Source organism: Metopolophium dirhodum, chromosome 6, assembly GCF_019925205.1.
Source record: "Metopolophium dirhodum isolate CAU chromosome 6, ASM1992520v1, whole genome shotgun sequence".
NCBI classification, from domain to species: Eukaryota; Metazoa; Arthropoda; class Insecta; order Hemiptera; family Aphididae; genus Metopolophium; species Metopolophium dirhodum.
The window spans coordinates 36638516-36710604 of record NC_083565.1 but is presented as its reverse complement, the minus strand read 5'-3'; the positions used below and the strand labels follow the sequence as shown (position 1 = coordinate 36710604).

The 72089-nt window shown below is 38.8% G+C and overlaps 1 protein-coding gene and 1 pseudogene across 1 annotated transcript; one reads left to right on the top strand and one right to left on the bottom strand.

Annotated features, from left to right (window-relative positions):
• The first annotated feature begins 10011 nt into the window (after positions 1–10011).
• Positions 10012–11179, top strand: LOC132947815 (uncharacterized). The gene is made up of 3 exons (XM_061018044.1): positions 10012–10244; positions 10312–10500; positions 10594–11179. Exons 1-3 carry the CDS (start codon positions 10196–10198, stop codon positions 10902–10904), a joined length of 549 nt encoding a protein of 182 aa, XP_060874027.1. The 5' UTR covers positions 10012–10195; the 3' UTR covers positions 10905–11179.
• A 39579-nt stretch (positions 11180–50758) lies between these two features.
• Positions 50759–52015, bottom strand: LOC132947775 (craniofacial development protein 2-like; annotated as a pseudogene).
• Positions 52016–72089: the final 20074 nt, after the last annotated feature.

The window sequence follows — 72089 nt, the reverse complement described above, 5'->3', positions numbered from 1 at the left end:
TCCCACCGGACAACGGGATAGCGCGTCGTCTGCTTCATTTTCTACTCCGGGCACGTATAGGATTTTAAAATCGAAAGCCCTGAGTTGTAGCGCCTATCGCGTTAGTTTGCTGTTGGTACAGCGAGCTTGCTGTAACCATCGGAGTGCCGCGTTATCTGTAAATAACATAAACTTACCAGACTCAAGATACGGCCTGAATCTGTCAACCGCCCAAACTATGGCTAGACATTCACGTTCAACTGCCAAGTATCTTTCCTGTGCTGGATTGAGTTTTTTGCTGGCGTAGGAAATGATTTTCCTTTCACCACTCTCCCCCTGCTGGAAGAGCACGGAACCAACTCCGACTTCGCTTGCGTCGGTCTGTAGATTGAATGGCTTACCCGGAAGAGGAGGGCAGAGCCGTGGTCTGGACACCAAAGACTCCTTTAACTTCCGGAACGCCTCTTGCTCAATTTCTGACCAACGCCATTTGGTCCCTTTGGCCAACAGACTCGTGAGTGGTGCTGTGATCTCGGCGTAGTGTGGCACGAACTGACTGTACCAACCACAAACGCCTAACGCCCGTAACACGTCTTTAGTCTTCTTTGGAACCGGTAATTCTTGAATCGCCGTCAGTTTTTCCGGCTCCCAGTCTATTTCTTCACCGTCCACGACATTTGATCTGTGTCACCCCGAATGTACATTTTTTTGACTGACACGTCAGACTGTAAGACTGGAGTCGCTCCAAAACTCTCTGCAAGTGGTTTAGATGTTGATCGGGACTCTCAGAGTATACCACAATATCATCCAAATAAACCAACACAAATTTACCAACTAATCCACGGAAGACTTCGCTTACCAAGCGACAGAATGTGGCGGGGGCGTTTTAAGTCCAAAAGGCATTACTCTGAACTGGAATAATCCTCTTTGGGTCCTAAACGCCGTGAGTGGATGTGTCTCTGGTGAGAGACCCACCTGCCAGTATCCTGATTTCAAATCCATGGTGCTGTAAATCTTCGCTTCACCCATTCCTCGGACAATGACATGGAGATCCGGCATAGGGTTGGCGTCCGACTCCGTCTGCATGTTCAGACGGCCATAGTCAACGCAAAATCTACGTGAACCATCCTTTTTCTTCTTGAGTACCACCGGTGCAGCCCATGGAGATACGTTAGGTTCAACAAAACCCTGTTCCTCCATATCTCGCACCATTTTGGCAATCACCACGTTTTTCTCTCAGGAGTACCCGTAAGCGTTTAGAGCCACCGGATTTGGATCCTTGAGAAGGATCTAGTGCTCTATCACCCGAGTTCGGCCTACTCTCAGGAGAAAACCTCCGGATATTGGCATAGGACTTTTTTGACCCGCATACCGTACTCTCCTTCGGGTAAACCTGCGGTTGTTAAGTCCTACGGTGACCGAAGTTACTGGATTTCTCCAACTCACAGAAACACGTCTTTCTTTCCCCAGGTGGATTATGCAACCACTGTAGTCCCAAGCTACTTGTTGCTCCACGAGGAAATCATGGCCCAGAAAGACATCTCCAATGAGATCGTCTAACACTGCCGCCATGAAGCTTACCTCCAGATCCACTATTCGGGCCAGAAATTCGGAAAACTCCGTAATTTCTCGTGTCCGACCTTCCGCCATCCGGACAATCTCCGGTTCTTCGGTAAAACTTCGGCCAAACTTCTTTGCCACCCAAGGATTAATGTATGTCCTCGCCACTTGCGAGTCCAGTAGCGCTACTACTGCCCCGAGTGCAAACTCTAGTTCTATGGCCGGTAACGGAACATCCGTTACTTTAAATTTCCCCGTTGACGCCGTTGCAATGGCTGGAGCCTTGAACACTCCGGTCCGCAGATCCGAAAAGCGTTGTCTCAACTCAAACTTTGAGTCCGTATCTGAGTCTCTCCTCTTGCACTTTTCCCGTGGATAAGGAATAAACTCCTCGGAAAAATCTTCGGATGTGACCGGACAAATTAACAACTCCTGTGTTAACTCATCTTGTTCCGCATCACCTGAAATGCTGTTCGCGACATCGTTATTGGAAAGATAACTCACCTCCGTGAGATTTTCACATTAGTCCGGAACATTTTCGACCCTTATAGATTTTCCCGATCTGTTGTCCAGCTGGCCGGAATTCGTTTCCATCATCGAACCATTTTCCAGGTCCATTGTCACGAACTGTGGTTCCTCCACCGGACCGTCGTTTTCAATGGATTTTCTCGGGTGATTTCGGCGATTTCTCCGGCGTTTTTCCGGAGGCTCGACGGTTTTTACCGAAAAACTCCTCACTCCGGAGGTTATCTTCGGATGACCAAATTTTTTCTCCGGAGGAATTCCGTTCTTAAAGGATTTCACAGGTTCAGAACTCTTTTGGCCCGATTTCTTTGAGCCCATTCCCGAGTCTCCGGTCCGTAACGCTCAGAAGTTCCGTTTCTACGGGTCTGTTCTTGGGGGGATTATCAACTAGCTCTAAGTGAAACTCTGGGAGGGTTGGACTCGCTGAGAGTGGGTACCAATTTGGAGACAATGTCGTTGGAATTATAAAAGTCGCAAAGGCTGTAAGACGAAAGTTTAGGATTTGTGATTAGGATTGGTGATATGGATTGGAGATAAGGCTTGGCGCTTTGGCGGGAATGTTTAAAAGTTTGAGCTTCTAGCAATCCGTCACGAACGTTGTAAATGGATAGGCTGGATACGATCTCCAGGATCATCTCCCGTTTCTCCGCTGCTTTTAGTTGTTAAAATTGTTAAAAAGTGTAGAGTCGATAGGTTTATTTGATTATCTAGCTATCAGTCATAAAATCACATAGGTAGGCGATCCAACTACGTCGGATCACCGACTATATGCAAAGCGTATATCACCAGGTATGCAATCCACCTGCGGTGGATCGAAATAATCGAAATAATCGAAAAAATAGTTGGACCCCTTGACAGTGTTAGTTGTAAGAGAGTACCGATTTTGGAGACACATTTGAATTATAAATGTCGCACTTATACATATAGAAGGTGATAAGAATTTCTGATAGGGCCTGGCTCTTTGACGGTCTCGTTTCGAAGATGGGAACGTTTGAAAGTTGAGATTCAGTGTCTAGAAATCTCTCATGACGCATGAAAACCGGCAATTCAATGATGATACTATCGCCCAGCGTATGTCCGGTGCTTTTTTTGTACGTGTAAGAAAATGTTAATTTAAAAATCTGCATGTTGAGTGTCCAGCAAATCAGTCATTACCCATCTAAGACAAAACAAAAATAAGCAATCCACCTGCGGCGGATAGAGTGGTATGTGCTGTCGCATGTCTGTTGCTCTTTCTTATGTAAAAAGTGTAAAGTCAAAACCCGAGTTGGATTGTCTAGTGAGTCAGTGATCTCAAGTCAAAATCGACTAACATCCAATTAGCCACCTAGGTAGTCAATCCAAATTCGTCGGATCGCGGACAATGTGTTACAGCATATCAGTATCCTGCGGTGGATTGCAGACCCGACGTTGAGCAGCTATAAGTGAAAACCCTTGAAGTTGAAGTTGCCATTGCTAAACTGTCTCCTAAATTTTGAATATCTGGCTTGGTTGGTAAACGCAGAATAAAGTAACCATCTTCACTTTGCCTAACTGATTTCTGGAAATGTCGGAGAGTTTCTTCTTCTTCTTCACATATTTGATTAGCCTTTGATCCTTTTCCATATTGTTCCTCCTCTGCAAGTAGTGTCATCCAATCATTTTCCATAGTTTCTCCGAGGGAATTAATACCTAGAAGACAAGTAACTTCAAGCCCGTCTGTGACAATCCAACCAAGTTTCGAGTTTTGTAAACTGAGGTTTCAGATTCCCAAAGACACGCGCTCTGTCTCCAGTAACTCTTAAAATATTCCAGCTCCAATTAATAGATCGACTTACCCAGCTTTGTTAAACTTGGGATCTGCCAGTTTACATTTTAGCTCAAAAGGAATGTTCCAATTCTTTGCTGATGCATTACATGCAGGGAGTTCACTCACCACAGTTGCTAACACGAAGCATGGCAGAATTATTTTATAGTTTGTGATCTTGGAATTCATGTTTATTTCTACCTTGGCTACTGACTGAACTTAACTAGCTCCTACTCCCTGAATTGGTAGCCTTGTTTTTTGAGTATTGAGTTGCAGGGAATTTAACAAACTTCTCGAAATAAAATTCACCATATACCCACTATCTAATACCGCTCTAGTATCACGCTTGAAGCCACGACTATCAATCACTTGTACTATGGCAGTTGACAGAAAAACATGCGTGTCTGTTGGGTTTGCTGCAAGACACGAATTCACTGATGACTGTTGCTTCTCTGACGGAGTAAAAGAAAATCGTGGATCTTCATCTTCATTAGTATACTGCTTTGATGCGTCACCTTTATTGAATCTTTCATAATGCAACAATGTATTATGCTTGTTTTTGCAGCGCTGACAAATGGACTTCGATTGACAAGCTGGAACCATATAGTAAGAGCTCAGACAATTAAAACATATACGAGCATTACCACAATTGGTAACACAAAGCATGGCAGAATTATTTTATAGTTTGTGATCTTGGAATTCACGTGTATTTCTACCGTGGCTACTGACTGAACTTGACTAGCTCCTACTCCCTGAATTGGTAGTCTTGTTTTTTGAGTGTTGAGGTGCAGGGTTATCATACAATTAGCCACCTAGGTAGGCAATCCGAATTCGTCGGATCGCGGACAATGTGCTACAGCATATCAAGTAGGCAATGCACCTGCGGTGGATTGTAGACCCGACGTTGGGCGGCTATAAGTGAAAATCCTATCACACAACTCAGGAAATAATTTACGAAAAATACAAACTATAACTATACAATATAAATACAAACAAATATAATATAGTGTACCTATTTTTTAATAATTCATAAAAAAATAACATATAGATATATAACATTATATTGACCAATACAATACATTTAAACATGTACCTGTAATATATATATAATTATATCAAAAAAAAAAAATGCAAAAACCTGCATGTTTAAGTGTTAAGGAAGTCATTACTAACCACTGTGTGACGGGGAGTTATAAGGCCGACACCTCGGGGGTTTTTACACCATTAGCCATATGTCTCGAGGGCGACTCCTTCACGCCTTTTTACGACGCGGTCACGTCCTTCCGACGGGTTACGTCAGGGCGCCCAGGCACCATACTGACGGTCCCCCGCCGGCTACCCTCGTTCAAGATAGATCGGTGGGTTTCGTATAACCGCGTCGGCGAGCGCTGGATTCGACCCAGTCAAATAGCTCCCCTTCTACTAAGGCGCTACTACCACAGTCTCCGCGAGGCCATCCACATAAGTCGCGGGCGAGCGGCTGGCGAGCGCGAGCACGCGAGGAACCCGCGTGCGTCGGCCGGACGCACGCCACAAAGCTCGATGGGAACTGATACCGTTCGGGCGTTAGCTTAAGTCGGGTTCTCAGTAGGGCTCTCCCAGTGACCCGCGAAATGAGATTTGAGGATCCGTTATCCAGAGTACTCACAACGACTCTTTTCCCACTAGCATCGGCGTCGAGACAGTTGTTTACGCTGCCGCGGCGCGACCTTTTTTGAGTGGTACGGTTTTCTTTTGCCGGGTTCCGTGTCCGTACCGAATGCTCGGGTTTGGTGCTTGTCGGTGGGTGAGTGTCCCCCAGCCGGTCTTCCATTTTGCACGTGTTCGTTCACGAGTTGGCCGGGCCCGTGAACTCTCAGACGGAGTTGGGCGGGGAATGTACCGGCATGTAACTGGAGGTCCGCGGGCAGGTAAAATTCTAGGTGCCTGCCCGCGGTTGCTTTGGTCCAGCCCTTCCGTTATATCCCCCACTTAATAACATCCACCGGTGTGTCGCAACATTTTTCCACGTTGCTTTCCGCGGCGCTAATATGTCACTCGGACGGGTGTCCCTCTTCCTTCTGGCCTCTGGCTACTGTAATGCCAGAAGCCCCGCGTCAGAATCTTACTTTAACGCCGAGTCGCGTTTAACGGGCTCATCCTTCCTCAGAGCGGCTCAGTGTTGCGTGTGCAAACTGTTTCACCGCCTGAAACAAGACCTGGGATCTGGTCATGAACTCGGGTTCACACGGCCAGTCCACACCGGCCGCTCGCACCGTGAGCTCGAGTATGCTTCTTTCCTGGTCAGCAAGTGGGCATTCAAACAGCAGATGCTCGGTGGTCTGGTTTGGAGACCCGCAACCGCAAGCTGCGTTGCCTATCAGGTTGAACATGTAGAGTTTTCCATTAAAGTCCCCGTGACCCGTCATCAGTTGCGACGTGTAATAATTCATGACGCACCATGTGCGTTCCAACCGATGACGGACGTTAGGGAACCAGGCATAAGTCCACCTTCCCTTGTCCACGGCGACCCATCGTTGCTGCCAGAGGTCAATGGTTTCACTCGTATAATTTAACAGGTTGTGGCCAGCCTCTACAGCCGTCATAGCGCCGTTTCTTACCAGGATCCTGTCCTTCTCAGTTTTGGCCATTTCCTTTAGTTTCAGGTCCAGGGGGGAACCCCCCCTAGTACCTGCAGCACCACCGTCAACGTTGTATTATAAGCCCCTGTTATCGCCTGCATTGGTAGTCTCTGGGTGGAGTTCGCTAAGCCCCGATGGTGCGCCAGAGACATGCAGTCCATGGCCCACACCGAGGCCGCGTAGCTCATTTTCGGTATGAAAACTGTTTTGTAAATCAGAAGCAGTGCTCCAGATTTCATTCCCCAGGTGGTCTTAGCGACTCCGTGCAGGCGACCAAACAGATCTTTCGTACTTTTCGCTTTTTCCGCCAGGTGGTCGCTGAACTTTGCGCCTTCGTCAAACGTAACACCGAGGTATTTCGCCGACTTAGTTGGCTTTATTCTGTCGGCCCTGAGAAGGAGGACCAGTGGTTTGGAAAGCGATCCTTTCAACCACAGCGTTTGTGACTTAGCCGCTGAGAACGTAAATTTGCGCTGCTTCGCCCATAGCGACGCTCTCTCGAGAAGTGCGTTTGCCCTCGTGGTCAGCTCGGCTCTGTTTTTGCCCGAGATCAGCAGCGCCAGATCATCTGCGTACGTGACAAGTTCTGTACCTATGGGCAGCACCTCTGACAGTAGTGGATTTACAGCGTATTTCCAGAGGTCAGGGCCATATTCGCTGCCCTGCGGACATCCCTTGGTGAGGGTTTTCCGTATGACTTGGTCGCCTATTTTCATTTCTGATTGGCGACCGTCGAGGTAACTTTTCGTGAGCTCTACGAGGCCGTCGCTACAGCCGGCGGCCTCCATGTCCTTCACTAGTTGCGGCCACCAGAGGGAGTCGAACGCGCCCGAGATGTCCAGGAAGATCGCATGGACATATTTCTCCGTTCTTGTCTCGACCAGTCGAGGACGTGTTGGATGGCGTCGATCGTTGATAGGTTCCTCGTGAATCCAAACTGTCTTTTCGACATGCGCTCGTTTGTGTCGCGTCTTATCTTCTCTACTATCACATGTTCAAGTGCTTTAGATAGTACGAGTAGGAGGCTTATTGGACGGTTTTGATTTGGCCTCCGCTGGGCCTTTGTCGGGTGATTTCTTGATCACCACGAGCCTGGCCGCCTTCCATGTGCTCGGGAATCTTTTTGCTCGAAGGCATTTGTTGAACGCGTGTGTTATGTTCCCCGCGAGCACTGGCCAGGCCTGCCGTAGGACTTTGGCCATTATACCGTCCATGCACTTCCTAGGTGCCATCCGCCATATGGCCCTTTTGACCTCTTAGACACTGCAGGGTTCGATATGCCCGGGGTCCTCTGAACATTTACTGAAGTAGCCGACCCTCACTCCCGTCTCTGTCCTGGCCGCTATTTGCTCAGGACCCTCATTATCGTAGCTGTCGTTGGGAACCAGGGTGTCCATAAGTCATTCCCCTGTTTCCCTTAGCGTGACCAACTCCGAGTTCGCTTTTCGGCGGCCATTTGCCGGTGCTACGGTAATCGGAGTACGGCCGATATCCCGGCCGCACCTCCGACTTAGCCTCCGAGGTTAACCACTCCGCGCCCGCTATCGTCGGCCCCGTTAAGTGCGTTCGTCGATCCACCGACTTGGTCTTTGAATACCTGAGAGGTCCGCTGTCGGGGTGAGGTGCGATGGCATCCGCTCGACGTGGGTTGCACTGCGCGCTGCGTGCTTCCCTCGCACCGGATTTTCACCGGGTCTCCCCAGTCTGCCGCGATCGGAGCGAGTCCTACCGCGAGAGACCTGGGGAATTCAAGTATTTGCTCCGATGGCCGTTTACCTCCTGGGTCCCGCGAGGGGGCCCCGGGGACTCGGCCGGTGCTCGCCCTGGTACGAATTGAGTCTAAGTCGACGGTACCGACCGGCCGCCCCTCGGCGGCGCGTGCCGTTAGGAGAGCGCCGCTGTGTACGGTCGGAGGTGTCCTTCGCGGGACTTGGTTGGCACACCTTTACTTCGCGTGCTAAGTCCGTGCGTAGCGGGAAGGTGGCTCATTTATGAAAGAATAAGAGCCCACCTCGTCGCCCCAGAGGGCAGCGAGATGGGCAGCTCGAACCCCGGTTCCCATCTAACGACCGGCCCGGCCGCAGGCTAGGACCGCCGCAAATGATTTTTGGCTGAACTCGGTCCCTCGACCCCCGAAGTCGGTCCACTGTGCGGACCGACGTAGCAGGGCTCGCGGTTACAAGTCTCGTGTCACAGACAGGTTCACTTAACCTGCCGTAAATCGGACAATGGCTCGGTGTTAGCAAACTTAAAAGTCAGTACCCATCCACTGCGATGCCCAGCGAAACTCACAAGCCCTTGGCTGTGGTTTCGCTAGATTGTTAAGGAAGTCATTACTAACCACTGTGCGACGGGGAGTTAATAAGACCATACCCTCGGGGGTTTTTACACCTTTAGCCATATGTCGCGAGGGAGGTTAGGTCTCCTTCACGCCTTTTTTCGACGCGATCACATCCCTCCGACGGGTTTCGTCAGGGCACCCGGGCGTCAGGCTGGCGGTCCCCCGCCGGCTGCTCTCGTTCGAGATAGATCGGTGGGTTTCGTATAACCGCGTCAGCGAGCGCTAGATTCGACCCAGGCATATAACTCCACTTCTACTAAAGCGCTACTTCCACAGTCTCCGCGGGGCCATCCACATAAGTCGTGGTCGCGCGGCCGGACGCACGCCACAAAGCTCGATGGGCACTGATACCGTTCGGGCGTTTTAGCAAAGTCGGGTTTTCAGTAGGGCTTTCCACATCGACCTGCGGAATGAGATTGAAGGATCCGTTATCCAGAGTACTCACAACAACTCTTTTCCCACTAGCATCGACATCAGGACAGTTCCTACGCTGCCACGATGCGAGCTCTTATGAGTGGTACGGTTTTCTCTTGCCGGGTGCCGTTTCCATACCGAATGCTCGGGTTTGAGTGCTTGTCGATGGGTGTCTCCCAGCCAGACTTCCACCTAGGTGCGTTACCCTGGCACCCCAAGGTAAAATTTTCGACTTGAAAACTGTTGGGTATTATGTTATTTGTTATGTAACAATTTGTAACCACAAAAAAAAATTTTGTAATCACACCGGTACCCCCGAAAAACCACTTTACAAGTTCCGGGTGCCAGGGTAACGTTACCCCGGCACCCCGTACAACAAAAAATGAAAATTTCGACTTGAAAACTGTTGGGTATTATGTTATTTGTTATGTAACAATTTGTAACCACAAAAAAAAATTTTGTAATCACACCGGTACCCCCGAAAAACCACTTTACAAGTTCCGGGTGCCAGGGTAACGTTACCCCGGCGCCCCGTGCAACAAAAAATGAAAATTTCGACTTGAAAACTGTTGGGTATTATGTTATTTATTATGTAACAATTTGTAACCACAAAAAAAAATTTTGTAATCACACCGGTACCCCTGAAAAACCGCTTTACAAGTTCCGGGTGCCAGGGTAACGTTACCCCCGGCACCCCGTACAACAAAAAATGAAAATTTCGACTTGAAAACTGTTGGGTATTATGTTATTTGTTATGTAACAATTTGTAACCACAAAAAAAAATTTTGTAATCACACCGGTACCCCCGAAAAACTCGATGTACAATATGTATGATTAGTATTTTATATACTATACGATATCGGACATGGCTTCATAATTGGAGAGCAAGCTATATTTGATGGTCAAATGAAAATGGTCATAATTAATTAGGAGGTACTCATATAAGATTACCTCGGCAATATTAAATTAATGGATGCAATGGATACAATTTCATCAACAGCCAATAAGCTGTTAAAAGGTATGCCATCATACATACAAGTTAACCGGTGTTCCGAACCTAACCTAACCCGATCTTTTCTGTCCAGAATTTTCTTTAGACAATAGATATGAAGTAATATCATTGACTGCTTATGAGGGGAAAATAAACATTCAAGAAAATATTAACAACTTCTTAGATAAGGAATTTATTGAGTGTAAAAGCTGCAAAAGTGAGAGAGTTATAACTGCCAGCATAAAAAACCATTTGTTGATAGAACTACTATCATTACCTACAGGTACTTTATACATTTTTAAATAAAGATAAAGAAAATCAATAAATTTATGTTTTTTAATCATTTTAATTCTTATACATTGTTCTATATTCTCAGATCTAGAAGCATCAATAAGCATATCCAATCTGAGTGATATAGGAGCAATCCAAAACAATTATGCAGGAGAAGTCCATTTGTATTTAGATGATATTCCAAAAACAATAAAAATTAATGATATTTATTTTTTGAGAGGAGCTATAGGGTTTTGTGGACAAGACCGGTGGGGATTAAGAGTGACCACAGGACACTATAAAGCGTTTGCATACAGATCAAATGACCAATGGGAAGTGTATGATGATCTCAGAGATGGCATATCATTAAATACAAAAAAGAAGGAAAATATTGAAATGCTATTGTATTCAAAATAAATTGTAAATATAAAACGTCAACATTTCGAATTAATTTTTATTTAAATATATTCCGTTTCCAATTAATACGTGAGGTGCTCAACAGGCATGTGACATTTATGTAAAATAAAAAAAAACATAGTTATCTTACTACAATTATTAGCAATTAATTAAAAATAATGCTAAAGAACACTTTACTGAAAATTAGAGTGAATTAGTAAAGTATAAGTTTAACTTATTTAACTATAAAAATTGTATTCAATGTAAATAATATAAAAGTATACTAAAATTAAATAAATAAAATTACAGGTAAATCAATATAAATTAATACGATAGTCTGTCAGTTCATACTACTAAGTATATATTTTTAGTATACATTTATATTGCTGTAATTAATTGTATTAATCGAAACTTCTCTTTAGATCTAAATATATCACCTCATATTTCTCAATTGGTAGTAAAATGAGGCTATTTCAGCAATAATCAATAGTTTGTCAACAATTTGGGAAATCCATCGAAAATTGGATACAATTTTTTTTTAACTTAGAGTTTTGTACAACCTAAGTGTAAAATTGTATTCAAAATTTGTCCAAACATGAAAACTATTTTAATTATTCATTCATAACTTCAAAAACAATGGTCTAAACTCTAGATACTTGAAAATTGAAATGTAAACACATCTATATAAATGTCTTCCAAAATATTGAAAAACACTAAATACATATAATATATATAAAAGGAAGAAATCAATATTTAGGGACCACAAACATAGATGGAAAACTTTTTTTTTGAATTTAAAATGAATGGTTCAAATTGTCAACTGAACTGGACATAAGATATTGAGTTTGGTTCTAAAATCTTAATTTAGAAAAAAAATCCTATTCAACTTCTGAGACTCAGGTAAGCATATAATTCAAACATACAATTTTCAATTAATTTAAATACGAACTAAATAATGAATGTAAAAAGACAGTAGTTCCGAAGCACCGATGTGGTTACAAATTGTTACATAGTAAATAACATAATGCCCAACAGTTTTCAAGTCGAAATTTTCATTTTTTGTTGTACGGGGTGCCGGGGTAACGTTACCCTGGCACCCGGAACTTGTAAAGTGGTTTTTCGGGGGTACCGGTGTGATTACAAAATTTTTTTTTGTGGTTACAAATTGTTACATAACAAATAACATAATACCCAACAGTTTTCAAGTCGAAATTTTCATTTTTTGTTGTACGGGGTGCCGGGGTAACGTTACCCTGGCACCCGGAACTTGTAAAGTGGTTTTTCGGGGGTACCGGTGTGATTACAAAATTTTTTTTTGTGGTTACAAATTGTTACATAATAAATAACATAATACCCAACAGTTTTCAAGTCGACATTTTCATTTTTTGTTGCACGGGGCGCCGGGGTAACGTTACCCTGGCACCCGGAACTTGTAAAGTGGTTTTTCGGGGGTACCGGTGTGATTACAAAATTTTTTTTTGTGGTTACAAATTGTTACATAACAAATAACATAATACCCAACAGTTTTCAAGTCGAAAATTTGACCTTGGGGTGCCAGGGTAACGCACCTCTTCCACCTTGCACGTATTCGCACACGGGTTGGTCGGGCCCGTGTGCTCTCAGTCAGGTTCGTGCTAAAAGCTCCAGCGCGCCCACGGAGGTCCGCGTGTGCTTCGCCCGTGACGTGCTGGCGCCTCTCGCCCAATCCCACTGGTTTGTTGCAGGTGGTATGACACCCCCACTCGGGTAGTTTGTTCGCGTGCGGAAAAGGAAGGTGCCCTCCATCACCTCGGTCACCCTTATTCGGGGACCCACGCCGAGGTCATTTGACGTGCTTACCAGGTCTGCCCTTCATCAGTACGTTGATACGCCTGGAACACGGTTGTTGGTTTTTCCCGTGAGTCCGCACTGAGCGATTAGGTCCACTCCGGACGCTTGCACCTTGAGCGCGGAGCTTTTTCGTAGCTGACGGTCGGGCAGTCGTATGTGTAAGCAGATGCTCTGCGATCCAGAAGGACCTGCGCTTGGCAAGCTGCCCATCTCTGGGGTATACTGTTGGAGAAGCTAAACTGCTGAAAACTGCCTAGCCAGTCCTCTTTTCCTTCACTGATGACCCTTCACCCGTCACCACCGGTAAGTCTCTGAGACCACCTCAGGTGCTTCCTATTCCCCCGGGAAGCTTGGTTTGGAGATGCGCCCTCCACTGGCGTTGAGATCGGAACGGGGCCCTCAGGTGGCCCAGGGGTGCGAAGACGCGTTCCGGCCGTTCATCATCCGCCCAGTCCTGTACCCAGGCAGGACATCGTCAGCCGCGGTCTCAATCCCGCGGCTCTTTTTCCGCTTTTCTCGATTCTGCACAATCACGAGTAAGCGTTTCGTGAGGGCGCCTGAGGGTGTAGCCTCGTTTGGGCGCCCCCCCGCCTTCCTACACATTTCAGACCTTTTGTGATTTAGCGTGTTCTAAACCACTGGGTTGCCACCCTGGAAGGTACAGGTGGTCCAGAGTACTCGGAGGTCCTTGGTCATTCCGCTAGCACCAAGCATGACCTGCCCCGAGCCCTTGTGATTACAGTTCAGTTAACTCGAAGCTATAGGGCTAGCTTCGTTAAGACCGTACCCCGCCTGCCCTTTTCCCGGACCAGATAAGTCAGCCAGTCTCTCAACGTGACTCGTCTTGGCGTGGTCGGTAGCAGGTATGTACTTGTACTGGTCAGTCTACCCGCCCGGCTCGTCGTGACCTGGTTGGGCCGTCCTTGCCAGGCGGAAGAGTGCCATTGAGTCTTCACGGGGTTACCTCGATGCCCTTTCAGCAACCTAGGTCAGACAGCTCCAGGGGCCCGCCAGCCCCTCCCCGACCGGCGGGCGCTTCACCCGTAAGGGCGCGGGAACACCGGCCCGGTGTAACCAGCAGTCACCCAGACCTGCCCTCGCTCTGCCGCCTTCAGAGTTCTGGTGGCCTCGTGTTGTTTGTAGCGGTCGGTTTCCGCTCAGCAACGGGGGATCCGAGCCCGCCGTCGCCGTCGTCACCGCAGTTTCTTTAGCCGTTCTTACGGCAACGATGGGCCTTAGCTCCCGTTTCCTCGCTTCCGCCTAACGTTACTAAGATGTTACCTGCCCGTAGGTTAGGTATGTGGTTCCTGACTCCGCCCACTCTTCGGTGATTTCAGTCTTACGGTAACAAATTGTGCTTATTTTGACGACAAACTGTGTTTGCCGGCCCGCGGGCTGGTGCGTTCAAGGTTTTGCCACTGGTGGCGCCCAGCCGTCGAGGTTGGTTCCGGCGCACAACATCGGAGTCCTCCCCCCAAAGCTGGGTCATTTGTAAACGATTGACTGAATCCAAATCACCGCCCCTCCACCGACCAGGTCACCAGTGCGCCTTCCCATCCACTCGGTTTTATCTCTCCCTCCAGGGACGCATCTTTGCTCATAGCTAATGTAAACCATCTATCGGTCAAGGTACTCATGAGGGAATTTCAGAGAGGTAATCACCCGACGTGACGCCTTAAGCATACAGGAGCTAGCGTCGGCCTTTTGTTATTCTCATCTCACGCACTTCAGCGAGACGTTCGTCAGAGACGCCGTGATTGGATCTCGTGTCACCGGTTGATTCACGTAATCAACCGTAAATGGGACGATTGGCTCGGTGTTAGCAAACTTTCTAAGTAAGTATCCATCCGCCGGCGACGTGGACGCCCCGGCCTTCGGCAAGCGCCGCGGTCTGTCAGCCCCGCGACGCCTAGCGAAACACACAGGCCCCACCTCTTTGGCTGTGGTTTCGCTAGATTGTTAAGCAAGTTAGTCAGCACCGTCTAAGACGAAACCAAAATGAGCAATCCGTCTACGGCGGATTGAATGGTAGGTATGTGCCGTCACATGTCCGGTACTTTTTTCTTATATAAAAAGTGTAAAGTCGAAAACCGTGTTGGAGTGTCTAGAAAGTCAGTCATATCAAGCCAAAATCTATTAACTTCAGCTAGTAGGTAGGCTATTCGACTTAGTCAGATAGCGAACAATGTGCTGCAGAAAATAAGTCTAGTATGTACAGCTGCTATAAGTGAGGAGAAAAAAATAGTATTTTCCAAAAACCCAATCATACAACATTCGAAATAACTTACGAAAAATAAAACAAATTAGTATGATATTGTTAAGAACCCCTGATTAGTACATATTTTATTTTTTATATATCTATATATGTTAACAACATATATAGACAATCATAATGCAGAGTGTGTGTCGTAAGACGCTGCTACCGTGGGAACCGCTGAATAAGGGTTTTTTATGTGAGACGGGGCACCGTCACGACAACACACAGGGAGTCAGTCAGTCGTAGAATTACGAGTGTTCGATTAACAGTTTGTAGCTATACTTAAGATTTTTACTACCAATTTTAATAAAAAATACATTAATTATTTTAAAAATGGGACATTGGGCCAGAGACTGCAGGTCTCTCCAAGTGAAGCCAAATAATGGTCAGACACCTCAAAACGCCCAAAAGAAGATCGTTAATACAATTACTAGTCGTTACTGCAAGAAACCAGGTCACACCAAGGAGGAATGCAGGAAACTAAAATACGTAAATTCAAAGCGATCCGCAGAATCTCCAGCTACTACCTCACACAATTCAAAAAACTCTACACAGTCGAGTGCCGACGGCGGGCGCCCGGCAGGAAGCCTGAAAACAGCCGCAATTTCATTCGCAGAAATATCTTAAATAATACGGCTCGCCAGAAAGTTGAACAGGATCATGTACAGTTTCAAAGCCCTCAGACCATTCCAGCAAACAGCAAATTTTTAATCGACTCTGGCAGTGACTTAAATTTAATCAAACTCTCATCATTGCGCGATGAAGTAATAGTATACGACCATACCGTGTACGAACTCAAAGGAATAACAGATAATTTTGTGACGACTCTAGGATCCGTCACTATTGAACTCCAAATTGGAAGTGAAAAAAGAAGCGTTGAATTCCAAGTTGTTAAATCTGATTTCCCAGTACCAAATGAAGGAATCTTAGGCAAACCATTTATTATCGGACATGGAACTATAATCAACTACCAGTCAAAGGAATTAATCCTCCCTCCTCTTGTGAATTTAACCATACTACCAAGAACAGAAATTCTCGTTGCCATTCCAGCTCCCAATAAAACAGAGGGTTCAAACATTTTAATTTCAAGCCAAAGCATTACCAATGCCCTCACCTGTGGAAATTGTGTTACCACAGTGAGAAATCATCTTATATACGTTCCCTTTATTAATCCAACAGACAATGAAGTTCAATTACAAATCCCTCAACTAGGGCAACTCGAGCACGAAGATTTCAACGAAGCTAATGTGCACTTATCACAAATTTCGGAAAATACGGAACCTTGTGTTGATGGGACCAGAGTATCTCGCTTACATTCAGCCCTGTGAACCTGCCATTTAAACTCAGAAGAAAAATCCTCATTGCTTACTGTTTGTGAGGAAAACTCTGATGTGTTTCAATTGGAAGGGGATAAAATTACCGCAACAACCGCCATTACTCACGAAATCAAGACTTCAGAAGCCGTTCACCCAATTCATGAAAAACCATACCGACTACCCCAGCGACATCGACAAGAAATAACAGAACAAATGGAGACTTTAGAGCGAGAAGGTGTAATTGCCCCTAGTGACTCTCCATGGAATGCTCCTCTTTTGGTGGTTCCGAAGAAACCGGATGTTAACGGAGTAGTGAAATATCGAGTATGCGTTGACTTTCGACGACTAAATCAAGTTACTGTGGGAGATGCTTTTCCACTTCCCAATATCACGGACATCTTGGATCAGTTAGGCAAGTCCAAATACTACAGTACACTCGATTTGGCCCAAGGATATCATCAGGTGCCAATGAACCCGGCCGATCGCGAGAAGACAGCTTTCTCTACAGATAAAGGTCATTTCGAATTTTTGCGGATGCCGTTTGGTCTAAAGGGTGCTCCCGGAACATTTCAAAGGATGATGAACAAGGTACTTTCCGGCCTGAATGGGTTAAAAGCGTTCGTATACCTTGATGACATCATTATTTATGCTAAGGACCTCCCAGATCATTCACAAAAACTTACAGAAATTTTGGAAAGGCTCAGACAATTCAATCTAAAACTACAGCCCTTGAAATGTGAATTTTTGAGGAAAGAGGTCACTTATTTAGGACACCAAATTACTGACGAAGGCGTTAAGCCTGACCCGAAATTAGTTGAATGTGTTCAGAATTTTCCAGTACCCCCAAAACGTAAAAGGTATCAAATCGTTCTTGGGACTCTCTGGGTATTACAGGCGTTTCATACAAAATTATGGACAGATCGCTAAACCACTAACTTCGTTACTTAAGAGGGATGTGCCATTCAAGTGGAGTGATCTATGTCAACAGTCATTCGAAAAACTGAAAAACCTTCTAATAAATTATCCAATCCTTCAGTATCCAGACTTCACCAGACCCTTCAATCTCACTTGTGATGCTAGCAACTACGCAATTGGTTGTGTACTTTCTCAAGGTCCAATTGGGAAGGACCTACCCATTGCTTATGCATCCAGAACATTAAATAGAGCTGAGATAAACTATAATACCACTGAAAAGGAATTAGCCAGCATAGTATGGGGAGTTAAAACTTTTCGCCCGTACCTTTTTGGTCAACAGTTTAAATCTTAAATTGGTGCGTACGTTTATTTTGTGTTGTGCGTAAAATCCATAACAATATAATAACAATGACAATTTAAAGAAAATAATATGTGTTAAATTCTTAATAATTTAAATAACATATAGGTACTTAATATATAATATACAGTCATATAATGTAAAATTAACATGTATATTATTTATGAAAAATAACGTGAAAAAAAATGCAAAAAAAGTCAATTTACGGGCGGCCGTGCCTTTGAATACACGGTAGTCGGTTGCCGCCCGAACAGAGGTACGACGGTTTCGAACCCGGACCTACCTATGTTTGGGGAACCTACGCCTAACCTATCGAGCCACAGTTTGTGATGCAAATCATGGTCAAAACTTCAACAATTAAGCTGTGTGTCTACGGAGCGACGTAAACCAATATATTCGATATACATCGATGTAATCGTATATAATTCTATGTATCATAATTCTACACACTGTTTAAACTTTAATTGTATTTTATTCACTTATCTGACCGTTATTATGTATGCTTGAATGTATTTGTGTTTAATAATACATTTAATTGTGTTTACGTTAAACAATATACCAGCTACGTTATTAAGGACCAAACAATACGTCTACAATCACATAATGCAATATTTATTGAATCAAAAACAAAACAAAAAAACAGTAAATATTAATTGTGCACTTGTGCGTTGGAACGAAGACCGACTGACATTTCGTGAACGCGAATTTTTAAGTGTACAAACCGTATATTCACAGGGTTTAAAAGAAATAAACTTAACAAATAGAGCACAAACGGCAATTGAAAAGACGAAACGAAAAGCGATAATAACGACCTACGCTGGCGTCGATTGCGATGGCTATGGACCGATATCGCGTACAAACCACGTGGTTTTTAAAACAAACGAACTATATGTGAAAATGTCTAAAAGTCGAAAAACAGCGTAAAAAGCGTAACGTTTTTCGAAAATGTTTAAAAACCGACCGCCGCCGCCGCGGCGAAGGTACGCGATTGGTCGCGCTATAGGGAATCGACGGAATGGGTCCGGCGGACTGGGGAAACGGAGCGGTGTTTAATTTTTTCAACCATGAGATCCTCCATGAATTCCCTATAGATCAGCTGTTTTTCTTGCGATTTTATAGAATAAGATTAGAAGATAACATAGCCATTTCACTATAGATAATATAAGAATGGATAGGACATAAGAACTTATCACATGAAATTTTAGTGATACTATTTTTAAGGTTATATGGGGCAAATATTGATATGATAATTGATAAATAATAATAAATATTTTAAATATTTTAAATATTTAACAAAGTTTAGAGTGGCCGGGTGTGTGGGTACTTATACTTGTACAGGGGGGGGGGGGGGATATAGCGAGTGCATATCGAGGGCTACAACTGACTACAACTATTAATATTTATCAATCATAATACAATTTACTATTTAGCATAATATGCTACCTCCTCTTTCGTTTGTTGTCTCCGCCTTACAAACGTACGTCACTGCAATTTTCGTTCACTAGTTTCAATCGTGTACTGTTAGTTTTGATATTGGAGTGAATAGACCTATGTCCTATTATTGAAACTATAGTGAAGGAACATTTGCCAATATATCCCAAAATATCGATATATCGTACGCGAGACAACAAATGCATAGGTAAATCGCTTCTCCTTATAATTAGCCCGGTTATCCATTAGTTATTAATTATTAGTTATTACAATATTACAATATTTTACATGATAGAACTGTAATACGTAAAAAAAAATATGTTGAAACCATACTGCAGAAGAATAATCATAAAATTAATTAAAGTTCACACTTTTTTTTAAAGTTGAAAACTGTCCCAAGTCTCCCGAAAAATGGGGTGACTTCGGACACCTTTTGAATTTCATTGAAAACCGATGTTAAAATTACAATGGTTGACTTCGGACAATGTAGATATTTTTGGAAAAAATGTAATAAATTAAAATGAAAAAACACCAAACATTTATCGTAAATACAACATAATTTATTTGATATTCTAAAAAATAATTCTGTACTTTTCTATAAAAATGTCAATTTAAAACTTACTTTTTACTTTTTTTGTTTTTACTGGTCGTATTGTCATTTTTTTTTATATCTAACAGCATCAACTGCATTTTTAATATCATTAGGATTATAATTCTTATAAGAACGACCTCTTACATTGTTGACAGATGATCTGGACATAGTTTATGTGTTGTCCAAAGTCACCCTTCGTTTTGTAATAATTAAGACGATTTAACACTACAGTGTGAGTTCAAATAACTTTTCACTTTGCACATATTGTGGTCTGTATAATAATATGTCTAACGTAAATAAAAGTTATCACTTATATCACTATTATAAATTAAAATAGGGCAATAGTCAATAGATATTAATTAATAGTCAATACTGCAGACTACTGATAGTTATATAGTTTGTAGATAATCAAAAAATCACAAAAAGTTATTATAGAAAAATAATTTTAAGTGAGTAATTAGTATTGGTTCTTTTTTCTTTTGTATTTGTTTATAATAATAGCCAATACTCAAAAGGTATATGGTATATCAAAGTAAGCTGGAGATGTAAATTTTAAAAATTTTTATTACATACAAAATAATAAAAATACATCAATATATTATTATACAAATAATATTATAAACGTAATAAAATAAAAATAACACTATATTGTTTCTAAAATAATAATATAATTGTAATGAAATAAAAATGATATTATAATATTCACAAAGAAATATTGTTTTCATAGTGGTATTGTAATATTATAGTAATAATATCATTACGATTTTGCTACCTGGGTCACGTTTAAAATTGATGGACCAACTACTGTTATAGATTCCCCATTTACTGATGACAAATTACATTTTTCTTTTTTTAATTTTGTCTTTCTTAAATATCTGTCAAAAATCACTTTTGGTATTACAGTAACTGAAGCACCACTATCGACTTCAAATGTCATTAACTGATCATTTACAACCAAATCAATAATAAGTGGTTCATTTACTTTTAAATGTTCAATACTATTTATACAATGAATATTATTAACAGTTTCTACTAATTTAACATATTTTTTTATTTCTACACATTACCGATACATGTCCTTTTTGTTTGCAACTGAAACACTTCCATTGTTTTGCTGGACAGTAACGAGCATTATGAGTTCTTCCACACCGGTAACATTGACTCGTATCCTTACTTACCCTGTTAAGACTGACTGTACGATTGACTACCTCGTTTTGACACATCGGCGCTTTGGTTGGTTGACTGACTACTACTCGATACTGCACTGGTATTTTTCTTAAAATGATCTGTCTTTGACTGTGGTTTATTTTTGTAATTTTTTACGATCCAGTTTACTTGAGATTTATTTGTTATTTGGATGGACTGATTTCTCACTAATTCTGAGTCTAAAGCTTTTTCACATGCTTTCTGAAAAGTTAGTGATGATTCTCCCAGCAAATTTCTTTGACAAGCTTCATCCGCTAGACCTAACGTAGTGAAATTCTTGTACCGATTCCCCCAGACTTTGACAGCACTGATTAAATTTAAAACTATCACTCATCACTTAACGTCGCGGCGAATATATCACTTCCAAATATATGACTAATTCTTCAAAAGTCTTTTCTGTGGGATGACTCGGTAAACATGCGTTTTTCGACTATAGGCTTCTGAACCTATAAACGCAATGATGTGCTTTTGACGTTGATCATCTTTCACTTTTAACACTGACCACTGAGCCTTTAAACAATCAAGATAATTTTTAAACGAATTCTGATCTGGCACATACGGCGAAATTTTTTTCGACATTATGAACTTCGTTACATTGAACACATTTCATATATTAATCACGCACATATATAATCTAAACGATTTTCCTTTATACATTATTTAAAAAAAAAAAAACGTATATCGTATTTTCTTCGTCGCCATATGTTATGTTTGAACTTATATTAACAAACATAGACGCGGAGTGCGCAATCAACTAAACGACTGTCAGCGTGTACGAACCAATTAAGACTGTTTATTATATTCCAAAAAGGCTATAGCAATATCGCGCTGTACGCCGATACCGATACATAATATTATATATTAATTAGGTAACATTCAAAACAATATTCGTTCAATAGTAATGTCAAAAGATCGTTTGCTGAAAGCAAAGTAAACATAAAACAAATATTTTATATAGTTTTTTTTTTAGATATATTTAGAGATGATAAAAATACACTATATTTGATTTTTTTTTTTTGTATAATACCGTATTCGTTAGATAAGACGTATAATAATATACAGTATTAAATTTTGTAGTATGTTAAATTTACAGACATTGAACACATGTTCTAGAACTATTGATCAATATACAGAAAACATTTTAAAACTATCTTATCACAAGAAATATTGTAAAGTAAATTATTATATTAATTTTTTGAAGTCATGCTATTAATCTTGATGTTTTTTTTAAAAATGATGTAGCTATGATTGTAGCCACGAACATATAATAGTAAGGACTGGCTACTGCTCGACCAGTGTGATTCGCTTATTGTCGCCATTTCAATAATAATCCGCTAGGGTCGCTACTGTGCGTTCGCCCTATTGCCGCCAATGTAGAAGCGTAATTAGCCTATACAAACAAGTAATACTTCAAATTTAAAAACTTCAAATTGAACTACATGATATAATTAATTATATCATGTTGTATAATACCTATATTATAGTATACAATTTTAATAATCTTACTTTATAAGTATTTTCACCGATTAAAAATAAAATAATAGTTGTTATTATAATTAATAATGATTGAAATTCGGGAATAAGATTATGCAAACATTTTAATGATTATTTCATACTTTCATAAATCATAATATTGAATACATCAGTAGTCAGTAGTCTGGTGCAGTTATTTTGTTAAGGTTAAGTAATAATGATTTATAATATTTATTACAAATTTTCATTATAGTTAGGTTCATCAGAAAATATAGTATTGAAATGATAATATATTGTACCTACTGCATACTTGTTAAAACAGAATGAAATCAAGAATTAAAAAACAAAACTTTCTTAAATATCAAAAAAGCCGTATTTTTTTTTAAGTATATAGCAAAATAAAAATATATTGTACCCAATAATTAGTTGGTATGTGACTTATTAGTATCTAAAATAATTTATCCAGACCAGAATAAAATTAACTATTTTAATAATGTATGCATGGGATGATAAAATAAAGGTAGGTATTAATAAATCAGAAAATAAAACTAGTAGGTAATAGTTAATTGAAAAAATGTCTACAAAACACAAACTATTGTAATGAAGCATTAATTATTTTTTTTATTTAAAACATTAGATACTATGTACAAATTAAGTTTACTTAACTTAAATAAGTAATGCCTAACTTAAAGTAAATTTTGAAATCTTTTTTTTTATCATGTTTTCTTTTTTTGTTTCTGTTTGGGCAACAGCGTTGTTGTCCTGCTGTACATCGCGTCGGGTGCCGAACATTCGCGAAGTTGAACCCCGTTCCCCTCCACCACCCTTGATAGCACTGGTGGCGCGCTTATAGCCGGGGAATATCGCCATTAACCAGTTCTGCCCGCACGTCCGTGCTTGGCCGGTCGTTTGTTGTTTTTTTGTTGTTCTACCCGCGCCATCTTTTGTCGTTGATCTAGTGTCCGGATCCGTTCACCGACCGCGCTTTTTTTTCGCATACACGCCGTCATTGATCCACGCGTGCCCGTTTGTTGTTTTTCTTTGTCCGTGCGTTATATCGGTCTCGCTTGTCGCGTTGTTGAGTGCGTGGGTGCGCCCCCGTTCGCCGGTTCATAGTGGTTCGCGATCGGCCGACTTTGCGTTTCCACGTGGTTTCCCACTGTGCCCTGCTATACGCCGTTACGCCGCGAGCGCCGCACCAGTCAGGTGTGCCAATTGCATCATCGCCGGTGCGTCGGTAGGTGCCCCAGTCCCGCTTGGTGTTGTCCATTGGTACCAGTGTCGTCCATCATCGTGCCCAGGAGTCAGCTGTTGTCGGTTCAAGCCACTATCATAGTGTCACCATCGTCGCAGATAAGATTACATATGTTATTGTTTATATAGATATTATTTTGTACATCGCCATTCCCGAATAGTAGGAAAGTGTAAGATATGATCATATCCCCCGTTTTATAACACGACTGTATTATATGTGTCGGTAATAATAAATATGTTTTAGTGCCACCAACGCACACCTTCAATTTAAGTGTTAAGTTACCTACTCCTAATCACACACAGGTTATAACGCATACAATTACCCGCCGCAAGTGTCGTACGGTCAGCTAGAGATATTACCTCAATAGCTCCGTGACGGTGCGCAAACAGTTTCAATAAACAATAAACTACCTAATAGTAAATTTTCACATATTTTTACGTACTGTTGTTATCGGTTGTTGCGAATTTGTTGGACGAACGCATATGTGGCGCTCATAGCGGAATTTCTCTATTATGGCGACGATTACTGAATCATAATTTTATATGGACGAGATAGCAGAGAGCAGCCCCGGCTACAATGCCATTGATTATATACACAACTCAGCTCTCTAGATATTATAATTATAATACTACCTACCATTAAGAATATTTTTGTCTACGATAAAATATACAATATACTATACCGTAACGGAGGCACAAGCAATTTGTCATTCAAATTATGAACAGTAGATTGCATAAAATAATATAGTAAGAGATAAATAAATAAATAGATAAAACAATTCATAGTTATAAAATTGTATATTTTTTTAGGGTTAATTAAATACAACAGAAGTTATTGTGCAAATTTAATATAAATGAAATTAAGATTTAATTGTAATGTGTAAGGGATAATTGTAACAAATTACTTAGTTCATATAATACAATAAATGATAAATATTAGGTTAAAAAATGGGGAAACAAATAAAATTAATTTTTGTTCTCCCCTCTCATGGGTGCATTTAGTAGGAGTAAATCCATAATAGTATGTACGTTATATCGTTAAAATTCAAAATATTTTTGGGCCTGTAAAATAGTGAATAGTTGTTAGATCAAATGTTTTAATGCAACCGTGTTGAGAGAACAAAAACTTAACAATATAATTAGAATATAGTTTAAAATATATAGATTAATATTAGATAAGCTAAATACTCAAAATATTGAAACGTTACTCCAATATAACGTAATACAAGTCATTAAAATAAAAATCGGTTTTACACTCACAGTAGATTTTAATTTCACTGTAATTACCTGCAAAATCAATTGGTATTAAATTTATTGATTGCGTAAATTATATTCATCTATGAAAAACCCAAAGATTTCGATCACATAAAGAGATATTTTCACCGCAGCTCAGGCCGTGCAACGTTTTATTCAACACAAAGCGATTGTAAAATTTCTTTTTACAGTGAAAATATTGGAATTTTCTCTTATCATAAAATAAAAATAGTTTTTAAATTTCGTTATATTGATAACGATTTTATACTTATACTTTTTATCGAGACAGATAAATGTTATCTATACTAATATTATAAAGAGGAAAGATTTGACTGTTTGTATTGAATAGGCATCGAAACAACTGAACCAATTTAAATGAAATTTGGTACATGATAGCTTAGACACGGAGAAAAAACATAGGCTACTTTTTAATACTAAAAAGGGCTGTAAGGGGCTGTAAGGGACTGAATGGGGCTAAAAGGGGCTGTAAGGGGCTATACTGGTTCGAATTGAAAAATTATTTTTTTGTTGGATAGTTCATTCATCGAGGAAGGCTATAGGCTATATAAAATTACGCAACGATCAACTAATAGAAGTGCTGAAACAGGGATTTTGAGATTTACGATGGAAATATTTGTTTATAAATGGTTGCTATTGGTTATAGGAGATATAATTAATGGAAATGGTATTTATTTATTATTGGTTGCTATTGGTTAATTTGGCGGATCAGATACAAGCATGCATCAAATCGAATTTACACATATTGCCTACTAGGGTGGCTGAGTTGCACTTACTGCAGTGAGTTACACTAAAAAGGAGTTGAACAATCACAATTTGTTTAAGAGCTGTATTTTGTTACGGGCCACAAAGTGCGCAAGATCAGCTATAGCCTATATCCTATATAAATTAATGTTGGTGTGCAGATCTCTGGGAAGAAGATAGGCTAATTTAAAAAGGGTTAAATTTGGTTTTTTTATTCGTCGGAATTTAGTACCGTTAGGTTAGGTTAGAATTATGTATTAATTGATTACCCAACCTGCATGCTTGTAAATTAATCATTGTTGGCTGTATAATACTCTTAATTTAAGTAAAAAAAATATTTCTATGAAAAATAATTATTTGTTTACATCACAGCCCAATTTAAATAAAATTTTCAATGATTTCTTAGAACCGGTAAGATCCGAAAAAAGTATTTTTTTATTAAAATGGGTTCCAAACAACGTTTCGGTTCTTAGATTTTATCCAGGAACCAGTTCTTTAGGTTCTGGTTTCAGTCCCTGGACTTCCTATTCTAAGGTATTATTTAGAATACGGTCAGGTACCACACATTGTTCCCCCCCACTGTGCACGTATACTACCAATGCACGACAACGGACGACGATCGACGAGTTTCAGGTGCATATGGTCAAATAGTATACAAAACATTTTAACTCAACCGTTCATATTAGTTGTCAACGATGAAGTTATACGACACTCTAGACGGCAACGTGTCGAGGGAAGTACCCGATTCCACCAAAAATGTATCTTTCCCTTTTCCACCAATACTCGTTTCCGCCAAGAAAAGTTATACACTTCGATTATATTAAAATATTTTGTAACTTGTAAGTAATAAATTAATATAAAAAATAATAAATAAAATATTCAATTTTAATAAATTTGGTTCAATGTAAAGAAAATCATATATGTTAAAGTTTATTTAAAATAATATAACTGTCAAATTGTCAAATGTATAAATAATAATAATATAATAAAGTTTATAATCGTTAATTTCATAATAATTGTAAATGATATAATAGTATTTATGTAAAATATTGTATAAAGTAAAATGGGGGGAAAAATTATATATTATAATTATAGTATATTAATTTAGCTATGTATTTTTACTTTTATATATATAATAAGTTGATATTTTTTTTAAAATTGTAAGATATAGTTTTCACAAAATCATACCTGAAATTTAAAACAATATTTTGTTGTAGTAAATAAATATAGTAAATCATCGTATTAAACGCAATATAGGTTAAAAAAATATGTTACCTTCCAATTATTTGATTTTTGTTGTTCGTTATAATTCGCTCATTTTTCTTTGGCGGTTTCTTACTGTGTGGTCTTTTGGATTATTTGATATGTTATAACTTTTTAATTTTATGTACACGTCCATCTGAACTTGTGTTATTAAAAAAGTTATCCATTTTATAATTGGAGGGCTTTCTTTATAAAAGCTTTGATTGAATCTTGAATGGAATGACTCACATGAGTTGGTCGTCCGTTGTAGGCTACTTGACATAGCCGCCCACAGTGCTGGTGGATATATACTATTTATACCAATATAATAATTGTCCAACAGGTAATCTAAATATTTTTCGACACGTTCATCAATAGGACAATATGACATAAAATTTTCAACGAAGCATTCAGTAACTTCGGACGGCTCCAAAAAAGGTGAACCAAAAGTATGACGTATCCAAATTCCAATTTCAGACGATTGATTTTGGTATTCTGTCGACAACCCGAGCTTTTGCAGTTGCCGATACCAAGCCTGCGTCGAATGAATTCGACATCCGATTATTTTTGTTTGTGGCCAAATTGCACTCACATAATTTAAAATTGTCATTTCGAAATCAGTGGTTACTAAACGTAAATGAATCGATGAACATTTATCGACAACGAATTTGAATGTATCCATATACGTGTTCATATTCTTATCTGGTAATAAACAAAACACCAACGGGATATAATGACCATTTTTAATACCATGTGTCGCCGCCACGACAGAATAACCACCATAATATATCCTGCCACCGACCCGCTCAAACACACACACACGCACACAGTCGTATCATTAATTAATTAAAAAAATTATTATTATTTCTAGCACAGCTCAAATAGGTGTAGCAACAAATTATTATTATATTCGTTCGGCCAGAAGGCCCGTGTATTATTATTTATAATCACATTGATATTATAATGATATCATATTACAATGATTTGTTTGCTGAAATAATTATACGCTGATATTGTTCCTAAACCCTTACTGTTATAAATTTATTCATATAGTTTTTAAGCACACACCCACACAAGTATACACCTACACACTCCACTACCACAACTAGTACTCACATGTTTTGATCGGCGAACCTGTCCAATTCTTGTTGAGTACTAAACCATATACACAAGTAGCACACAGGTCGGTCGGGGAGTAGTGGTGTAACGGCGCATGGAGTATTTTGGTGACCGGGTGGCACGGCCTATTATTGTTCGTACCCGTACACCGTGAATTGTGAACATTTGCATGAAAAATCTAGCAGCATATTTAAAAATTCCATCCATATATAAACCATTTATTTCACATAAAAATCGCATGTTCGATTCGCATGTAAAAATGATTATGTGTTTTTCTTCATCATTGATTGATAAAAATTGTTTACCTTGTTAAGTATTCGTACTTATATTGCTTAACGTTTCATGTACCTCTGCAATATTTTTTGGATTTTCTGGAAGCACTTTTTTACGTGCGTCATAAATACTTTTTTTAGCCGTTTTACGTTGTTATTTGTGAAATCAGATGAACCTTCCATTTCAGATATTTCTTTTTAAGTTATTTTTTTTTGGTCTAGTACACAGATCATCAACTGCTTTCCTCTTACAATTTGAGTTGATAATTTGTCTTTCAATTGCGGTTATTGAATATGGTTAGTGGTTATGTGTAAAGTATTGACAGGTTAATACTTCATATTAAAATTTACCATCAGTGTACATTTTTGCGCAACTACTTTTTTTAATACATCGCACAACGAATATTTTAATCAGATGTGCTAACTGACCCAATAAAAAATTTAAAGTTGTTTAGTAATAATATTTTGTTTCCACGTTTACTCTCAAAGATTTTAGCTTTAGCTTTGGCCATTATAAATTTTAAAAGTTTCACTCGCACAAATAACGTTTTATTTTACCCTCACAATTGTAACGCACAATTTAAACTTGCAACCTTTGATAAATTATTATCTTAGTTAGATATTATCTTGGCCAACTGACATAAATGGTAAGTATGATAACGTTTCAACGTATAATAGAATACGATAAGCGTGTATAGAATAATGATATATATATCATATATATAGTCACATATACATTAATAAATATATCTAATAATTGACAAACTAAAGGCGTTAATACCAGAACACATTTATATTATTACTAGCTATCTCACCCATGTAAATTTTCAAATATTAAAAAATTGTTTACATTAATATTTTCTATTTTATGTTGTATATTAATTAATTACTTACAACAGCTTTTAATATAATTGAAGTGTATAACTTGTCTTGGTGGAAACGTGGTCAATATCTCATTTGGTGGAAAAAGGAAAGGTACTCATTTGGTGGAAACAGGTATTGGAGGAAAAGGGAAAGGTACACTTTTGGTGGAAACGTGTTACGACCGTGTCGAGGTGCATGCTTCTAATGAGGCCACGACCCTCTAGGCACGATTTGGCCTACCGTTGCGTAGCAAGTATACGACGCGCATGTGTCTTGGTAGCGTTAAATATTGAACGTTTAACGTTTCTGAAGTCAGGTAAGAAGTTTCACATCAATAAATTTGGTATCAAAAAAATACAAAATACACTTACTTTCACTTTCTAAAATTAAAATGATAAACATATTTAATAATTATTTCCTTTTACAAAATGTTTCATTACGTAAAATTTTGCAAAGATTTATTTATTTAACGTCGAAACTTGAAATGGAAGTAACATTTGAATTCATCGATAAATTATTGTATATGAATAACGATACTCCACGGATACGGAGTAAAAAGATTCAAAAATATATTAGTCTATCCCCACAAATTTACCAATTTTTTTTTTAGAGTAAAATCATTGTTTCAATATAGTTCACTGTAATTTAAAAGTTTTACATCTTTAAACACCACGGGTGTATACTGTATACATAGTAAGCTATGATGTCATAATTTGTTTACCATACTATGCGTAAACAAAAAAAAAAATTCGTAAAGTTACGGTGAAAAGAGTATGTTACAGTATATTAGACTCTAATATACTGTAAAATACTCTTTATATTTACTCTAATAATTAGAGTATATTAATTGATACTTTCACTCTAGTCTCCAAAATAAATTTTAAAACCATCTTATACAAAACATAACTGATAACGTACCTCCTAAATCTGGAATAAAATAAAACTGTAGTTACTAAGTATAAAATATTCATGATTTTTTTTCTGCTATAAGATTAAAGGTTGAATTGAAAATTATAAACACGTGGTTTAAGACCAATATTGAAATTGAATTATAATCATAATACTGCTGACTGCCAAGGATCCATATAACGTAATACATTTTTTTGTACCGTCGTCCGTATGCTACCGATTATCGTTATTTCAAGTATCCGTAAGTGGTAAGCCTATATTGTTATAATTCGTCAGTGGCATCATTTCAATTTTCAATAGAAAAGGCAAAAGTTATGACCAGCCCAAATGGGTAATTTGATATAACTCCTCGCAAGTACATATTAATATTATATTATGTTCCTTTTCCTTTTCCTTCATAGAACACATATATTCATAGGTACATTTCAACTTTCATGCACATAAACCTAAACCATTAATTGGTAATTACCAATTTATCATAATAATTATTTAGTACCTACTCAATTTAATATTTTCCTATAAATAATAATTAATACAGGCATATGTTTGGTCTAATATTTTATAATACTAGTTAATCAAAAACTACCGGGAACCGGCCAATCGGACTTTGGGCTGCTTTTTAAATCAGACAGGGGTAAGTGCCCACCTTGTCTCACAACTAAATGACGCCAATGATTAATGATTACAGTAAATGGACAGAAGAACCACGGGAATATAAAAATCCAATTTCGAATTACATATTATTTTCTTAAATATTGTTTTCTATTCAACTATACTAATTCAAAACTTACTAAGTCGAAATTTTATACAATATTTATACTTCAAAAGGTTAGATATGTCTTATTTATTTGGCGGGATCTCTGCAACCATGTGGAAGCGGACTCTTGGGGCATCCCCTATAAGTTGGTTACAAAAAAAAAAATTATAGGTCGTAGACCGATAACGGGGATAACGATTCCTAGACGGTTGAAACCAACAGTTCCCAATCCATCGACCACCGATATGGCCTCAAACAGAAGCGTTATAAGCAGTGTTAGGACTAATCTAGATAAATTATCCAGATTTTTTTTTTTTTTATCTTTTATCTTATCTAGATAAATAAATATAAGTTATCTAAGTATTTATATTAGATAAAAATTTAACTTATCTAGATAAATTTACAAGATAAATTTTTTGGAGAAAATTAGCTAGATTTGTTCGAAAATGTTTTATTTTTATTCTTATTATTTGAGGCACAACTTGTACGTGAAATAAAATCCAGGGCTAAAAATATATGACGTTATTTTGAAAAGAGTATAAATTATTCCTATTTAGTACTTATTACTTCTTAGCAATACATATTCTGTATTTGGTTAATACTATATAAAATAATATACTAATTAATTTATGTAATTAGCCTATATTAGTATATTACTGTCGCAACAAATATGTCAAATTCCCAGAATTTTATAAATATTTTTAAACTATAATTAAAATACGAATAATAGAACAGATGGTAAGTTATAACCACCGCCGTCCCAAACAAAATTCCATAGAATATAATATTATTCATTGAAAAATAAAGATAAACCAGCCGTCTATTCTTTCCATATTTGCGATGCGTCTGAAATGAATGACAATTGATAAGTCTGACGAGCAATACATGAGATGCTATTTATATATTTCTGGTTTTATGTTTTATATTATAAATCTATGGACTTGTCGCGGTCCTGTGAGGAGTCACGAGGATGTGGTGGTGCGGGGTCTTTTGACCACGTGAACAAAAAAAAAACACAAAAACAATAAATAACGAAACGACGGGTGTTGTTTATTTTTGTAGCATTTGTATATGAGCAAAAAAAAACTTAAAAAAAAAAACAGAAAAGAAAAGAACAACAGTGATCGGTGGTGCAACGAACTCGGCCGCGGGTTGAACCTCTTTTCTCGGTCGTCGAAAAACTAGTGACATTGCAATCCGGTTCACTCAACGGCCGGCCGACGGTTCACAGCGCGGGTGTCGCGCGCCGGCGTCGTCCATCGTCGATTGGCGGTTTGTTTGAGAAGCGTTGCGCGGCTTTCCGCGTAAAAGGCTATTTGAATTCAAACAGCTATTACGCGGGACCGCGTCATACTCCCCCCCCCAAACTGCCAACGGCGGTGGTGTTCCGGCCGTTGCCGGTGTTGGCAAAGGGTGTGTGTGGAGGGTGGGTGTGGTAGACACCTGTCCGTGGGCACGTTTTTCCAGCTGTGTTCAGCGGACGTGGCCCTGGTGGTGTCTAGTCATGTTGGGGGGACGTGGGGGGGGCTGAAGTACATGAGGCTGACCTCCATGTCTTCAGTGCCAGCCATGCCTGCGTCGGTCTCACCTAACAGGTCCGCCTCCTCTTCCGGGGATATTTCCATATCCGCGGTTTGAGGGGTCGCGGCTGTTGGTTCTTCCGCGGTTCCGGTTGTTCCGGAAGTGTTTGTCACTTCCGGTACCGTGACCACGGTGAGGTCCGGTGTCGCAGGTTCTGGCTGTGGCGGGACGGGGGCTGGTGTTGGCGCCGGTTTTTCCAGGCGGTGTTGCTGGGACGTCTGCTTTGACTTGTAGTCCCGCATCCGCTGTTTGTTCCGGCGCTGGCGGGCGTTGAGTGAAGCCGGTGGTGTTGCGTCGGTGGTGTTGTCCCTTTTTGGCAGCGGGTTGACGGGCGGTACTGGAGGCGGGATGGTTGATGTCCTCGGTGCCGGTACTGGTCTCTCCATCAGTGGGTGGGGAGGCAGTCTCGCCGGTGCCCGACTTGTTGTTGTTGGTGGCGCCGGTCGAGTTCGGGTCGCCGGTCGTGCTGCGGCTACCGGTCGTGCCGTGGCCGTCGGTCGAGTCACCCGCCTGGGGCTGCGCGACCTATTGAGCCGCATTGCGGTTGCGGGTTCGCCGCTCGTCGCCCTTTGGAAGACGACGGTCCGGTCCTCCCACCCACACGTGTAGGCGGCCCACAGTACCGGGTCCCGCTGCAACTGCGCCGTAGTCATCTGGCGGACCCGTGCCGCCGTGGTGGTGTTGGTGCCCTCCTCCATGCTGACTGACCTCAGCAGCTGCTGGCTGCGTTCCAGCAGTTCCGCCGCTTGTTGGAGGGTGCTGGATGTGGCTGGTGGTTGACGCTCCATTGGTGCTATTCCGACTGAAATGATGTACACCAAATGCTATTGTGGATTTATGGTTGGGTGGGGGGTGTTTTGGGCGCTGCGGTGTTTGCGCGTTTTAGGCAGGACACGTGGATCTTGCGTGTTGGCTGTTGGTCTGTGGTGAACACACCTTTGCCTACGCGTTTGTGTAGCTTTACCGGTCCCCACCATTTCGGTGCGAAGCCGGCGTGAAATTTTTTGTGCGCGTTTGACAGGTGGTGTGCCTTGTAGTACACCGTGTCACCTGTTTTGTACTTTGTGTCCGTCGGCCCACCTGTTACCGGTGGTGCGGTCAGTACATCGTTTTCGCGACTCACCCTAGCCATGTTTATTTGTTCGATCGGGTTGTCCGCTGTCCGCGACAGTATCCAGTCCCCCGGCCTTTTGCCCTCTCTCCCGAGGACGAGTACCGATGGTGGATATCCTGTCCGGTCGTTACGCCTGTTCCTGATAGAAAAAAGAATGGGGGCTAGCTTGGTGTCCCAGGTGTTGTGGTTGCCGTCGATGAGTAGCACGCGTAGACCTTTTTTTAATTCCTGGTTACGGCGTTCGACTGGGTTGGCCCTCGGGTGATATACCGGAGTTGTCCAGCCCTCAGCCCCCCACTGTTCGATCGCTTTACGCATATCGTTTGCTACGAACTGTGGGCCGTTATCGCTTAAGCACACACGGGGGTATCCGAAACGTGAAAAGAATTCTCGTTCAAGCGTTTCGGTTATTGTTTTTGTAGTGGCTGTTCCGAGGGGGTATGCCTCGGTCCATCTACTAAACAGATCCGTGGCGACCAGTATGTATTGTTTTCCCCTACTCGTACGCGGGTAGGGGCCTATGAGGTCTATGCTAACCACCTCCCAGGGGTGTCGGGGTATTCTGGTCGTCGCGGGGTCATCTGCGCGCGTGTTCAGTGGTTTGGTACACGCGCATATGTGACACGACTTGACGTACAGTCGGATGTCGTTTTTTTGTCCTTTCCAAAAAAACCGTTGTTTTACCGCTCTGTACGTTTCTTTCCAGCCCGGGTGGTTTGCGAGTACGTGATCGTGGTATGTCCAGATCACGTTCTGCGTCTTGTCCTTTGGGATGACTACGGGTGTGTGTTCGCCCAAATTTATCCGCAGAAGACCGTCGGTAAAAATGTATTTATTTTTTTTATCCGTGGTACTTCCAGTATTGTGCGCTGGGTCGTCCGTTGTCATGTTGCGCGCTGTGTCTCGTGTATTAGGGTCGTTGGCCTGCCATGTCACGTGCATAGCGTTTGTGATTGTGGGACCACTAGTGGTGTTAGCCGGGTCCGTCGTGGTGAACAGGTTGTCAGCCGGTTAGCTAGTAGCATTGGTGAGTGGTGAGGTGGGTACTCCTACTAGTCGTTCCTCGAGGTGTTCCTCGTCTACCGGTGGCCCGGTGGTTGGGTTGCGGGATAGCATGTCCGGCGCCTCGTTCTGTACGCCGGTCACATGTGTGGTTTTGTAGTCCAGGTTAGCCAGCTGTAGTGCCCACCTGGTTAACTTGGAATTTGTGTTTTTGCCTCGGTGGAGCCATGTGAGTGCCGAGTTGTCGGTGAATAGGTCAAAGCGGCGGGCCTCTAGGTATGGTCTAAACTTGTCGGTTGCCCAGATTATCGCGAGGCACTCGCGTTCTACCGCGGCGTACCTTGTTTGCGTATCACTAAACTTTTTGCTTGCGTAGGCGATTATCCGCCTTTCGTCCGGGCTGTCACCCCGTTGGAAAAGGACGGCACCTGCTCCTATTTCGCTAGCATCGGTTTGTAGGCAAAACGGTTTTCCGTAATCTGGCGTCGACAGTTTTGGCGAATCGTACAGGGCGCGTTTTATTTTGGTAAATGCGACCTGTTCGGTTTCGGTCCACGACCATTTGGTCCCCTGTTTGAGTCTATTCGTTAGGGGTACTATGGTGTCCGCGTAGTTGTCGACAAACTGGCTGTACCAGTTGCAAACGCCCAGGAACTTCCGTAGGTCCCTCAGTTTGGTTGGTGGGGGGTAGTTTATGATGCCCTCTAGTTTCTCCGGTTGTTTGTCTATTCCTTCGGAGGTGACTAGGTGTCCGAGAAATGAAATTTCGGTGGCTCCGAATTTGCACTTTTCGGGGTTGCATGTGAGCCCGTGTCTCTGTAGACGTTCTAGAACTTTGTCCAAGTGGCACTGGTGTTCGTCCACAGTGTTCGAAAACACCACTATATCGTCTAGGTATACGCGGACGAACTCGTCCAGGTACCCCCTCAGGACTTCGTCCATTAATCGCACGAAGGTCATGGGGCTGTTTTTGAGGCCGAAGGGGAGGACTCGGAATTGGTATAGGCCCCGACGCGTCCGGAATGCCGTGTATTTTCGCGCGTTTTGGTTAAGTGGGACCTGCCAGTAACCCGACTTAAGGTCCAGGACGCTGAATACTTTTGCGCCTCTCATCTGACGTATCAGCGTATTGAGGTCGGGCATTGGGTAAGCGTCAGACTCAGTGATATCATTGAGCCGCCTATAATCAATGCACAGTCGGGGTGAGCCGTCTTTCTTTTTTGCTAGAACGATGGGTGCGGCCCACGGGGATGTGCTCTGTTCTACCAGTCCCTGCTCTTCCATGTCCCGTATCATGGTGTCGATTGTGGCCTGTTTTACCGGTGGGTAGGGATATGGTTTGAGTGCTATGGGTGTTTGGTTTTTGAGGAGGATGTCGTGTTCAATTAACCTGGTGCGTCCTACCCTACCGTTGAATACGTCCGGATAGTTGCGTACTACTTCGGCGAGTTTCGCGCGTGTGTGGTGGTCACCGTTTATTATTAATTTGTCGACATCTAGTGCTGGGGTTGGGGTGGGTGTCCGCCCTTTCCAGCACGCTGTTGTTCTCCTATCCGAACCTAAATGGATAGTGCTCGTTGTGTAGTCCCAGGTGACTTCGTTTTGTACAAGAAAGTCGTGACCTAGGAGCATGTCGCATTACAAATTTTCCAGAATGGCTGCGTTGAAGGTGACCGTGAGGTCTCCGATTCTGGCTACGAATGTGGAGGTACCACTTGTCATGGTGGTATGTGCGTCCGCCATTCGTACCTGAGTTGGTTGTCCGTGTGGGGGTGTGCCATATTTATGTGCTATGTTCGGGCTTACATACGATTTTTGTGCTTGTGAGTCGAGTAGAGCTGTTACGGGGCCTGACCTAAATTCGAGTTCGACCGCGGGGGTCGGAATTTTGTCGGGGCATACACGTTTAGCGTTATTCGACGGTGGTTGTGATGTATAGCTGGGTAACTGGTTCTTAACCGCGTTATCGGTACTATGGGGAGCGGTTTGCACCGCCATTACCAGAGCATCCGTTTCGGTTACCTCTGTGCTATGGGTGTGTACCGTATGAGTACGTGTTAATTCCGTAGTAGGGGTCGTTGTGTGTGGTGATGATGACCTGCTACTTAACAGAATTTTAATGTTTTTGATGGGTGATATATCTGATGACGCCGAGTTTATCGATGCGCGTTTGATAGTTATATCCCCGTCTGTATTGCCGAGCGTTGTGTGTGGTGGCGTGGTTGTGTGTGTGTGTGTGTTTGAGGCGGCGGCGTGGACAATTGTCCGTCAACTCATTTCCCGTTTCCCGAACGCGGCGTGTTCCCGGGGCAGTCACTGTTCCAGTGAGGACCTCCACAGTACCTGCACGGGTTGGGCGGTTGCGGTTTACCTGCATTACCGTCCCGTGTACGCGGTTGCGGCTTCGGTTGGGGCAGGTGGGTTTGGGAATGTGATTTGTACGCCGGTTTCTGCTGCTGTTGTGTGGGCGTTTCGTCTGGTGTGTATTCCAGGATTCCAGCTACCCGGCGGAGGTCTCCGAAAGTCGCTGGTCTCTGCAATCGTATATGCGTGCGGTATTCGTTGCGCGTTAGACCGGCTATCGTACCGACTAGCTGTGTTTCAGATAGCCCGGTATTGACGCGGCGCGCGAGTTGGTTTTTTTGTGTCACGAACTCCGTAAGCGATTGCGTTTGTGTTTGTCGGACGGATACTATCTCGGCCCGCAGTCGTGATTGTATTTCCACGTTGTCGAATTTTTCTAAAAATTCGGCGCGGAACTCATCCCAGGTGAGGTCCAGTAGTCTGATGGTGTTCCACCATGTACTGGCTGCACCCTTCAGCTGCTGTGTGACAATATTAGTCCAGGCCGACCTATCTATACGCGTTTGGTACAATATCGATTCCGCCTTGTGTATGAATCGTACCGGGTCCTCAGGCGTTGTTCCGAGGAACTCCGTTAGCGAATGTTTCGCTGCACATACGTCGTCGTATGGTATCAGCGTCGATTGTTGTGACGCATAGGTGTGTGTGGAGGAGGGGGCATTGTATAAATTTGGCGTGTCATCGAAACGTACCGAACGTTCGGCGTGCTGGTTACCCGCGGACGGCGGTTCGCGTGCCGCGGTGTACCTCGTACCGTATTCCGTGTTGTTCGATGACACATTGTGGTGGGGGCGGGTCGGTGCTGTCCCTTCCGGTTGGTGTTCCGGTGCTTGGCGTGCCATACCCATTTCTAGGCGTCGCATTGTTTCTGCAATGCGGCGTTGGTCGTCGCCAAAGCGGGCCATGCAGTCCTCGAGCATGGTCAGTCGCGGTTCCAGACTGTGCCCATGCGCCGAGTTTTCCACCGCTTGCCGTACCTCCTTAATTATGGACCGACTCGCTTGAATCATGTCCATAGCCTGTTGGTGTGTGGGTGTGTGTGGTTTATTGGTGGTGGTGTTCGGTGGCTGGGCGGGTGATGATTCGACCGGTTGGTTTTCCCTTTGTCCGGCGTCAAGTATTTGACCTGTTGGCGGGTTGTTTCCGGTATGCCCGGCGGGTTCCATAGGCGGAAACCGGACTTCGTTGGCCTGCAGGTTCAGGTCCATGAAGTGTTGTATCAACCGGATTTCAAGATCATCCTTCGCGCCCGTATCCGACAACTCGCGCTGCCTGCATTCGTAGCGCAACTCCGCGGCGGTCAACTCATTAATATATTTTCCCGACATGACGTCCGGTTGTTTTTCCGGTGTTGTTTACGGGAAAATATAAAATGTGACTGTTGTCGGTGGAACGGTCGTCGCGTTCCTTCGATCAGCTGTGTTGACCGTTTATCGGTGTTTATTTGCGTAGGGGATGTAGGTCAGTGGGTTGTTATTGTTTTGTTATTGCGCTTGCCGGGCGATCACAGTAACCGGTTTTCGCAGAGTGTTGTCACGGATGCGCGTGTGTGCGTTATCCGGCCCACTACTGCGATTAAGGAAGACGGCGGCTGTCGCTTTGAGCGGCGGCGGCGGCAGTCCGATTATGTGGTATTTCTGTCCCAGGTAATCGCGTGTTGACGTTATCGGTGGTGGTGCTGGGCGGTGGTGGTGTTGCCCTCTCGCGCTCTTGCGTTCCTACCTACCTACGTCGTGTGTGTGTGGACTTTGGAGCGTCGCGCGCGGTGTAGTCGGTGCGTCCGTAAATCGGGCGGCGTGGCTGGTCGTTACGTCCTTATGTAATATATTACGTAACGCTGGTTTTTCCGTTTTGGCCAGCTAACCACGTTTTTGTCGGATCGCGTCGGGGACTTTTTTCCAAGTCGCGCAACGGGAAGGGTATATGATGGTGGTAGTAAGGGGTAAGTTAATAAGTTCTCACTTACCGGTGATTCCTGTACGGGGAGCCAGTTGTCGCGGTCCTGTGAGGAGTCACGAGGATGTGGTGGTGCGGGGTCTTTTGACCACGTGAACAAAAAAAAAACACAAAAACAATAAATAATGAAACGACGGGTGTTGTTTATTTTTGTAGCATTTGTATATGAGCAAAAAAAAACTTAAAAAAAAAACAGAAAAGAAAAGAACAACAGTGATCGGTGGTGCAACGAACTCGGCCGCGGGTTGAACCTCTTTTCTCGGTCGTCGAAAAACTAGTGACATTGCAATCCGGTTCACTCAACGGCCGGCCGACGGTTCACAGCGCGGGTGTCGCGCGCCGGCGTCGTCCATCGTCGATTGGCGGTTTGTTTGAGAAGCGTTGCGCGGCTTTCCGCGTAAAAGGCTATTTGAATTCAAACAACTATTACGCGGGACCGCGTCAGACTATAAACAATCTCTAAACCAATTTTAATTGCACATGACTTATAATTATAATAAACATTATTTCGTACACACAAATACACAAGATTCGTAAATATCTTTTCAATGTTGTTAAATTAATAATAATAATAATAGTACGTGACACGAAAAGTGGCCGGTGACCCCACCACCAGCCCTGCAAGAACGGCCGTTAGCCATGGGTTTTCTTGTGCGCGTATTATTTTGTGTACTTACATGACGGTATACATATTTTTTTAAATTAGTTGTTCTAATTAAAATTTCTAAAATTATCTGTTATTTAAATATTTAAATAATTATCTAGATAAAATATTTTTATCTTTTATCTGTATCTTAGATAAAATTTAGTGTTGTTATCTTTATCTTTATTTAAATGATTTTTTTGTTACCTGTTCCTAACACTGGTTATAAGAAGTACCATTGAGAAATTGTGCAGAATTAAAATGAATGGCCGAGAGCCTTCCAAAGAATAAGGCGCTTGGGAATGACGGAATCCTGGATGTCATAGTGAAGCATGTAATTCAGTAAAAATTGGAACTCATTTTAGGCACACTTAACATATGTCTTACGCAAGGGATTTTTCCGAAAGCATGGGACGAAGCCACGTGGAGCTATCTCAACGACAGGTCGCTCTTATATAGTGAAAATGTACGTCAAGCAATTACCAGCTGTATTTCTCAAGGATCTGTAGCAGGTTCAACATTATGGAACATATAGTACGATCACTTGCTGCGCATGGAGATGCCGAGAAACATCCTGAGCATATCAAGCTCGAGCATTATAGCCTTTGCCGACGACGTCACGGTTCTGGCTACCGGACACACAATAACTCGGCTAGAAGAAGCAATGAAGCCGTCTTTGGATTTAGTGACGAGATGGATGGCCAACAGTTGCTTAACACTACCGGTTGACAAGATGGAATCAATAATGCTGACCACTAAACGTAGATATACGATTTCGAGGTTCTTCCTGGAGGGCTCACTGCTCCTACCCAAAGAACACGTTCGTTTTCTTGGCGTAGAGTTATGCAGTAAACTCGGATTTGGTTAGCACTAAGAGTGTGTGGTGTCAAGGCTAAGAAGACAATTACGTCATTGTCAAGGCTGATGCCGGATATCAGCGGATCGAAACAAAACAAACGACAGCTCCTAATGTCTATCGCCCAAAGTTAGCTGCTGTACGCAACACCGGTGTTGGCCTCGGAATCAGTCTTTGAAAAAAAACATTAATGTGCTATCGAGTTAATATATAAAGGCTGATGGCTATTAGGGTTGCATCTGCATACAAGACGTTGTCAACTATAGTCGGGGACACGAAAAGTGGCGTGTGACCTCGACTGTACCCCAACCCACACCCGGCCTGCGGTCGGTGGTTCTCAACATGCGGCGCATGCGGCGTATTTCGCGCGCGCAGCGTAACATTTTGTGCATTGTACACATCATAAAAAAAATAAGGTTACTTTTTTTATTCTATGGCTTTCAGGTTGTTGGTTGCATAGACCTGTTATATAGGTCTATGGTTTGTTGCAGCTGTTATTTTCCCTTGCATTGTGTGGGGAAAGAGGGGTTGTTTTTATACTAAATGTACAATGAAATACTATAGCATGTACCTTTAGTAGCTCGCAAGTGGTTGACGAGTAGGTACATTCGTGTGTTAACTGTTTAGTGTTGTATTGCCTGTGCGTTTTAGTAATTTATTTACTGTGCTGTTATTTTGTAATTTTTTAAAATGTCTTTTAATGATAAAGATATTCATAGTCAATCTAAAAAAATTATACATAGCGTGTATATATTTTTAAAAAATTTATCTAAAAAACCGGATTTAACGCCAGACTTTTTTAAATGTGCTCAAGACCTTACATCCCAGGCATGTGGAATTTCACTTCGCACCGTAAGCCGCATTTGCTCCGAAGCAAAAAAATCAGAAAACACGCAAGATGAACAACGAGTTGTTCCATTTTTTAAATCTCCGCGTAAAACATATAAACGCGCGAAAATTCAAACCGAGTTGGACGATTTTGATGGAGATGTAGTCAGAAGAATTATTCACAACTTTTAGTACGATTTTGTTGTTTTGGTTTTTATTATTATAGATAATATGTAAATATTTTTAAAAAAGCGCGGCAATTAGTATTGTCTGTTTAAGAACCTATTAGACGATTTAACCGCTTGGATCGCGTCGGTCACACGCCACTTTTCGTGTCCCCGACTATAATGCGATACTGATGGTGGCAAGTAGGTTGCCTTTAAAATAGCAGATCACTGAGAGATACGCAATATATTCGGCAAAGCAGACTGGCTCAGGCCCTCCCACAAATGAGAGAAGAGTCAATACGCAGTTGGCAAAACGAATGGCATGTTTCTACTACAACAGGCAGTTGGATTAAGAGATTAATACCAGATCTTCGATTCTGGGTTTTGAGATCGTTCGGAACAACTAACTATCATATCACGCAATTTCTCATAGGACATGGGTGTTTTGGTGCAAAGCTTATGAAATTCAAGAGGCGTGGCACTTCTGTGTGTCATGATTATCTGGCACCAGTGGATGACACTGAACACGCGTTTTTTGTTAACGACTGTTTTTCGTTAACGACTGGTGGAGATTACGGAGAGAACTGGAGATAAGAACAAACGTGGAATACACTCCCGAATCGGCGGTCAGCACAATGCTCGAGAGTAAAGAAAAATGGAAAGAAATATGCAGATACGTTGTTCATGTTTTTAAAACCTAGAAAGCACAGGGGTGACAACGTCAACGAAATCCACAGCAACCTTTAGCTATATGTATTGTGGCTGTGGCGCAAAGGGTGGATTCGAGGGGATAGGCCCCTCTCATTTGTAAAAAAATGATTGTGAGGACCAGTGAGCGGGAGAATAGCCCGCAACTATCCATTGTTATTTGTAGTATGTTTCAATAAACAGCACTCGGTCACTTGGAGTAGGATTTTCGGAAGGGAAAGTTCCACCAAGTGGCAACGGAGAGCACATGCCAAGAAAAAAAAATATGTTTAATTAAATGTGATGTTTTGCTGAATTAAATAATTATTATTAGGTAAGGTATTTACTATTTACTTAATTGTTTGAGTTATTGACAAACACTAATTAATAGATTTGAAAACGACTTATTTTTTAAAACTTTAAATTGTCCTGTACCTTTATGCTTGCTGTATGATTTACAAGTAACAAATGCATAAAATTGATCGAAATATTTTTGTTTTATTTTTATGTTCTACATAAAACTGTATAACGCCGGCCCAGCTGCCCATTAATTTGGATCAATAATATAATTAATAAACAGAAATAATCTATTGAGTCATTATAAAATAATTATTTAAGGTTCTTCTCGTTTAAATTCAATATTTCTAGACCAATTAATGAATCTTATCAAAACGTTCTTAATTTTTTTAATTTATCTTCCCTTAATAACAGGCGTTCGTTTTACCATCAACATATTTACGTAACTTAATATTGGGTTTTAACGATTGCTCTGAATTCCTTTCCCTAATCCAATTTAAAATAAATTCCCTCCCTTCAACACGGAATTTTCAATTGTTGTCATTCGTTCGTGCTTTATTTGTGCTGGTTTGTGATTTTAATTTGTCATTTATCATTTTCCTAGTTAATGAACATTGAAAGTTGGGTACTAAAATGGAATCCTAGCTACTACCTTTGTAAAAAAAAATATTTTATCTTCCAAATCTAATTTAAATAAAAAATCTAAAATTAATGAAAACAACCCAAGAGAATAAAAGAGCCTAGTTAAATAAATAAAAAAATCTATTTGTATGTTTTAATAAAAAAATTATTTTGAATAACAATGTCTTAAAAGTATAGACAATTCTTCAGGAGAACAATTTAAAGCTTGTATAACTGTATTATGGATTATAAAATTATTGTTAATAACCAATAAGGTTTTATTAGATCACTATTTGCTTGGACAAGATAACACTATAGATGTCTGATGCCAATCATTTATCACTCATTATTTTAATATGTATTGGATTCACCAAAATAAAGTCGTGTTATGGCAGGAGCAGATTTCCCTATTTGAATTTAATTCAGATATTCCACTATAGCTCAGCAAATCCCTGTTTAGAACCGCTGATTTACTGGATCACAGCCTTCTTTAGGCATCAACTTGAGCCAACACCAATTACCCAAATTATTATTTTTTAGTTAATTATCGTAATATAATCAATATAAAAAGCAGTTGTTACAGCATTCAAAGTTCAAACACTGTATTATTATTTTAAGATCAGTTATGACCTCTGTTTGACATTGATTATTTAGTTACTACATAGTTTTATTAGTAAAGTATTTAAAACTAATTTTAATTTTTTTATGACTTACCTTTCCTGTAATCTTGTAATAGTTCTATAAAAATAAAACTACATTGTTACAGTTTTCAATTGGGGTTCAGTTTATCTACATGACTACATTCTACATTAAAATTATACCTATTATACCTAAGTCAGTTACTGTTTTGTTAAATATTCAATATATTCAACAAATCATTCATCAGGGGAAACATTTTAATTGAACCTCCACGTTTATTTGAAATTTACTGGGCATATGTATATATAAATAAACATTTATGTGCGTGTATGTGTGTGTAAAGTTTTGTTACATAGATAGATTAAACCTCTGGGAAGAAGATAGGATAATTTAAAAAAGTGTAAATTCTAACCCGGGGACGTACTCGAACAGGGATTATGCGATTTACGATGGAAATTTTTGTTTGTAAATAGTTGCAACTGGTTTTAATAATAATAATAATTATTATTAAAGCAATAAGCCTGTAAGTTAGCCTGTTCTATATATTTTAGTACAGAATATTTAAATTTTGAACCACAGTTTCGGTGGTTGGTTTTTTATTTTTTTATTTTCCTTCCTTATGTATACATATGATTTTTTGGTTTTTTTATTCATCAGATTTTAGAACAGTAGGATTAGGTTAATGATTTTGTATTGATTGATTATGTTAATCCGCTGTAGGTTGAATTAAGTAAAAAGGACAAACTTGGTTTAATTTTGATACTTAATAGTTTAATTATACACTTTCGTACAAACCAAAAAAGGGTCCGCGATTGCCTAACTGGTAATATACTTCTTACATAATCACAAACGAATCTCAAAAACAACGCCGGTCGGGATGGGTATACATTAAAATATAATATAATTTACACTTGAAAAGGTTTTGCTTCCTCAGCGTTTTACACCCAAAAGGAGTTGAACAATCAGATTTTTTCCGGGCAACGCCGGGTTTTATAAAAATTAAAATAAAAAAATATAAAAAATATAAAAATGTATTTATTTACGTTGTCTGGTAATCTTTTAATGGAATTGAGTAGTGCTAATTTTTTACGACTATCAATAACATTTAGTTACCTCAATATTTAACATTTATTTTTTTATACTTATACTCCAGCCTACAAGTTTCCATACGTAAACTGCGCATAGATATAGTAATACGTAACGTCTGTTTTCTCCCACCATGATGCCATTCTTCATATTCGGCAACGTTCTGATACGCAGCGACGAACGCGTTTTTACTTATGGACTATCGTAGGCTAAATGTTAGTATAAATTCAAACAATATTACTTAATGCACTGTATCTGATTTTGTGTTATTTTCATTAAGATTCAAACAGAAATAACAAAAATAAAGCCTTAAATTTTACAATCAATTATTATTTTGTCACATTTAGCACCACTAAAAAATATTCAATGTTCAACTTTGAGAATAGATTCATTTGGGGAGGATAAATTAAAATTACGGATAAACGGCAATATTCAAATGTCAAATGTAGGTATGTAAGCAAGCGTATAACAATATTTATCCAATAAAATATATTACACCAGGATATCATCCACGGCGTTTTTCATAGTATAACATACCAACCCCTTCGTAATGACTTTAAATGTAAGCTGCGCAGATTTTTTACATTTATATTAATTGTTTTGGTCATGTATAATACAGGTCTAAAAATCTAAAATTTTTCCCGTTTATAATAACTGTTTTATTGTTTGTAGAAAGGGCCACCAGTAGGACAAACAAAAGAGTGGAAAAACCTGATACTTCTGGCTGATTCCTATACTGAATCAATCAATATAAAATCCTAACCTAATCAAACAATACTAAAATCCGACAAATAAAAAAAACTAAAGATTCGTATGTATAGATAAAGAAGAAAAATAAGAAAAAACAATTTAAAAACAATGCAAAATATTTGAGACATTCTGTACTAAAATACATAGATGTGCAACAATTATTATTATTAAAACTAATATTTTATAATATAAACATTATTGGTTGTATGATATATTTTTTGCATTAATCAAAATATTGAATAATTTATTAGTTTTTATTTTTTATTTTATTTTATAGTTTATACCAGTTAGTATAATATGAAGATTATTAAAATCATGTTTTAATGAATATTATGGTGAACAATTAAACAAAATGGTTATAAAAACACTTTACATTAAATTAAATTAAATTGAATATATACGTACTAAACGTTACTACACCTATAAAAATATAAACAATAATAATTATTATATTATTTTAAATGGCCCTACTCTAAAATATTAAATACTGAATGATAAACATATAAACATATTCCAGTAAAATACTATTGAGAACGGAAATGCTAGTAATAGGATTAATAAAGCTCGATTTCTTTTTCCAAATTTAATAATTGTTATCGAACGATAGTTTCATAATAATTAATAAATATACGATATTTATGTAGTATACATATAGAAAATAAAAATACAAGTAATTTATTAAAACATTTAAAGTTTGATGGCTTACACTACTCTACTATAACTGATATATAGGTAACTCTTTACATATTACACATGCATATTGATTCAATTGTTTATATATTATTTTTTTTTTTATTAATCTTCTCATCAGCAACTATGGCCATTACTCATTTGTATCATTTTGTGGCGAGGTTATTTTGACACAGACAGGTACGGTGTTGTGAAATAGCTGTGAGTAGTATATATATACCATTCCTGGTGCACCTTATTTTATCATCAATAAAAGATCACAACGAAAACAATGTGCAAAAAGATCACAAAATTTAAATGCATTAATAATTAAAATATTTTTCACAAAATTGAATTGCAAAATGTTTTGAAAATTATTTGAAATTAATGAATCATTATCAGTTTTTTAATAGAATTGTTCTATTAAAAACAATCTATGTAAATATTATTATTTTTACAATCTAAATTATTTTGATTTCTAATTAATGAATTGAGATGTTTTACAATATCATTTCTATCTATATTTATTTTATAATATTTTATAATTTCCCCAAGATAATGTATCAATACAATTTTCCAAAATAAATCTTTTATCATCATATACACTTAATGCTTTTTTATTTTGTTCTACAGTAAAAATATCATGTTTCTTAGTAATAAATAAATTTTGATTAACATATTTTGGTTTCTTAGTGAATAAACAATTTTCAAAATCATTAAAACATAGTTTATTTTCCACCACATTTTTTTTAACACCTTTAGCTTTTTTAATTTCTTTTTTAGTATCTAAGATTCGATGTGAATATTATTTGGATCTTAAACCTATAAATTCAGTCATAATTTTTCCGTTCAGTTCATCTTTAAACAAAAATCCTAAAACTTTTTTGTTAACTAAAGGTAAACCATAAATTTTATTTTTTGGATAATCTGAAGTGTCAAAATGATCTAACATAATTTTCATATCTTGGTAAAAATCATTTGTTTTTATTTCTAATATTAGTGAATCTGTATCTGTATATATAACAATCCAACTCTATTTCCATATTTTTTCTTTATAGTATTATAATAAAAATCATACATAAACATTTAGGATAAATCTAAGACACACATTCCTATATATATTGGTTGTTTGGAAGATATTTGTGTTCTTTTCATATAGACTGCAGCTAAATTTTCTGTAAAAATTGTCCTTCTATCAAAATTTGGTTTCGCAATTAATTTTTCTAGTTGGAGTGCATCAATACATAATCTTATATCAACATGATTTCGAACATTCACTATTGTTCATTAATTTAAAATATTCTTTTTCAAAATCATTCTTAACTTTTGATCTAAGATCAGTATTAAAATCATTAAAAACTTTCAACTAAGCAGATTGATTAAATTCTAAAACTCTGTGAATTTTCTCTAATTTTAAATCTAATTTAATATATGTTTTTAAAGTTTCATAATGAATTATATATTTTTTCTTGTCATATAAAGTTGTTAATAATTTAGAGAGTTGTTTATTATCAAATTTACTTTCTGGTACCAATGGGAAATCTGAATGTAGATCATGAAGTTCTTTAGGATAAGATAAATCTATTTCTAAAATATATCCTTTACGTGATTTATCAGAAATATTCATTACATCAAAATCAATCAGATTATCAACCCATTTGAAATCTCCAGTAGGTAAATATTTACTCATTGCCCAACCATAAAGATTATTTGTATCCAAATATTCTAAAAATATTGATTATTGATTTTTTTTTTAAATGTATCCCCCCATATATTTATTATTTGTTTTTAAATATCTATGACTACATTGAGATAAGCCACCTCTGATTCCAGATTCAAACATCAAAATTTGATCTACATCTCTTAATAAATCTAATTTTACATTTTTCATTCTTAACATAGAATCCGACGCAAATCCTGGTGTTGTGTAATACCATAGAGGATCTAATTTATAATTTTTTAGAGAAAAAAGATTTTATTTTAAAGAAATATCTCTAAAATTTTCCATTATATCTGTTAATAATAAAACATCGATCTTGTTATATAAACTAGTAAATTCAGGAAGATTTTGTATATTAAACACTTTCCAAATTTTCTGTGAGTTTTCATATTCCTCTATCGTTGTATTTTTATCAGTGAGAGAACTATAAAATTTTTCAATAGGGGGTAAACATGTTTCATTATATTTTTCTGAACAATCCATAAACTCATAAGGATAAGCTAACTTCCTAGTAACTAAATGTAAATGTTCTTTAGGAAAACATTTACTAAGTTCTTTAAATTGATGTTTTCAAGATTATTTGTTAATTTGTATAAAGAACTAGATAAAAATTTAAATGAATCAATAAACCTTAATTCTGTAAATATTATAGTTTCTTTAACATTCCTAATTACTTCACGTGGTAACATTTTTGAAAAAGGAATATTTTTTTCCTCATTATTTGGAATTAATTTTATTCTTTCAGTATCGGTCCCAAATTCTTTTATAAATAGATGGGCATCATAACCTGAAAGATTATGACAAACAATTGGAATAAAGCGTGGATTTTGATAGTTAAGATTACAGATAGAATGTGCTGCTCCTCTATATTTCCCAGTTAAGTGGTCATGATCCCGAACTTTTCTCATATTTATATTTTTATTTTGTAATACTTTTTTAAACTTATCTTCATATAATTTTACTTTTTCATCATCATTAATTTGTTTATAATATTCAATAGCGTCTTCAACTATTTTGAATTTTTTCTCTAATCTTTGAGGTAATTCTGATAAATATCTTTCACAAATATGACATTTTTCGGAACCATTAATTATTTACTTGTTCTACATTCAATGATTCCATAGGAACTATTTTATCATATATTTCAGAAATAACTATTTCTTCATATTTTATACAATTAAAAAATTCTATAGCTACGTTTGGACCAGAATATTCTACTGTAGGTTTATAATCACCATTACTATATTTAATATAATAACAAAAATTATTAGGTATATGTTTCGATAACATTTTGTAAATGACTCTGTACCATTTCGTTTAAAAGTGTATATTGGTTGGAGTGTACATTCAAAATCAAAATAAATCACAAAAAGGATTCTTAAATAATTATTCTTTTTTCTTCTTTTTCCTGGTTTCGGCCTTTAAGACCATACCGCTAAATACAAATCTTGCCATCTGTCCCTATCCTCTGCAGTTTCTCTCCATCTGATTCCTGGATCTATCATTTTTAAGTCCTTTTTAACACAGTCTTCCCACCTCAGTCTGGGTCTTCCTAGAGGTCTTTTACCTATTGGTTCATTCTCTATTACCTGTCTAACTAGGGATCCTTGTTTACGCCAGGCATGGCCCCCCAACTGAGTCTTCTTTTTGTGATCTCCTTAACTATGTCAGGTCTCTGAAACTGTCTTTTGAGTTCATCATTATGTAACTTTCTCCATTCATTTGTTCCACTGTCAAAGACCGGTCCATACATTTTTCTTAAAACTTTCCTCTCGAAAACCCCTAGTCTCAGTTCTTCAGCTTTCCTCAATGCCCACGTCTCAGAGACATACAGGACAATAGGTCGTAATAATGTCATATACATTCTTATTTTTAAATTTTTAGAGAGTGTCCTCGATTTTAGTATTTTTTCTAATCCATAATATCCCTTGTTAGCTAATTGTATTCTTGACGACACCTCTGTCTTAAGTTCATTATCTTGGGTGATAATCGATCCTAGATATTTGAATTGTAATACTTTCTTAAATTTATGTCCTTCTAGCTCAATATGTTGTTCTAGTCTATAATTTCTGTTACTTCGACTGACAACCAAATATTCTGTCTTATCATCATTAATAGTTAAGCCTACTTTCTCCGCGGTCTTTATAAGTTTCTTTCCCAGACTTTTTATCACCTCAATATTATCTCCTAAGAGAGCAATATCGTCTGCGTATCCTATGAGCCCTATTTTTACCTGACCTAGTTCAATTCCTTCCGAGATGTTCATTTCTCAAACTATTTTTTCCAGTACCAAGTTAAACAGCACTGGAGATAGTGCATCGCCTTGTCGGAGACCTGTTGTCACTCCCACGGGTTGTGATATTGTGTTTGCTATCTTGACTTTTATATCTGTCTGGCTGATGGTAGCTCCAATGAGGTTTACGATTTTACTTGGAAATCTGAATTCTTTGAGTATATTTACTAGGCTTTCCCTATGAATAGAATCATTAGCTTTTTTAAAGTCCACAAACAATATGTGTACATCCTTGTTATATTCTCAGCTTTTTTTGAGGATCTGTCTTATAACGAAAATCTGATCTGTTGTGGATCTATTGGGCCTAAATCCTCCCTGGTAGTCACCTAGTAAATTCTCTGCTATAGGTCTTACTCTATCCAGTATACAATATGCTAGAACTTTGTACGTTGTATCTAGTAATGCTATACCCCTATAATTACTATACTCTTATGGATCATTTTTTTTATAAATAGGGCAGATTAATGCGGTGCCCCAGTCTTTAGGAAGTCTTTCTTCATGCCAAACGCTCTCTATAATACTATGTATTTTATTTATCGTTGATTCATCTAGGTTTTTTAGCACTTCTCCTTGGATTCCGTCCTCCCCAGGAGTCTTATAGTTTTTTAGCCTGTTGAGTTGTTGTAATATTTCATCTCTGCTTGGAGGCGGGCATTCAGTGTCATAAGGTTCCGTTGGCATCCATGCAAATGTTTCCACTGGGTTTTCACAGTTAAGTAGTCGTCCAAAATAGTGTTTCCATTTTTCAAGTATTTTGTCCTGTTCTGTTACTAGGGAACCATCGTCATTTTTTAGGAACTTATTATGTTTTTTGTATTTTCCTCTAATTGAATTTATCTTCTGGTATAGTTGTCTAGTCTTATTTCCTCTATGATCAATCTCGGCTTCTTCTAGTACATCTTTTGTATATTTCCGTTTTTCATATCTAAATATATTACTAGCTTCTTTTTGGCGTTCTTTGTATACCATAGCTTTCTCTTTATTAATAGGATCGTTGAGCAATTGAGTCCTGGCTTCTTTTCTTCTATTAAATGCTTCCCTACAGGAGTTGTTGAACCACGGTTTCCTTGTTCTCTTTTGTTTTCCTATTACCATGTCTGTAACCGTTTTTATAGTATCCTTTAACATTTTCCATTTGGTATCAATTGTCTCTTCTTGATTTATGTTTAAGCTTAAGCTGTTCATTGTTTCATGTAATTGTTGCTTGAAAAATTCACATATATTGGTGTTCTTTAACTTATTCACATCAATTCTATCCACTAACGTTCCTTTACTATGTACTAGTTTCTTGAGTTTGACTTTCAGCTTTCCTTAACTAGATAATGGTCTGAGTCACAGTCGGCACCTCTTACGGTTTTAATATCATGTATACAATTTTTGAACCTAGTATTTATCAGAACATGGTCTATCTGACTGACATATCTACCATTTGGTGCCTTCCATGTACCCTTATCTTTATGCGGGAACATCGTACTCTTTACAATAAGCCCTCCACCACTTGTAAAATCTATAAGCCTGAATCCATTCTCATTAGTTACATCGTAAAGGCTATGGATACCAACTGTTGACCGAAATATGATCTCCTTCCCTAGTTTGGCATTGAAGTCCCCTAAAACTATTCTAATTCTATTTCGTGGAATTTCGTTTAGTGAGTGCTCCAGGTTATCATAGAACTCATCCTTCTCCTCTTGCGGTTTTTCTTCCGTGGGTGCATGCCCATTCACGAATGAGATGTTGAAATATAGTGCTTCTATTGTCAATACTGATATTCTTGGATTAATGCTTTTGAATTCTCTTACTGAAGGTACTAAGTTTTTATGTATTGCGAAGCCCGTTCCAAATTGACGATGTTTATTACATTCGCCGTAGAAAATCGTTGTATCCTGAATCTCTATCGTTCCATTACCATCCCACCTTATCTCTTGTAGGGCTATCACTCCTAGTTTATATTTTTCTATCTCCTCAAATAAGCTTTGTACTGTTCCAGGTTTAAAAAGTGTGCGAACGTTCCATGTTCCAAAAGATAATCCATTTTTTCCATTTTCCATTCTTTTTTTCCAAAGCTCCACGGTTCCGAGGCAAGTTTGTTGTTAGTTCCTGAACAATATTTTTTTTCTAAGGCAGGGTTGTTAGCCCAGCGCTAAACCCCCAACCTGGAGGACCAGTCTACTCCAACCAATTAAGGTCAGAGTAGGGCTATATATATTTAATTATGATAATTACAAAAAACATAAGCCATTTAATGCATAATTGTTGTATCGACAATATTTTAAATTTTAATAAAACTCTATTTAAAAAAAATTCACTAAACGAACTATATAAGTCAATAAAAGAGGAATTACATGATTCGAATAATAATAATAATAATAAAATGTAGCTAGACTGATTATTTTTTAACATCTGGTATTGAAGATCTTATCATAATATATATGTATAATTTATATTATGATGTTTTTTTATCGAATTATTTAGTGTTTCAATTCCCTCATTATACATACCCAAGTGCTGTAGCTCGGTGGGTTAACGCGTTTGATTTAAAAGTGTTCTTAGTCGGATTGAAACTGGTGGGGAATGTGTAGCGTTGCATATTCACCTAATAATTTCCTCAGGCATTGAAGACGTTTACGGTAAATTGCATAGGTGTGGCGCCCACCTATGCAATTCAACTGAAAAACTGTAGTTGACCGACCGAATAAAGCACTTGAGTAATTTCACTGTCCCATGATAGCTTTGCAAATATCTGTAAAAGAGTTCCGGCCTCCTTTTTTCATAACGGGTATCTGTAAAGCTGGGAATGATTTTGCAGATTTTTTGCGTTTTTTTTTCCATATTTTTTTCGATTTAAATTATTATTAATAACACGGTCGTATAATTTGACCGTGTTAAATAATATAAGTCCTATATTTCATTTAATATTTGATATTATCGAGTCGGAACAGCACAGATATGTTTTATATGCTTATCTACACTACATATTAAAAGTTTACCCTCCATTTCATATTTTTCATTTAAGTATAACTCAGTTGCTATTTATGTTAGAATGTTAATTTTTTCAATAAACATTTTTAATTTTAATTCTTTATAAGCCCCCCTCATAGTATCATAGTGTAAAATCGTTTCAAAGGTTTTTGAATTTTAATGACGCGTTAAATATCGAACATTTTTTAATTAAGATATTCAATTTCTTTTCAAAACATTTTGCAATTCAATTTTGTGAAAAATATTTTAACTATTAATGCAATTCACGAATATATTATTAATAATAGGTCAAGAATGTAAAAAATATTTTAATTATTAATATATTTCAATTTTGTGAAAAATCAAGGGTTCGTTTTAAAATGCCAAGTAGATACCCATCTGAGAGCGACGCCAGACATCGTTCTTCAATCGTTGGGACAAAAAATATAACTTTCGATAACAAAATAAACATATTGGTTTATTTGTATAGTTTATGTACCCATAGACACTACATAGTCAACAATCAACATGTTTTAAAGGCGAATAGGTAGTAAATAGCTGTCTGTATCTCTCAAGACTGTCTACTGCTCTTTAGTCCGAAGCATGCTAGAGTATGCGTCTGTGCTCTGGGACCCGTTTGTGGTAACTGATTCTTGCCACTTAGAGCGAGTAAAAAGGCACTTTCTGTCGTCTGCAGCTTACATGCTAAAAATTGTCCATCCTCCTCATGACTATACTCCAGTATTGCGCGCACTTGGCCTTACATCTTTAGCAGATAGGCGCGTTAAAGCTAATCTGGCCTTTTTAAAAAAATTAATCGATGGTTCCTTAAACGCCCCTTTACTGCTCGTCCAAGTAAACTTTAAAGTTCCTCATCGGGCCACAAGGTCTCGAGTTCCTTTTGCTGTACCTCTCCACTGTACCAATTACGGTAAAAACAAACCAATTGACCGCATGATGCGGTTGGCTAACGAGGACCCCTCCTTTCTCAGTTTACCTTAATATTCTGTTATTTTTGTACATTTGTTGTATGTAATTTTACTTGTGTCCTAATTATTTTAGTTTATATTTACTGTGCCTGTAATTCTGCTGTATTTTTTAGGCCATCACTCCTTGTATATGTTAGCTATCTTATTTTACTGAATTATTGTTATGTATGTTTTTATTCCGTGAATTAATTAATAAATAAATAAATAAATAAATAAATAAATAAATAAATAAATAAATAAATAATAAAAGTTGAATACAATATTCGGTGACAAGCTCCCTAACTGAACAGTTGACGAATTCATACTTATAATGCTACTGGAAACCTGGATTGAACGAGGACTATAGGTAAAATAGGACACGGATTGTACATCAGAAAAAATGTTGAAACAAAAAAATGTAGTATTTTGGTACACTATAATTGTATTATTTGATATTAACATATAATTCAAGTGATAAGGTGCATGAGCTCTTTGAATTTAACGGCAATATGCAATGTAATATCTTGGGTACATCAAATAATGAATAAGTAATTAAATAATTGTTTATTCTAAATTACTCTTGTATAACTTTTAATTGCTATTCTTGTTAGGTTTCGATCAATACTATTTTGGTAGAGTTTATCCTTATTTTAAGAATAATAAATACATTAAATTAAAATATTACTATTTAGGGTAAGACGGGAAAAATACAATGAGGCATGATGAACCATGTCCTATGTTATTATTTATATTTTTTAAAGTTTTAAATTCGGATTCATGTTCATCCTGTTGTATGTATATACCTAGTATACTATCTAGCGAAACCACAGCCAAGGAGGTGAGGCATGTGTGTTTCGCTGGGCGTCGCGGGGTTGACAGACCGCGGCGCTTGCCGAAGGCCGGGGCGTCCACGTCGCCGCAGATGGATACTGACTAAGAAGTTTGCTAACATCGAGCTAATCGTCCCATTTACGGTTGATAAAGTGAATCAACCGGTGACACGAGATCCAATCACGGTGTCTCTGACGAACGTCTCGCTGAAGTGCGTGAGATGAGAATCACAGAAGGCCGATGCTAGCTCCTATATGCTTAAGGCGTTGCGTCGGGTGATTTACTTCTCCGATTATCTCTCATGAGTACCTTGTCGATAGATGGTTTGCATTAGCTATGAGCAAAGATGCGTTCCTGGCGGGAGAGATCAAACCGAGTGGATGGGAAGGCGTACTGGCGACCTGGTCGGCGGAGGGGCGGTGATTTGGGTTCAGTCAACCGTTTGCAAATGACCCAGCTTTGGAGGGAGGACTCCGATGTTGTGCGCCGGAACCAATTTCGACGGCAAAACCTTGAACACACCAGCCCGCTGGGGCCGGCAAACACAGTTTGTCGTCAAAACAAGCACAATTTGCTACCGTAAGACTGAAACCTCCGAAGAGTGGGAGGAGTCAGGAACCACATACCTGACCTACGGGCAGGTAACATCTTAGTAACGTTAGGCGGAAGCGAGGGAACGGGTGCTAAGGCCCATCGTAGCCGTAAGAACGGCTAAAGAAACTGCGGTGACGACGGCGACGGCGGGCTCGGATCCCCCGTTGCTGAGTGGAAACCGACCGTTACAAACAACACGAGGCCACCAGAACTCTGAAGGCGGCAGAGCGAGGGCAGGTCTGGGGGACTGCTGGTTACACCGGGCCGGTGTTCCCGCGCCCTTACGGGTGAAGCGCCCGCCGGTCGGGAGGGGACTGGCGGGCCCTTGGAGCGGTCTGACCTAGGTTGCTGAAAGGGCATCGAGGTAACCCCGTGAAGACTTACTGGCACGCTCACCCACCTGGCAAGGACGGCCCAACCGGGTCATAACGAGTCAGGCGGGTAGACTGACCAGTACAAGTACATACCTGCTACCGACCACGCCAAGACGAGTCACGTTGAGAGACTGGCTGACTTATCTGGTCCGGGAAAAGGGCAGGCGGGGTACGGTCTTAACGAAGCTAGCCCTAGAGCTTCGAGTTAACTGAACTGTAATCACAAGGGCTCGGGGCAGGTCATGCTTGGTGCTAGCGGAATGACCAAGGACCTCCAAGTTCCCTGGGCCACCCGTACCTTCCAAGGTGGCAACCCGGTGGTTTAGAGCACGCTAAGTCACAAAAGGTCTGAAATGAGTACGAAGGCGAGGGGGCGCCCGCACAAGGCTACACCCTCGAGCGCCCTCACGAAAAGCTCACTCATGATTGTGCAGAATCGTGCGGAGCAAAAAAGAGCCGCGGGATTGAGACCGCGGCTGACGATGTCCTGCCTGGGTACAGGACTGGGCGGATGACGAACGGCCGGAAGGCGTCTTCGCACCCCCGGGCCACCTGAGGGCCCCCGTTCCAAACTCAACGCCAGTGGAGGACGTATCTCCAAACCAAGCTTCCCGGAGTAATAGGAAGCACCTGGAGGTGGTCTCAGAGACTTACCGGTGGTGACGGGGAAGAGCCATCAATCTTCAAAAGAGGACTGGCTAGGCAGTTTTCAGCAGACCAGCTACTCCAAAAGTATACCCCAGAGATGGGCAGCTTGCCTAACGCAGGTCCTCAAGGATCGCAGAGCATCTGCTTACACATACGACTGCCCGACCATCAGCTACGAAAAAGCTCCGCGCTCAAGGTGCAAGCGATCGGAGTGGACCGAATCACAGAGCGCGGACTCACGGGAAAAACCAATAACCGTGTTCCAGGCGTATCAACGCACTGAGGAAGGGAAGACCCGATAGGCACGTCAAAAGACCTCGACGTGGGTCCCCGAATAAGGATGACCGAGGTGATGGAGGGCACCTTCCTTTTCCGCACGGGAACCATCTACCCAAGTGGGGGTACTATACCACCTGCGACAAACCAGTGGGCTTGGGCGAGAGGCGCCAGAGCATGACGAGTGAAGCAGACGCGGACCTCCGTGAGCGCGCTGGCGCTTCTAGCACGAACCTGACTGAGAGCACACGGGCCCAACCAACTCGTGTGCGAACACGTGCAAGGTGGAAGTCCGGCTGGGGGACACCCACCGACAAGCACTCAAACCCGAGCATTCGGTACGGACTCGGCACCCAGCAAAAGAAAACCATACCACTCAAAAAAGGTCTCATCGCGGCAGCGTAAACAACTGTCCCGTTGCCTATGCTAGTGGGAAAAGAGTCGTTGTGAGTACTCTGGATAACGGATCCTTAAATCTCATTTCGCGGGTCGATGGGAAAGCCCTACTGAAAACCCGACTTAGCTAACGCCCGAACGGTATCAGTGCCCATCGAGCTTTGTGGCGTGCGTCCGGCCGACGCGCGCGGGTTTCTCGCGTGCTCGCGCTTGCCGGCCGCGCTTCCGCGACTTATGTGGATGGCCTCGTTAAGACTGTGGAAGTACCGCTTTAGTAGAAGGGGAGCCATTTGACTGGGTCGAATCCAGTGCTCGCCGACGTGGTTATACGAAACCCACTGAACTATCTCGAATGAGAGCAGCCGGCGGGGGACCGTCAGCCTGGCGCCAGGGCTCCCTGACGTAACCCGTCGGAGGGATGTTTCCACGTCACCCAAAGGCGTGAAGGAGCCGCCCTCGCGACATACGGCTAAAGGTGTAACTACCCCCGAGGGAATGGTCTTATAACTCCCCGTCACACAGTGGTTAGTAATACCTAGTATACTAAAGTAAATGTTTTATAAGCAAATATAACTATAGGTATAATTATTTCGAAATAAAATATGAAACTTATAACTTAAAAAAAAAAATTGTATTTGTTATGAATAAGGACAAATGCTTTCATCATCCATGGTCCATTAGTAACCACACATAATTTTACATATTAAAGGATCTTTGTTTTTTCAATAGAATAAATTATTAACACTCCCTCTTAAATACATTTGAAGTTTGGTGTCCCATCTAACCCAGGGTTCCCCTAGTGAGTAAGAATTTGAGGATGGTTACAAAAGTTATGAGACACAATTAAATATATAGAATACAATTTAAAAATTAAAACATGAAAAAAAAATTTAAAAGACACTTACTTCTTTTATCTAGAAACAAAATAATTAACATATTATTTGATACATTTCTAATATTGTACCTAATATTCACAGTCTAAGAATTAAAATATTATAGGGTGATGACCTAATATTTTCCATCTAAAAAAGATTTCATGAGGTAGGATTTTGCAACAATTTGCCGACGAGATTGAATGCTTGTGTGTTTTTAATTTATGTTAATAATATAGTAGTTTGATTCAAGCTGGATCAAGATTTAATATAATTTTATTCATAAGTTATTACAGCAATTATGAAAAAAAAGACAGATTTATGCCACTCTGCTGTCCAGTATTTGTCGAATATGTCATTGAAATGGTTGTTAAGTTTGAATTCAATAATAAATCATTGTACCTATACAAAAAACATTTCAGCGCGGGCACGGTGTATGAGCTTAGCATAATTGTATAATATTAACTTTTAATAATTTAAACAAAAAAAATTCTCATGGCAATAATTAAACTGTTACTTTCCGGTTAACTTATTTTTTGTTAAAAGTACAAGAACTTCTGGGGTATCTTCTATAAAATGTTTTATGTTAAAAAATATTTTTTTTAAGAATTTCTAACTGAAAAATAATTTTCAAATTGTTAAGATTTGATGAATTTTGTCAATATTTAAAATATAAATGCTTGAATACACTCCAGTACTCCAGGTACTCTTTTGAGCGGTGAATTCCTCTAATAATTTAGAACGGAGCCAAAGGTTATTTTCAAAATCTGTATCATCTATACTGTATATTTATATTATACCATTATCGGCAAGACCACCAGTCAGTTATACATAAGCTCGGTCTTCTCCCCTTGATATATAGTAGAGTCGAGCCAAACATATAATTTACAAGTATATTAGTTGATGGACGTATTGATACTCTCACTCTAGTCTCCAAATCCATTTTAAAACCATATTTTACAAAACAGAACTGATAACGTACCTGCTGAATCTGGAATAAAATAAAAAATGTATTTATTAATAACAAAATATTCATATTTTTTTTCTGCTATAAGGTCGGGGGTTGATCTAAAATGTATAAACCAGTGGTTTAAGACCAATACCTATTGAAATTTAATTAAAATAAGCTAACATTTTTTTAAGAATCCTGAAAATTAAATATAAGTCCTTCAAAAACACATCAGCTATCTAAATTATATTCAATATAGTATATACAGTCAACATTTTTGTCTCAAACTCTATACACGTATATGATTCGTCTAACATAATATCGTATAAAGTAAAATTATTACTAAAAATAAAAATAACTTACTGTATACGTCTGTTAGAAATAAAATACACGGTAATAATTTATAAGGATAATTATTTACTTATTTTAAGTATAAATTACGGGCAAGTGCCCAATTTACAATTAATATTTAAGTAACACAATTATGATTACAAGTGTGATATATAATTAATATTGTTGTTAAAAGTACTTGGTAGTTTTAAGATAATGAAAAGGAGAGGTTAGAATTGGCAAGAAACAAACAGCGCCGAGGTGGTTCATTAAACCATAATTAGTGGAGGAGGATGGCAAATTAAAAGTGGTATGTTGACGATTGAAACGAGTAGCGACATTTATAGGAATATGGGAGAGTAGGTGAAGTGAATCAATCTGCCCATTTAATAATTTATAAATAAATTTAAGGTCAGCAGCACGCCCACGATCTGCCACGGAATCTAGTTTGAGATACTCAATTACTGGTAAATAGTAATGAGAGGGACATTCAATTCTAAGTACATGACTGGCATATTTTAAAAATTTTGTACACGCTTAAGCATTATCTCATAGGATCCCTAATGACAGAGCCGTACTCGAGAATAGGTCTGACAAGCGAACAATACGCGTCTAAAGGGGGGACGCTAACTTGAACTGCGTTGTTATTTGTTTAATAAAACTAAAAGTAAAAGGTAAAAGTTGTAAGAATTTGGAGTTTTGACACCACTAAAAACTATCCACGACCAAAAGGGAACACTTTGGTTGTGACCTCTGAGCCACACCACGTGGGACCCGAGGGCCAAGTCGGTGGAACTCATAGGTTTTGTTACATGCATTAAAAAATTAATTTTAAAGATTTATTTAAAGGGAAAGAAGGTTGTTTTAATTGAGAATAAAAAATAAGTTAGGTTATTATGTAATTATATTTTATATAAGTAGTATGGATAAAAAATAATAATAACCAATTTGCCTCATGGCAATGCATATAAAAAAAATAATAATAATGAGTTTGGCACATGGTAATGGTAATAAATTTGTGGAATTGTCATTTTTTCCCGGCCCACGGTAGGCGGCACACCATATCGTTCATGATTTGCCCTCACAGGGTTACCGGGAAAAATTGTTTGTGAGAATAGAAAATGTAGGGACCTGTGTCTTGCGACGCCTCAAAAATATACGTGCTTGTGTAGGGGGGGGGGGGGACAGGGATAGAGACAAAATAAATATGTTACGATATTGGACAACGACCGACAATTTGTGCTGTGCCTTGAATGGAGACTCCATCCCTGGTCTGCTCGGCCACCAGTGGCCCATCGTTGGAGCTTAGCCAATCATGGCGGTGTTTTCACGAGCAAAAACCCAGGTTCAAAACGACGGCGTTCGTAGTCAATTAGTCACGAGGTTTTTCCGTCGACGGTCTCGGAGACGTGATTTGTGGACAGGTCGTCGGTTGTAAAAATGGAAAGACGTGTAGAAAGGTCGCCAGTTGCAAAAAACAGTGATTCGGCGACGGAGCTTTGTATTCGTCGAATTAATGGGGCAGGTCAGTGTGGCATTTTGCGGGCGATAACAGGAGCTTACAATACGACGTCAACGGTGGCGCTGCAGGTACTAGCGGGAGTCCCTCCCCTGGACCTGAAACTAAAAGAAATGGCAAAAACCGAGAAGGACAGGATCTTAGTGAGGAACGGCGCTATGACGGCTGTAGAGGCCGGCCACAACCTGTTAAATTATACGAGTGAAACCATTGACCTCTGGCAGCAGCGATGGGTCGCTATAGACAAGGGAAGGTGGACTTACGCTTGGTTCCCAAGTATCCGTCATCGATTGGAGCGCACCTGGTGCGTCGCGGACTATTACACGTCGCAATTGATGACGGGCCACGGGGACTTTAACGCAAAACTCCACATGTTCAACCTAAGAGGCGATGCAGCTTGCAGTTGCGGGTCCCCGAACCAGACCACCGAGCATCTGCTGTTTGAATGCCCTCTTGCTGACCAGGAATGAAATAAACTCGAGCTCACGGTGCGAGCGGCCGGTGCGGACTGGCCGTGTGAGCCCGAGTTCATGACCAGATCCGAGGTCTTGTTCCAGGCGGTGAAACAGTTTGCACACGCAACACTGAGCCGCTCTGAGGAAGGACGTGCCCGTTAGACGTGATTCGGCGTTAAAGTAAGATTCCGACACGGGGCCTCTGGAAATACAGTACCCGGAGGCCAGAGGGAAGAGGGATACCTCTCTAATCCGCACGGGGCTCACCCGTCCGAGTGACATATCAGCGCTAAGAACGGCGTGGAAAAATGTTGCGACACACCGGCGGAGGCAATTAAGCGAGGGAACGTGACGGAAGGGCTGGACCAAAGCAACCGCGGGCAGGCACCTCAAATTGTTCCTGTTCGCGGACCTCCAGCCACACGCCGGCGCGTTCCCCGCCCAACTCCGGCCGAGAGTTCACGGGCCCGTCCAACTCGTGAATGAACACGTGCAAGGCGGAAGTCCGGCCGGGGGACACCCACCCGACAGGCACCTAAACCCGAGCATTCGGTACGGACACGGCACCCGGCAAAAGAAAACCGTACCACTCATAAAAGGTCGCACAGCGGCAGCTTAAACAAGTGTCCCGACGCTGACGCTAGTGGGAAAAGAGTCGTTGTGAGTACTCTGGATAACGGATCCTTAAATCTCATTTCGCGGGCACTGGGAGAGCCCTACTGAGAACCCGACTTAGCTTACGCCCGAACGGTATCAGTACCCAGTGAGCTTTGTGGCGTGCGTCCGGCCGATGCGCGCGGGTACCTCGCGTGCTCGCGCTCACCGGCCGCGCGTTCGCGACTTATGTGGATGGCCTCGCGAAGACTGTGGAAGTAGCGCCTTAGTAGAAGGGGAGTTATTTGCCTGGGTCGAATCCAGCGCTCGCCGACGCGGTTATACGAAACCCACCGATCTATCTTGTACGAGAGTAGCCGGCGGGGGACCGTCAGCCTGGCGCCAGGGCGCCCTGACGTAACCCGTCGGAGGGATGTTTCCGCGTCACCCAAAGGCGTGAAGGAGCCGCCCTCGAGACATATGGTTAAAGGTGTAAAAACCCCCGAGGTGCTGGTCTTATAACTCCCCGTCACACAGTGGTTAGTAATGTGGCATTTTACAATGATATAATTACTAAATTTTTGGAGACAGGTTGTTCTGCCGGTGTTATGACTCCGGGCGCGACCGAGGCGTTGGCGGCATCGGCAGCCGAGGGCAACGGCGTGTGGACGCTGAGCACTGCAAGTTGTGGGGGTCGGGGGATATGTTAGATAACACTGCGATCATTTACGCACTAACGCGCAATACTATTTGTTATTATTGACTATTGCGTGAAAGTGGGTACGCGCAACCGTGGATTGTTTCTACTAAGGTACGCTCGGGGACTGTTTCTATTAAAAGAAGGAGCCAAAAAATGCTGTGATGTTACATAGTCATACAGTGGTTTGTTGGCCCAAGGAACAATTTTATTTAGTTCATCTTATAGGACAAGACAGTCGTTTAGAGAGTCAATATAGTAGAATAGTTTTAAATCATCCGCAAATGCTAGGAACCGTGCATGCTCTAAAGCATGGTGTATATGCACTATTTAAAAATACGGAAAAAAGAAGAGGAGAGAGGAGGCCACCTTGAGGGACAAGAAATTAGAAGTATAGCAAAAGAGACTCCATACATTTTAACGAATTATTTTTTTCAAGTATTACATAGGTTAGACCGTCAAAAACATCATCAATTGAGAAAAAACAGTTATGGGGCAAGTCATACTCTAAGATTTAATGCCAGAAAGATTACAGTTACTTCGCTTGGGCGTATATACAGAACTAAAAAAGTAAGAAAATAAGTTGGCAGATTGTTGTTCATCTAATCCTACAATATTATTGTGGTATACAGTTTTTGGAATATAGCTAGGTGAGCGCGTGGTTGAAATATACAAGGTTATTGCATTTATACCCCTTCTTAATCCAATATTTGATTATAAAAACAAAAAAATGGCAGCGGAAAAGGAGCCAATAACAATCAAGTATACATACGCGGGAATTTTGAATTTGTTATCTTTTGTTAGTGTGTTTTTGATGATAAGAAAAATTGATATTTGAGATATCCCTTTACGCAGCCATTTGGTTTCTGATGATAAAAATCCTAGTTAATATGCAATAACCTGTATATTTCAACTATAGGTGAGCGGTGCTTCCTAATAAAGTCCAAGAAACTCTAGAGTTCTTCGTTAAATGATTTTTCAGCATTAGAAACAAAGCTTTTGAAGCATCTTTTCACCTCAAATATACAGCGTGCCCGAAGGAAGGAAAACTCTCTACAGTGAACTAGGGAACTTTATGATTTAAATAGCGCATGTGATGTTTCATTTTCTTTTGCAAAATAATATATTTCATGTGCTTAGAGATACAGAGTGAAAAACTGAATTCAATAAATGTGGACTTATAAATGTATTTAAGCACAGTAAAGTGAAGAGCATCATATAACGCGTAAACAGAGGAGTTTAAATCGAGTTCAGAGAAGGTTAGTTCCCAGTTAAAGGAAGAAATGTACCTATTGATTACACCGTAGCGGCATTTGTAAAATTTATGGAATTCATGAGTTGAATCAAACTGTTTAACCAGCGTCGACATAATATATTTGATACATAGCGCAGAGTGGTAGGGATCGAGAGGTACTAAGAGTTCAATAGCTGTTTCAACACTCAAATGACTAAGATTAGAGAACACCAAATCTAAAACAGATTTACGACAATTAAAGACATTATTGTACTGCAAGAAGCCTCATAGGGCAAGTCATTCGGAAGCACATGGAACTCTGAGTTCAGCACAGGAACTATATTTGAGACCATCATCATATAATTATACAATATTCGTAAAATGTTAATATTAAAGATAAAAATCTAGTGCGTTATTTTAAAAGATCTCAACAAATTGATTACATATATTTCAGTACCTAGGAGACCAACTTTGAAATGTAACAAATTTTGGTTGAAAAAAAAACAAATTCAAATTTGATCTTAAATTGTATTGTGATTTTCTAACATGTTTAAAGAATATGGAATTAAGAAACAAATCATTTTGTAACAAGTAATAGTAAACATATTCAAAATCTTTGAACTTATCAAATATACTGAACATTTTACCTGAATTGTAATGAAAAACCAAGTCGGGGAAATATAATCATATAGCTACACACAATGTAGTTGACAAGTAAGTAACTATACATTCGGGATAGGTCCCAGACTCACACTCACCCATAATTTATTGCATTTATAACATCAAACGAGTGTTCCATATTTAAAAGCTTCTTTATATGATTACTAATTGATTAAAAAAAATATATTTTTAGAAAGAAAAAAACTATTATTTATGTAAATAATATACCAAGAAACCTTCAATCCAAAACGAGTTATAAAGATCAATAATATAAAAAGCATAAAAAAAATTGCATACCTTTAGCTGTATAATAAGAAAATAATTTTAATAATAATCATATTAATATCATATCATATTATTTGTCTAAAATTGTTAAATCAAAGGACCAACAAAAAATAAGTACTGTTAAATATTAACACAATAAATATTATTGTTGTAATCTACTTAACATAAAATTCATTATCAATAAAATTTAATAACTAATCATCATGACATCATAATTAACTTATAAAACAACAATAATATCTATTGATATACTAAAATATTTTATAAAATTATGTGGATATTGGCTTTTAAGTCATCCAAGTATTAAACATGTCGCGGGCTTGGAACCAAAATATATGCTATCTACAATTATCAAATTCTTCATAAGTAGAATTTATAGTTTTTATAACTTGTCGCGTTGTGGCAGGACAGTATTCTATACGCCTCTATACTCGTCTCCAGTCATCATTTTATACGTTCGTGGTTGAGTTTGTTTATACTTTTTCCGCTTGCCACTTTTTAACGCAATTCTCACGGGCCCTCTAGTTATTTATTATAATAAATGCTGATTACTTAACTGTCCTTACTTTTCTATGATTTTGACTTAAGTTTACTAATCAAAAGTCTCTATTTTCATTGTATTTAAAATTAGAGCTGTTATCTATATTATGTCTCGAAAATCGAAATATATTCAACGGTTAACTTGCATACCATACCAAGCGGTAAACGCTTACGAATTTTAACCATTTGAACGTTTCAAATTTTAGCGATCGTACTGTAAAACGTTTTCCACTATAAAATGTTCTCTATATTATATAGATATGAAAATATATGTCTTACCCACAGACTAAGATATTTTAAGATATATACCTTTTATAATTGAGTATATCTTAATCCATGGTTCTACTAAAAAGAGTTGCAAAATTTACATAAAAAAAATTGATGACCTATTATTTGTTGCTAGTACCATTTGAAACACGGCCGAGTATGCACGGCGGCCTACGTTGCTGCACCGGCGCTAGTCACAACGCGTTTGGTATAGACTAGGTAAAAGAAAATGGGTATAACACGAGGATTTGACATAGTGTAAAGGGGGTTCACAACTGCTCGTGTCGTGTTGTGTCGTGTAAAATCAATATCTTTCATGTTCTTCTTCATAAAAATAATTATTTCATCACACGATAAACCAAACGATACCGCTTAGTTGATCAAATGTAATCACGTTTAAAGATATTATGGTTGCCCAACGAATCTAGAAAAATGTCTACTGAAATGAAACTCCATAATCAGTATTAAACAGCTGGAGATTTCCACCCTAGCGCTTATTCGTTGTAGTGACTATAAATGCAGTTACCTTTCAAATGTAAATTGTAGTTGCGTGATGGCCACTATGGCACACAAGCGATAGTGCTTAAATCTCCATCTGTTTAATTTAACTTTAATACTGACTATAGATAATCATTTCGGTAGACATTTTTCAAGTATGGGAATCATGGGTTGATTGGCAACTATATATCGATATATATATCGATAACCGAGATGAAAACTAAAAAAAATGATAAAATGTTATCATCAGGTATGTGGTTATATCGTAGCTCATCACAACTTGCTCCCGCCTTTTCGGTACCGTTCCGCATCATGGAGTATTTTTTATTATATTCGTTATTAACTGAATTATATTGTATTCGTTTTAATAATTGTACCATGTATACGATTTCTGTGTTTTTTTATATATTTATGTTCCTTGTAACTTTGATCTCTTGTCCTCTATTGGCGACGCGAGCTACTCGTCCCGCGACGGGTACGACACGGCTAACCGACTAGCCATCGTTTGCTCACCGCCATCTACCGAGCCACACGTTCCGTTCGACTTGCGATCTTCGTCCGCAAACCATGTGACCGACCCTCGACAACCGTGAGTGCGTTACGTGAACCACGTCCGACCGTCTCCACTATACCGCTCTGATCTTGCGTCCTAGCATGGGTTACGTATCAGTCCATCGACCCGACGGTACTAACGCCCACGAACGACGGCTCGCCTTTTGCCGCGACCGCTATTCTTGTCGACCGTGCCGGCATAGATGATCAAACCCGACCTACGAACGACCGCTACAATATATCTGCGTCATTGCAACAGTAAGGTGTTAAACGTATTTCCACCCTCGTGCGAGTTCCTAACCTTCTGCCTCTGGTGTCAGAAAAAAAATTATTTACGCAGGTGTGGTTGTCGCCAGTGTTTTTCCATTCACACATCAGCACTTCCACATTTACTAAAGGTACAATATTCTTATCATTGGTATTACATTTTGGTATACAGATCAAAACACGACACGGGGAGTTGTGGACCCCCCTTAAGAAAGTAAACTGTCGCCTATGAAGTATTCACTTAAAAATAAAACAATCCACACTCCAGTCCATGTCCACACTTAAATGAAAGGTATGTCCCATCCATGTATATATTATCATCTATGACTATGATCATGGAAGTCTACAGCCTATATTATAAAAAAAAAGAATATGGCTAAACATTTACGTCGGCAACAGTCGATAACGTGCTTTAATAAATAACGCGAGGATTTGACACAGCTGCAGCGTGACAAGGTCCGCTGCCACATATCAAAATAGCACTTCAAAAAACAACAACACACATCATTCTAAAATCAATACATTCGTCGTTACGCAATCAATAAAATGAGCGATATATGATTGCATTGGCACAGCTTAACCAATTGTGTTTTATTAATCTATGCTAATAAACAACAAGCTGGCCAACTGTATTCACTTAACACAATTTAGTAGCTAATTACAGAACATATTGATAACTAATTAAAAATTAAAAAGAATTGAACTGGTAATAATTGAACCACTTTTCTTAACTTAATTTGGCGCCATTGTTGTGACTCCTTTATATTGAACGGTCTTTGGCCAGATCTGTCTGTGAAATGCAGCTGTGTTTAAAGTTTAAACGTCATTATAGTTGACGTTGGTTAGTTTTGTCATTAGCGTTGAAGCAAGTGAATATATTCAACAAACGAGACGTTGTTTGGCATTGCTATTGTGTATTGCAATCACTAGTCTCCGTGTATATGTTATGAAGTTGTTCTGCCGGTGTAATCTGAGTAGTACTTGATAGCTTTGTGAAGGACTATTTTAGTATGTGTGTGTACTGTTATAATATAATATTTTCTAAAAAAATTAATTAGTCCCTTTTGGTTTCAAGCACATAAATTTTGTTAATACAAATATGAAACTTCACGAAATAAAATTATGAAATTAGGTACTAGTTAACTACATAGAATTTACGTACCTACGTTCACTAGAAGAAAAAAAAGTTTTATGTTATTGTTACTGATTTAAGTTATAATATATAATAACGTATAGTTTATTATGATTTATCAACATTTAATTATATTTAATATTAGGGTTAATACTTCAACTATTAAGGTCATTAGCCTGGGGTACTGTGGGGCAGGGTACTGTAGATTTGCTTACACGTGTGTGTTTGTTTTTAGCAGCATTTTTGATTTGGGCACCCCTAGGTATCTGTCATGCCTGGTCAGGGGACGATTGCCTCTCTCCCCAGAAAGATGTCTGTCCGGAGAGAAAAGCAACCCGTGGCCGAGGTTCGAACTGGCGAAGGTGCGCATTGCAACCGAGGTCTTAGCCTGCTCGGCCACTCTATGCCTCTATAATAATGCACTCTAAAAGTCTCAAGTATCTACAAATAATACTTAAAATTACATCAATATAATAAAAATCGTTATTCATGGTTTTAATAATATGTAAATTAGACCAAATTTGAACTTGAAATGTATGTGAAAAATAACTATGTTTATATATTTTTTAGATTTGTTGTTACAATATGAACTATTTATGATAATCCTTATTTTTAATTTTTAATTCTAAGCTATACAAAATTAACATTTTATATTTTTTTAACTACAAAATAATTTGGAAAGTTTCGATATTTTGATAAATGTTGTCAAATATTGAAGATTTAATACCTAACAATTAATAAGGAACTTTATATTAAATTTCCAAGGTTTTTAACCATTCGAATACATTTTATTGACATATATTATAGAATAAAAACTAAAAAAACTAAAATATTACTTATGTTTATAAATAACTCAAATCAAGTTAAATTATTTTGAATAAAAAGAAAAAAAGAAAATCGTTTTATGAGAATATATTAATTTATGGGTGAATATTATACAATGGCTAACATCAAACGCTCGTAAAAAATAAATTAAATTTTTGGGTAATTTTTTTTTTTATTAGATGTAGGAAAATAAGGAATATAAGGGGGCCGGTACTAATGTAATTTTATACAAAAAAATACGCTCTACGGGAATAATGGTCTTGTTCTGTACAATCAACCAGATTCGATACTTTATTTTTAACTAAAAGAGGGTAATATTTTGCTGGCTACATCGAACTCCATTTTTCAATATTTTAATCTCAAGCTATAAAATATGTCTTCAAAAATAATTCAATTATAAGCGTGTTTTTATAAATTTTACTATACCATTATTTAAATTTAAACAAAAATTCGAATTTGACGTGGGTTGTAAATAGTATTGTTCTTTCAAATAAAAAAATATTTATCAAAATCTGACAACTCGGTAAGGACGGAGAGTTATTCCCGTGAAGTCATTTTTTTGATATAATACACCCTATACCCCCCTCCTAATATATTGGTATCGTTACAAGTACCTACTGTTCTATTTAAAATTAACAATTAATCCTAAGGTTTTAATAGGTAGTTAATGATATTAGATATATAAATATATACTGCTTATGTATATATTTCCGGGACAGGAACAACACTTTACACAAGACGGCCTTCTCCTGGAATTAGTTTACACTTGCCACTTAGGTCCAAGAGATAGGTGCCTTGTGTGTTACTCGCATGCCTATAAGGAGTGAAGTGGTTTGACAATTATACTGGTCTATGTGTCTTCAAAATGTCAACCCACTTACTTTTATGCTACTAGCTTATTCCCATTTACAGTTGTTCATTAATAATTGTAATGTGCTAAATGTATTGTTACATCGATGTTAAAGCAGTACGTAACATCGTAAACTAGCAAATGTTACGCTCAGCAGATCACATTTAGCTCCACTAGTTTAAAAATAATAGTGAATTGACCTCTTATAAAAAAGAGTTGTTAAATAAATACAAAATAATACGTACAAGTTTTTCCTGTAAACAATAATCTTTAATTAATTAATAAAATTATAACTGTATATCAACAATATTATTATATGAATATTATATGTATATTATATTAATATATTTATATTATGATTAAAGTAAGGATTCTAGATAAATGTAATTTGGAATATTGTTATTAAATTATATAATCAACTTTAATAATTAATATGTCATATTAAATATGGACATATGGCTCAGTTAAATCAAATAAATAAATACAAACTATCGTCTATCCTTCTGAAAAAGTCACAACGATATCTGGACACGCACAACAGTAATGGTGGAGAATATCTAACAGTATATATAGCCACTCTTATTAAGACAAAATATAACGCTTATATTGTTCTGAAGTAATTGTAACTAGTCAAACCGCAAAATAATCAATATTTATTTTCTTATGAAAAACATTTACAAAGGTACCTAAGTTATACTTTTCTAAAATATCGAAAAATGCGAGTCTGTAACGCCATTCTTTTCCTCACTTGTCAAGGTAGTAAAAAGGTAGTATTTTATGAACTTTCAAAACTATAAATTTAGTCATATTATCTGAGATAGCCATAAATCATCCCATCAGATTCCAAGAGTTGTAGGTTTCTAAACCAATGTAGAGCGTTCAAAGATTCGAAATCATACTATGTTAGACACAACTTTCAAATAAAAAGATCATAATGCCTAAATAAATGACCATTTGATTTTTCCATATACTGGGTTTTGTTTTTTTAAGTTCACAATGGATGGCAGAAAGTAAAATACAATACTGTAATATATTATATGTCTACCTTCTATGTTACTAAACACATAAAATGATTAGGAACCAATAACGATCATACATCAGGGTAGAAAATTTAAAAACGCAATTTAATATTATAAAATAAATTATTTACATAACTTAAATCAATACAAATTTGGACAACCCAGAAGGAATGCGATTGCATCATACCGCGGCATCTCACAACCACGTCAAAGGAAAATACCCAAAATAATAATCACAAACGGATGCAGATTATCAGAACGCAATTTAAAAATAGAACTCTCCATTAATATCAAAATATTATAACTCACAGCCATCAAATCATTAGTGATGCCCATACATGGAAACACAAAAGACAATCGGACAAAAAATATATATATAAAAATGATACGGATATGTATCACATGACGCAATCGTCTGCAATAACAAGACACTACATGTCTTCAAAACTTAATATAATATTGACACACAAATAATAATAAAAAAAAAATCAAAATACAGACCAAATATCAAAAGTCAAAAATATTAATTTACAAACTTAATAACTTATAACTACTTTATCACATCCCTCGCCATGTAAAACACACGCCTCAATAAAAATAAACAACAATAAATATTCGTCAAAGTGCAAATTTCAATACGATCGTGTAAGACGCACATCAACAACTTCAAGGCCAGGCGGCCAGCATGCGTGATGTTGCGCTGCGATGATCTAAGAGGGGACAAAACCAGTTATATAACGGCAAAGTAAAATTGTGAGAGCACTCCATCTCCATAAGCAGAGCAGTGTGTATCTCTACGGGCACGATGCTTCTCTGAAAGGAGCAGTACACAAGACCTACACCATTCAACATCGACGACACACACAAATTTCCATTCTATCATTTGTTATTATTTATTCAAAAATCAAATTTAAACATTGCATTAAATTAACATACCAAGTATGGTCTTATTGGTTCGAAATTCATATTTTATGATAATTTGAAACAAAACAAATTGACTCTATTTATAATATACCTATACAAAATCTTTTTATCATATAGACAATATCTTATCTCATCACTTCTTTTAAAGATAACAGTTCAAAATGTGATTTATCCAATGTGTTTGATTTATGATATATTTGTAATACAATACTATTAGAGTCTATCGCTCGATACTGGAACACGTATACGAGGGAATTCTTTGATGTGTCTGTATTCTGAATATATTATAACATTTATATACTTAAAAAACGTCCTAAAATTGCATCCACGACCGACAAACATTATATGCGTGTTCATTACAAATAAGTACTAAGATATTGTGTATATCAAACAATTATTAAAAAAAAATTATTATAAACAAACACTGGGGTTCAAAATCAATAAGTGAAAATAAAAATACAAATCATAGTATAAAATAATAATACAATAACATCGCTACATAAATCTCAAATCACATAAAGATCAAACGTACATCTGCAGAAGTGAATCATATATTGCAATAACAACGCGAATCGAACCACGAACAGTAGAAACGACTTCAAAGGCAT

Coding starts and splice junctions, on each gene's coding strand:
- LOC132947815 (XM_061018044.1), top strand. CDS start 10,196: ATGGATGCAATGGATACAATTTCATCAACAGCCAATAAGCTGTTAAAA. Junction 10,245..10,311: donor AGCCAATAAGCTGTTAAAAG/GTATGCCATCAT, acceptor TTTTCTGTCCAG/AATTTTCTTTAGACAATAGA. Junction 10,501..10,593: donor ACTACTATCATTACCTACAG/GTACTTTATACA, acceptor CTATATTCTCAG/ATCTAGAAGCATCAATAAGC.